This window comes from Pelophylax lessonae (genome assembly GCF_965119305.1).
Source record: "Pelophylax lessonae genome assembly, chromosome: 5".
In the NCBI taxonomy this organism is placed as follows: domain Eukaryota; kingdom Metazoa; phylum Chordata; class Amphibia; order Anura; family Ranidae; genus Pelophylax; species Pelophylax lessonae.
The window spans coordinates 516,039,642-516,111,730 of record NC_138772.1 but is presented as its reverse complement, the minus strand read 5'-3'; the positions used below and the strand labels follow the sequence as shown (position 1 = coordinate 516,111,730).

The 72,089-nt window shown below is 44.5% G+C and overlaps 1 protein-coding gene across 1 annotated transcript; it reads left to right on the top strand.

Moving 5' to 3' along the window:
* The first annotated feature begins 16,258 nt into the window (after positions 1-16,258).
* On the top strand, positions 16,259-59,733 carry FBXO32 (F-box protein 32). The gene is made up of 9 exons (XM_082257938.1): positions 16,259-16,430; positions 32,532-32,641; positions 32,952-33,001; positions 35,566-35,658; positions 49,379-49,472; positions 53,273-53,457; positions 55,139-55,321; positions 58,732-58,875; positions 59,146-59,733. Exons 1-9 carry the CDS (start codon positions 16,318-16,320, stop codon positions 59,233-59,235), a joined length of 1,062 nt encoding a protein of 353 aa, XP_082114064.1. The 5' UTR covers positions 16,259-16,317; the 3' UTR covers positions 59,236-59,733.
* The last annotated feature ends 12,356 nt before the right edge of the window (positions 59,734-72,089 follow it).

The following is a 72,089-nucleotide window of genomic DNA, read 5'->3' as shown; positions in this document are numbered from 1 at the left end:
AGTACTGCGGCAAAGTGGTCTGTTATCGTCTGACGACGTAGATCTACGTCATCAGACACTCCCCTTTCTCGGCGGCGCGCGCGCCGCCGCCAGAGGCTCGCTCCCGGTGTATTCAGTCACAGCGGGAGTCGGGCCAGGGGAGGAGCAGCGGCGATCGCCGCTGCTCTTCCCCGATCGTCGGGGATCTAGTGTGGAGATCTGCCTGCTTGTGTAAACACAAGCGGGCGGATCTCCTAAGTGACAGGCATAGCTGAACCCTGGATCTGTCCTTGTGTCACACAGTCACCTCTCCCCACACACGTCAGTAAGCACCAGGCATACATTAACCCCTCCCTCTCCAATAAAATTAACCCCTTCCCTGCCAGTGTCATTTTTACAGTAACAGTGCATATATATAGCACTGATTACTGCAGTAATGTCACTGGTACCCCCAAAAGTGTCAAAAATGTCAGTCAAGGGTCCGATCTGTCCGCCGCAATGTCGCAGTCCCGCAAACAAAATCGCAGATCGCCGCCATTACTCGTTAAAAAAAAAACACCAAAAATGACAGAAATCTTTCCCTTAGTAAACGCAATAACTTTTGCGCAAACCAATTAAAATACGCTTATTGTGAATTTTTTTACCAAACATAGGTAGCAGAAAACAAATTGGCCAAAAATTTTAAAAAAATTTGATTTTTAAATTTTTTTGGGGGGAATTTCATATAAAAAAATTTGAAAAATTTTGTTGTTTTTTCAAAATTTACGCTCTTTTTTTGTTTATAGCGCAAAAAGTAAAAATCGCACAGGTGATCAACTACCACCAAAAGAAAGCTCTGTTTGTGGGAAAAAAAGACGTAAATTTTGTTTGGGTACAGTGTTGCACGACCGCGCAATTGTCAGTTAAAGTCGCACAGCGCCGAATCGCAAAAAGTGGCCCAGACGTAAGACAGCAAAATCCTCTAGTGGTAAAGTTGTTAATTGGGTGCCAACTAACTTGCCAGGTGCCAAGTAATGCTGGAAAATGAAATGGAAACTTCACACTGGACCTCATGCAACTTGGATTGTGTGCCTAATCACCCTTCCTTCAGACTCCGGGACCTTGATTTCCAAATGAAAGGCAAAATTTCCACAGTCAGTGATGATTTGGGGAGCCATGGTGGTGTTGGTCCACTATGTTTTATCAAGTCCAAAGTCAGCGCAGCCCTCTACCAGGAAATTCTAGAGCACTTCATGCTTCCCCCAGTATGACCAGCTTCATGGAAATGCTGATTTCATTTTCCAGCAGAACTTGGCACCTACCCACACTGCCAAATGTACCAATACCTGGTTTAATGATCATGGTATCACTGTGCTTGATTGGCCAGCAAACTTGCCTGACCTAAACTCCATAGAGAATCTGAGGGGTATTGTTAAGAGGAAGACGAGAGACACCAGACCTAACAATGCAGATGAGCTGAAAGCTGCTTCTAAAGCAACCTGGGCTTCCATAACACCTCAGCAGTGCCACAGGCTGATCTCCTCCATGCCACGCAGCATTGATGCAGTAATTCATGCAAAAGGAGCCCCGATCAAGTATTGAGTGCATACTATACTCTATATGGGCATACTTTTCAGTAAGCTAACATTTCTGTATTAAAAATCTTTATTTTTTTTTATTTTTATTTTTTTTTTATTGATTTTATGTAATATTCAAATTTTCTGAGATACTGAATTTTGGGGTGTCACTAGCTGTAAGCCATATTCATCAAAATAAAAAGAAAGAATATCTTGAAATATTTCACTCTGTGTATTATGAATCTATATAAAATATGAGTTTCACGCGATCATGCGATCAAGGGGCGAATACAGCTGCACAAAATGTAAGCACGTTGCTTCCCTGGAATCTAGGGAAGCAACTGGAAACACTGAGGAGAGTCCATACTGAAGGAGAGCTGGGAGCGTACCTGTCAGGTGCGGGCAGGGGCCTGCACAGAGGAGGGCGGAGATACAAGGGTGCAGGCATCAGAGCAGAGTAGATGGGTGACAGTTAGGAGGGGTAGAAGGGAACAAGGCAAGGAAGCCGGTCCTGGGCTGGAGCCCCCCAATAAATTCGCCCTATTGCGTGATGTTGGGAAAACCAGTTAGGGACCAGTATCGCTGGAGCAGAGCGACGCCCCTAGCTGCCAGGGGAAAAACTCCTCCAGTGAGGGCGGGAGAAAGGGAAAGGAAAGACAGGTTCTGGTGGTAGGGGACTCAATTATTAGAAGGACAGAATGGGCAATTTGTCACAAAGAACGTGAGCGACGAACTGTTTGTTGTTTACCGGGCGCTCGGGTTCGGCACATCAGGGATCCGGTGGACAGATTACTGGGTGGGGCTGGGGAAGACCCAGCTTGTCATGGTACACGTGGGATATGATATCAATGTACAAATACTGTACTGGCGACCCGAGCATAAGCAACAAACTATTCAGAGAAAGGAAATACAATAAGACACGTGGCCACTCACTAAAACTAGAGGAAAAACGGTTTAACCTTAAAATACGTAAGGGGTTCTTTACTGTCAGAGCAGTAAGGATGTGGAATTCTCTTCCACAAGCAGTGGTATCAGCAGGGAGCATTGATAGTTTCAAAAAACTGTTAGATGGGCACCTTAAAGACCACAACATACAGGGGTATACAATGTACAATATGTTGGTTGCAGTAGTTCCTCTGCTCCCATAAGAGGGCAACAATAGTTTTAAAGCGACACCAAACTAAAATGGGATTTGTAGTGTACAGAAAGCAATGTACATGATTGACCACAACTAACGTGCACGGCTTGTTCCAAACAGAGGGAAGTAAGAGGGAAAAGGAGAGGTTTGGGAGATTATGGAGAACATTACAAGGAGGCAGAAAAACACTATAAGAAATTATTTTATGAAATATAGATTACAGGGTCAATATGCAATGGATGTGTTATTTTTAGAGAATAAGGATATCACTTGGTGTCACTTTAACCACTTGTCACTGGGACTGTACTGCGGCAAAGTGGCTCGATTCCGTCCAGCGACGTAGGTCTACGTCGCTGGACTCCTCCCCTTGTGGGCGGCGCTAGCGCCCCTGGAGGCGCGCTCCCGCTGTTTTCAGTCACAGCGGGAGTCGGGCCAGGGGAGGAGCAGCGGCTGTCGCCGCTTCTCTTCCCCGATCGTCGGGGAATCGAGTGTGGAGATCCGCCCACTTGTGTAAACAGAGCGGGCGGATCTCCTAAGTGACAAACAGTGACAGATTGCAGGGTTCAGCATAGCTGAACCTGCGATCTGTCCCTGTGTCACTCAGTCACCTCCCCCCACACACGTCAGTAAGCACCAGGCATACATTAACCCCTCCCTCTCCAATAAAATTAACCCCTTCCCTGCCAGTGTCATTTTTACAGTAACAGTGCATATTTATAGCACTGATTACTGTAGTAATGTCACTGGTACCCCCAAAAGTGTCAAAAATGTCAGTCAGGGGTCCGATCTGTCCGCCGCAATGTCGCAGTCCCGCAAAAAAAAACTCAGATCGCCGCCATTACTCGTTAAAAAAAAAAACACCAAAAATTACAGAAATCTTTCCCTTAGTTAGTAAACGCAATAACTTTTGCGCAAACCAATCAAAATACGCTTATTGTGATTTTTTTTTTACCAAACATAGGTAGCAGAAAACAAATTGGCCAAAAATGTAAAAACATTTTGATTTTTACATTTTTTTGGGGGGAATTTCATATAAAAAAAATGTGAAAAATATTGCTATTTTTTAAAGATTTACGCTCTTTTTTTGTTTATAGCGCAAAAAGTAAAAATTGCACAGGTGATCAAATACCACCAAAAGAAAGCTCTGTTTGTGAGAAAAAAAGGACGTAAATTTCATTTGGATACGGCGTCGCACGACCGCGCAATTGTCAGTTAAATTTGCACAGTGCTGAATCACAAAAAGTGGCCTGGACGTAAGACAGCAAAATTCTCCGGTGGTAAAGTGGTTAAAAAAATGAAATTGGTATTTTTTTTTTATGTCTGCCCAGAGTTCAGATATAAACAATATCCTTATTTACTATCAGACTATGACCTCTCATAAGAAAATGACCTAAAAATAACATGACACTTCTTGTGACACCATATGATGCTGGGATTGTATGACTGTTTACAAGGCCATTCACAAGGGTTAACTTTTCATTTACACTGACCCGTCTTCCTGAGGACACCTAGCAGGAAAGTCATTCCATGTTTTGGCTAATTGGTAATAGGAATTTTAATCTACTCCTATCTTCTTCTTTTTTCTTATTTATTATGTTTAGGTAAAAAAAATATATATATATATCTTTTTTTTTTTAATTTAGTTAACCCACCTGCTTACTGGGCTTATACACCCCCTTACTGCCCAGGCCAATTTTCTGCTTTAAGCACTGTCACATTTTGAATGACAATTGCGCGGTCATGCAACACTGTACCCATATTAAATTGTTATCATTTTTTTCACACAAATAGAGCTTTCTTTTGGCGGTATTTAATTGCCACTGTGTTTTATTTATTTTTTTTTTTGCTAAACAAGCAAACAAAGACTAAAAATTTAGAAAAAAAAAAAAAACAGTTTTCATAGTTTGTTATAAAATTTTCCAAACAGGTCATTTTTCTCCTTCTGATGGGCACTGATAGGCTGCCCTGATGGGCACTGGCAGGCTGCACTGATGGGCACTGACAAGGCAGCCCTAATGGGCACTGATAGGTGGCATTGATGGGCACTAATAGGTGGCCTTAATGGGCACTGGTCAGGGGGCACTGATGAGGCTGTACTGATAGGTGGCACTGATATGTGGCACTAATAGGCGGCACTGATGGGCACTGATAGGTGGCACTGATAGGTAGCACTGATAGGTGGCACTGGTGATGAGGCACTGGTGGGCAATGGTAGGTGGCACTGGTGGGCACTGGATAGTAGCACTTTTGGGGACAGTGTGAGACCAATGTCCCTCTTACAGAATACGGTGATCGGCGTGAGGAAAAGAAAATGCAGATGGCCACCTTCTGTTTACATTAGGTAATCAGCTGTCATTGGCTGACAGCTGATCACTTGGTAAGGGACCGGGGTCGGCCCTTTACTCCGATCTGTGATCAGCCAAGTGAAGTGGGTAAATATGAAATATTTCATTTGAATATTGCAAATATGATCACTCAGTTCTCAGTCTTCAGTGAGCAGAGAGCCGGTCACTGTCAGTCAGTGGCTCTCTGCTCTGCCCCTCCAGTGCTCACGGGAGCGCCAGGCTGTGGAGGGGGCGGGAGCTGCTGGCTCATACTCAGTGGCACACTGAGAGGCTGAGCCAACAGTCCAGGCCTCTGGGTGGATCCCGACATTAAAGTCGGGCCCTTTCATATGCCTGGACCGGCTGAGTGATGTCTGCCGACAAAATGCAGGTCCCAGTAGTGCAGAACAAAGTGCACTCCTCTGACCACAGGAGAAGTATAGCCAAAATAAATTTGCCCATACTTCTCCTTTTTAAAGAGGAATTCCAGGTATAAATATTTTATACATAGTAACATTGGTCCAGCTTAGAGAGAACATTACTTTAGGGAGCTGGTCTGGAGAACGATCCCATTTCACTGGGAAAAGTGTCGCATAAAAGCTGGTTGGGGAGCTGTCTCTGAGTTGGACATTTTTGCGAAGAGTTTCAGGTGCGCCTGTGCTTGGAGGGTTAGAGGTTGCTACAAGGACTGTAAGCCTTCCTTCACACTGGTGCGATTTGTCATGCAATTTGACAGTTCCAAATCGCATGACAAGTTTACATCTCATTGCCGGAAATGAAATCATTCAAATCACTGCAACTCATGTTGCAGCGATTATGAAAAAGGTTTCTACCATACAGTCCTTTTTTTCCAATTTCATTGCGACTTGCATAGACTTCTTAATGGGGGGGAGAGGTATCGCGCTTCAGGGAAAACTAAAATGGTGTTCACTCAATAGTGATAGTGATATTAAACAATCAAAATCAATATAAATGTAAATTGTCTTCTGTGATAATGTCCAAAATCAATACATAATCCTCAAATTGCACACTTAACTATGTGAATAAAGTAAATAAATACCAATATTGGTGAAATCAGTTCCAAAAATAAATATATAAAGTGCTCTAGTGCTATATCAAAATATGAACTATGCTTTAAAGTAATAGATTGAAAGTGAATAAAGTGACAAGTGCTCATTCAATGCAAATAAATAAAGGCAGGTACATATAAAGTGCTTATGAGTGAAGGAAAGTGCTTATAGTGTCCCAATAATGCCCAAATCATGTGACCCGCACAAGTGGTATTTCTTCTTATTTTCTTCGTTGTTACACCTCCACCTTACACCAAATATTAATGGGGGTGCTTCTTAATCCTTAGGACCCCTAGGGGTGTGCTAGCCTCTCACCTCAAACTGTAAGGGAATGCGTCTTATAATTATATGGCTCTCCTTTTCCAATCCTTCTTCTTACCCACTTCACAGATGGAGGATGGTGATCGCCTATTCTCTGGATCGGGGTTAATTATCTCTGGATGTTCCACGAATCCACTTCACAAATGGGGGATGGTGATAGCCTATTCTCTGGATCGGGGTAAATATTCTCTGGATGTGCCACGAATCTCAAAGAAAAGTGCTTATATAGTGCAGTATTTCCATAAGAACATTTATTGAAAGAAAATATATATTGCACTCACATAAAACGAGGGTTTGCAAGCATATAAACGAGTACAGCTTTACTGCGGACTGTCTCTCCGCTTCCAACGTCACTTCCGGTATATCGCCCTACGCGTTACGCCACTTCTGGTCACGTGGCTTCTTCAGGGGATCGGCTAGAGAATAGGCTATCACCATCCCCCATCTGTGAAGTCGATTCGTGGCACATCCAGAGAATATTTGCCCCGATCCAGAGAATAGGCTATCCCCATCCTTCATCTGTGAAGTGGGTAAGAAGAAGGATTGGAAAAGGAGAGCCATATAATTATAAGGCGCATTCCCTTACAGTTTGAGGTGAGAGGCTAGTACACCCCTAGGGGTCCTAAGGATTAAGAAGCACCCCCATTAATATTTGGTGTAAGGTGGAGGTGTAACAATGAAGAAAATAAGAAGAAATACCGCTTGTGAGGGTCACATGATTTGGACATTATTGGGACACTATAAGCAATTTTTATGTACCTGCTTGTATTTATTTGCATTGAATGAGCACTTGTCACTTTATTCACTTTCAATCTATTACTTTAAAGCATAGTTCATATTTTGATATAGCACTAGAGCACTTTTTATATATTTATTTTTGGAACTGATTTCACCAATATTGGTATTTATTTACTTTATTCACATAGTTAAGTGTGCAATTTGAGGATTATGTATTGATTTTGGACATTATCACAGAAGACAATTTACATTTATATTGATTTTGATTGTTTAATATCACTATCACTATTGAGTGAACACCATTTTAGTTTTCCCTGAAGCGCGATACCTCTCCCCCCCATTAACTTGTCTATACACTGTCTGGTTCACAGAACGGGTATACGCAGCTTTAAGGGGTACAAGGAGTCCTCGAGATAGCGCGAGACTCACACTATTACCTATTCTTGCATAGACTTCTGTTAATATGACACAAGCCGCAATGAAACTGGCTGTGCAAATCGCAGTGTTCTGCGGCTTTGAGCTACTTCAGTGCGGTTTTAAAGCAGCACCAGTGTGAACCAGAGCTGACTGCTCTTACAGAGTCTCAGACCACCTGGCTGTCCCCGCTTCCTTCAACAATACTTAACCACTTGCTGACCACCAACCCGCAATGTATTGCAGACGGGAAGCCCCTACAGGTGAAACGACATACTTGGTTGTTGCTGCCTATTTACGGGCTTAGAGCGTGCGCATGACACCCGCTGTGATTATATACAGCGGGAGCCTGTCAGCGAGTCCAGGCCACTGATTTATGACTGAGCCCTGCTGACCGACTGTGTCCAATCACAGCTCAGAGCTCTGTGTTGACAAACAGCACAAAGCTCTGTACAGAGGGAGCGACCTCTCTGTTTCTTATCATAAGAAACAACAAGATCTTTAGTAAAAAGCAGAACACTGTACACACGTTACACATTGTTAGGCACACATTTAACCCCTTGATTGCCCCTAGATGGTAACCCCTTCCCAGCCAGTGTCATTAATACAGTGACAGTGTATAGTATTAGCACTGATTACTGTATTGTATGTAGTGTCACTGGTGATGTCAGTGCACTCAGTGTCAGTTAATGCCAGATTGTCCATCACACTATTGCAGTCCCATTATAGGTCGCTGATCACTACCATTAGGAGTAAAAAAAAGAAAAACAATAAAAATTACAGTATACGCACATGGTTTGTAGACACTATAACTTTCACGCTAATCAGTCAATATACAGTATATATATGCAGTAGCAGCAGGAACAGTGTACTTGAATGCCCAGCCGTCGCACATCTGCATCCACGGCGGCTTGAGGTTGTATGCTGAGAATGCATCCACTGTGCACTCCCAACACACTGACCGAGCTGTCACCGACAGCTCTTGGTCACTCCTTTAGACTGGGACAGGGGAGCCAATCACAGTGGTCACATGACAGAGAAGCTGCACTGTCCGGGCATTAAAGTGGTTGTAAAGGCTCAAGGTTTATTACCTTCATGCATTCTATGTGTACCACCCTCCTAGGTAGGTGCTAGAGAGTGAGTATAGTTTTTGGCTCTGTCTGCCTATCAGAGGAGCAGCAGGTAAATTCTATATTGCTCTCTGCTTAACAGGGAGCAGGATCTGTGAGTTAGGTCTGCTCATGGTGCTCAGTGTGTGATTCATCTGGTCTGAGGGAGTGTCCCTACTGTGCCCAATGGGGAGGCACATTGGACAGTGGAGGAAACCTGACCAATGACACACAGGCTTTGATACAGCCCCAGGGATTGGCACAGACAGTCGTCTCAGTGCATTGTGGGGTGCAGTATATAAAGCCAGGGGCACATGAGGTAGAGGTCTTTGGCGGGAAGCAAAGTCCCGGACGGAGGGTGGCGGGTGTCTCCTCTTCTGAAGTGGATAGTGATGGTCTCAGGTAGACGGCCTGGGGAACCAGCAGTGTGGAGCTGAACCCAGAGGTCCAGGAGAGCTGACTGGAGGAGTTGGGGTACTGCGAGAATCTGGAAAGCAGTATCGTGAGTACAGAGAATGTTGCCCAAGGAAGAGGACCACTCCGGAGAGTGCAGTCAGTGGATGGGTGTCAGCCGGTACAGAAAAACAGGGGAACTTGGTGAGTGCCGCATTCTCAAGTTAGAGTTCTCAGAATTGTGAATAGTTCATAGTTGGAGTATCCCACTCTTCCCTTAACCCATCCCAACATAAAATAAAACAACAACCCCTAGACTGATCATTGACTGAGCCAAGTAAGTAAAATATAAGATTTCTGCATGCGGTTGCTACGGGTAACCCAGGGGAATCCAGAAAGTGTGAAATACCAGCAGCTCTTAAGGGGGCAGTGCTACATATGCATGAAGGTAAAAGCCCCCTGTGTTCAGCAGCCCCTCCAGCCCCCCCCCCCCCTAAATAATACCTGATCCCCATCTCAATCCAGTGATGTGCATGAGAGCCATGGCTCTCCCAGGTCTCTCCCTCCTCATTGGTAGCCATTAGCTCTCGCTTCTGTCAATCGCAGCCAGTGAACCGATGAGGAGAGAGTGGAGGCAGGGCCGAGCCACACTCCGTTGAATAGACACACAGGGCAGTTACTCTGGAGCAAGCCTGCTTGAGTGCCCCCCAGAGCAAGCTGCTTTGCTTGCTGTGGGGGCACTAGGCAGGAGGGAGGGGCTAGGAGAGCTGTTGGGGGACCCGAGAAGAGGAGGATCCGGGCTGCTCTGTGCAATAACATTACACAGAGCAGGTAAGTATAACAGGTTTGTTATTTTTTTAAAAAATTCACTTTAACCACTTAAGCCCCATAAGATTTTACCCCCTTCCTGACCAGGGGGTATTTTGCGATTCGGCACTGCGTGACTTTAACGGACAATTGCGCGGTCGTCAGTGGTGTATTTAGGTTTTGTGCTGCCCTAGGCCTGACTAAACTTCTGCACCCCCTAATTTAAATATGACCCACCCCTTACTGTAAAGGCCACACCCTTTCCTGTTTATGTCCCACTCTGTCATCTGTAAAACACAGACCATAACCACAGTCTGTCAGTGCCCATCAGCAAAGTTTCATCAGTTCCCATAAGTTCAGCCTCATCGGTGCAGCCTTATCAGTGCCGCCTCTTTACTGCCCATCAGTGCAGCATATCAGTGTGGCCTAATCAGTGGCCACCAGTGCAGCCCCATCAGTGGCCATCAGTGCAGCCTTATCAGTGCCCATTAGTACAGCCTTATGTCATGGGATTATTAAGATTACTCTTTTAGGAAATTTTGGACTTGTGTTTGCTGCCACTGATTGTAGTTATAGGATTATTTAACTTATTTGTATAATAAATAGGAAGTCCATAGTCATTATACAAATAATGAAATATTTTTTTTTGATGCCCCCCTGCAAAGTGCCGCCCTAGGCCTGGGCCTTGTTGGCCTAGGCCAGGATACAGCACTGCACGGAGGCACCAGGGAAATGGAAAATTGTTTCATACTTACCGTTACTTTCCATTCCTGGTGCCTATCCATGGCAGCTTACGCTCCCACCCTTGGTATTCTATATTACGGTTAATGATGGGACAGGGATTAGGCCTTTCTTTTATGCTATTCACTGGTCCTGAGTGAGGAGTCGAGACAAAGCTCTATCACCTGTATGCTGCCACGGAGGCACCAGGAAAACTGAAAATTGTTTCATACTTACCATAACTTTCCTTTCCTTGTGCCTATCCATGGCAGCATACGCTCCCACCCCTGGTATTCTATATTACGGTTAATGATGGGACAGGGGCTAGGCCTTTCTTTTATGCTTAAGAAATAGAAAAAATGTAGCACTCAACAAATAAATCACAATAATATTCCAATAATATAAACCACTAAAGTGCTATAGACTTGTGCATCAAAAAAGTGCAAATAATAACATATATATATCAAAGTCTCTAGTGCTCCAAACATCAAAGTGTTGAAAAATTATAAACAGCAGCTGATGAGAAAACACAGACTTGATAGGAGTGTATTCCTTAGAGCCTTTACCTCCACACGTTCACCCAGTGCTAATGTATGTACTGCTTACCAGAAGTACAGGACCCCTTGATTACAGGGGGTCACAAGCGCATGTTTATCCTCACTCAATCCGTCCAGACACTCCACCAATGTAGCGTGGTGATTTGTATGAGCCAGGCACTCTCTCACCACCGAGAGTGTGTAGCCAGACCAATGGTTAATTGCAGGACCAAGCTGCCTTCTGTACCCCAACACATCCTCAGCTTTCCACTCAACCTCCTGCCTTTCTTTTATGCTATTCACTGGTCCTGAGTGAGGAGTCGAGGCATATTTACCATAACTTTCCATTCCTGGTGCCTATCCATGGCAGCATACGCTCCCACCCTTGGTATTCTATATTACGGTTAATGATGGGACAGGGGCTAGGCCTTTCTTTTATGTTATTCACTGGTCCTGAGTGAGGAGTTGTGGCAGAGCTCTATCACCTGTATGCTGCCACGGAGGCACCAGGAAAACTGAAAATTGTTTCATACTTACCGTAACTTTCCATTCCTGGTGCCTATCCATGGCAGCATACGCTCCCACCCTTGGTATTCTATATTACGGTTAATGATGGGACAGGGGCTAGGCCTTTCTTTTATGTTATTCACTGGTCCTGAGTGAGGAGTCGAGGCAGAGCTCTATCACCTGTATGCTGCCATGGAGGCACCAGGAAAACTGAAAATTGTTTCATACTTACCGTAACTTGCCTATCCATGGCAGCATATGCTCCCACCCTTGGTATTCTATATTACGGTAAATGATAGGACAGGGGCTAGGTCTTTCTTTTATGCTATTCACTGGTCCTGAGTGAGGAGTCGAGGCAAAGCTCTATCACCTGTATGCTGCCACGGAGGCACCAGGGAAATGGAAAATTGTTTCATACTTACCGTTACTTTCCATTCCTGGTGCCTATCCATGGCAGCATACGCTCCCACCCCTGGTATTCTATATTACGGTCAATGATGGGACAGGGGCTAGGCCTTTCTTTTATGCTATTCATTGGTCCTGAGTGAGGAGTCGAGGCAGAGCTCTATAACCTGTATGCTGCCACGGAGGCACCAGGAAAACGGAAAATTGTTTCATACTTACCGTAACTTTCCTTTCCTTGTGCCTATCCATGGCAGCATACGCTCCCACCCTTGGTATTCTATATTACGGTTAATTATGGGACAGGGGCTAGGCCTTTCTTTTATGTTATTCACTGGTCCTGAGTGAGGAGTCGAGGCAGAGCTCTATCACCTGTATGCTGCCATGGAGGCACCAGGAAAACGGAAAATTGTTTCATACTTACCGTCCGTAACTTGCCTATCCATGGCAGCATACGCTCCCACCCTTGGTATTCTATATTACGGTAAATGATAGGACAGGGGCTAGGCCTTTCTTTTATGTTATTCACTGGTCCTGAGTGAGGAGTCGAGGCAGAGCTCTATCACCTGTATGCTGCCATGGAGGCACCAGGAAAACGGAAAATTGTTTCATACTTACCGTAACTTGTCTATCCATGGCAGCATATGCTCCCACCCTTGGTATTCTATATTACGGTAAACGATAGGACAGGGGCTAGGTCTTTCTTTTATGCTATTCACTGGTCCTGAGTGAGGAGTCGAGGCAGAGCTCTATCACCTGTATGCTGCCACGGAGGCACCAGGGAAATGGAAAATTGTTTCATACTTACCGTTACTTTCCTTTCCTTGTGCCTATCCATGGCAGCATACGCTCCCACCCCTGGTATTCTATATTACGGTTAATGATGGGACAGGGGCTAGGCCTTTCTTTTATGCTTAAGAAATAGAAAAAATGTAGCGCTCAACAAATAAATCACAATAATATTCCAATAATATAAACCACTAAAGTGCTATAGACTTGTGCATCAAAAAAGTGCAAATAATAACATATATATATCAAAGTCTCTAGTGCTCCAAACATCAAAGTGTTGAAAAATTATAAACAGCAGCTGATGAGAAAACACAGACTTGATAGGAGTGTATTCCTTAGAGCCTTTACCTCCACACGTTCACCCAGTGCTAATGTATGTACTGCTTACCAGAAGTACAGGACCCCTTGATTACAGGGGGTCACAAGCGCATGTTTATCCTCACTCAATCCGTCCAGACACTCCACCAATGTAGCGTGGTGATTTGTATGAGCCAGGCACTCTCTCACCACCGAGAGTGTGTAGCCAGACCAATGGTTAATTGCAGGACCAAGCTGCCTTCTGTACCCCAACACATCCTCAGCTTTCCACTCAACCTCCTGCCTTTCTTTTATGCTATTCACTGGTCCTGAGTGAGGAGTCGAGGCATATTTACCATAACTTTCCATTCCTGGTGCCTATCCATGGCAGCATACGCTCCCACCCTTGGTATTCTATATTACGGTTAATGATGGGACAGGGGCTAGGCCTTTCTTTTATGTTATTCACTGGTCCTGAGTGAGGAGTCGAGGCAGAGCTCTATCACCTGTATGCTGCCATGGAGGCACCAGGAAAACGGAAAATTGTTTCATACTTACCGTAACTTGCCTATCCATGGCAGCATATGCTCCCACCCTTGGTATTCTATATTACGGTAAATGATAGGACAGGGGCTAGGTCTTTCTTTTATGCTATTCACTGGTCCTGAGTGAGGAGTCGAGGCAGAGCTCTATCACCTGTATGCTGCCACGGAGGCACCAGGGAAATGGAAAATTGTTTCATACTTACCGTTACTTTCCATTCCTGGTGCCTATCCATGGCAGCATACGCTCCCACCCCTGGTATTCTATATTACGGTCAATGATGGGACAGGGGCTAGGCCTTTCTTTTATGCTATTCATTGGTCCTGAGTGAGGAGTCGAGGCAGAGCTCTATAACCTGTATGCTGCCACGGAGGCACCAGGAAAACTGAAAATTGTTTCATACTTACCGTAACTTTCCTTTCCTTGTGCCTATCCATGGCAGCATACGCTCCCACCCTTGGTATTCTATATTACGGTTAATGATGGGACAGGGGCTAGGCCTTTCTTTTATGTTATTCACTGGTCCTGAGTGAGGAGTCGAGGCAGAGCTCTATCACCTGTATGCTGCCATTGAGGCACCAGGAAAACGGAAAATTGTTTCATACTTACCGTCCGTAACTTGCCTATCCATGGCAGCATACGCTCCCACCCTTGGTATTCTATATTACGGTAAATGATAGGACAGGGGCTAGGCCTTTCTTTTATGTTATTCACTGGTCATGAGTGAGGAGTCGAGGCAGAGCTCTATCACCTGTATGCTGCCATGGAGGCACCAGGAAAACGGAAAATTGTTTCATACTTACCGTAACTTGTCTATCCATGGCAGCATATGCTCCCACCCTTGGTATTCTATATTACGGTAAACGATAGGACAGGGGCTAGGTCTTTCTTTTATGCTATTCACTGGTCCTGAGTGAGGAGTCGAGGCAGAGCTCTATCACCTGTATGCTGCCACGGAGGCACCAGGGAAATGGAAAATTGTTTCATACTTACCGTTACTTTCCATTCCTGGTGCCTATCCATGGCAGCTTACGCTCCCACCCTTGGTATTCTATATTACGGTTAATGATGGGACAGGGACTAGGCCTTTCTTTTATGCTATTCACTGGTCCTGAGTGAGGAGTCGAGGCAGAGCTCTATCACCTGTATGCTGCCACGGAGGCACCAGGGAAATGGAAAATTGTTTCATACTTACCGTTACTTTCCTTTCCTTGTGCCTATCCATGGCAGCATACGCTCCCACCCCTGATATTCTATATTACGGTTAATGATGGGACAGGGGCTAGGCCTTTCTTTTATGCTTAAGAAATAGAAAAAATGTAGCGCTCAACAAATAAATCACAATAATATTCCAATAATATAAACCACTAAAGTGCTATAGACTTGTGCATCAAAAAAGTGCAAATAATAACATATATATATCAAAGTCTCTAGTGCTCCAAACATCAAAGTGTTGAAAAATTTTAAACAGCAGCTGATGAGAAAACACAGACTTGATAGGAGTGTATTCCTTAGAGCCTTTACCTCCACACGTTCACCCAGTGCTAATGTATGTACTGCTTACCAGAAGTACAGGACCCCTTGATTATAGGGGGTCACAAGCGCATGTTTATCCTCACTCAATCCGTCTAGACACTCCACCAATGTAGCGTGGTGATTTGTATGAGCCAGGCACTCTCTCACCACCGAGAGTGTGTAGCCAGACCAATGGTTAATTGCAGGACCAAGCTGCCTTCTGTCCCCCAACACATCCTCAGCTTTCCACTCAACCTCCTGCCTTTCTTTTATGCTATTCACTGGTCCTGAGTGAGGAGTCGAGGCAGAGCTCTATCACCTGTATGCTGCCACGGAGGCACCAGGAAAACGGAAAATTGTTTCATACTTACCGTAACTTTCCATTCCTGGTGCCTATCTATGGCAGCATATGCTCTCACCCCTGGTATTCTATATTACGGTTAATGATGGGACAGGGGCTAGGCCTCTCTTTTATGCTATTCACTGGTCCTGAGTGAGGAGTCGAGGCAGAGCTCTATCACCTGTATGCTGCCACGGAGGCACCAGGAAAAAGTTTTGCCTATAGTTCTACTTTAAGCTTGCAGGGGGGGGCGGAATTTTTTTATTTTATTTTAGAACCTACCACTTTAAGGGGTTAAATACAAATGTACAATCAGATTGCATAGTGTATGGCCAGCTTCAATGTCATCTAGTTTATTTTTAAATATACCTTTTATTTTTAGATATATGTTAACAAGTAGTTAAACAAAATAAACTTGCCGGGATCTAGGGATTTAAGATACAACTGGTCGCTTTATAAAATGAAGGTTAATTCAAAGGACAAGCAATTTAGGGACAGTTCTTTTAAAGACAGGACTTTCCCGGGAACAGGAGGCGGTGGGTAGGGGAAGGGGCTCTGTTTAGCCCATAGAGATGGCAGATACAATGTGTCAGAGCTGCAGCTGTTGGTCTCAGGACACAGCCAAGGATCCAGTTTCCAATTTTGCAATAACAAAGCCTCAGCATAAACAAAGCCACGTGTCAGCGGAGGGGAGGGGCCAGCACTTCCGGCAACAAAGGCTGCGCTATAAATAGCCCAGCTCAGGCTGAGAACACTAGACTGAGAACACTGCAAGAGGACTGAAAACAGAGAGGCCATCAGCTGGTCCCGCAGACAATAATGCCTTTCCTAGGACAGGACTGGAGGTCCCCCGGGCAGAGCTGGGTGAAGACAGACGATGGATGGAAGAGATTTCTGGATGAACACAGCAATTACGTCAGCGACATCAACAGGTGAGTTCAAGGACGAGCGAAACTGGCTGACGGTGGACTACAAGTCTCAGCCGGGCCTTTTGAAGTTACAATTTTTATTTTTTTAAATGAGGCGGAAAAAATCTTGGCAATGAGAGGTTTGATTGGACGTTGACAGCCAAGGACATTTCCAGGGACAAATGGTTTTTATTGCTGTCACTTGAAATCAGGAACCGTGATTGATTCTTCGGGTCGTAAAACCCTAAACCGTTGTTTGAATAATGCTGGCCATACACGCATAGATTTCTTATATTCAGGCCATACAGATTGCTCCATCCGCCTTATACAGCGCAGATGGACAGATCTCCTCTGCTGGCTATTACATTCTGCACTAGGGTTGTCACCTCGTCCCTTTAAACCAGGACACATAATAATTACACTGGTTCTGTGGCTGATTAAGGTGGTAATTAAACTCACTTAGTGCTTTATCTGCATTAAATCAGCCTCAGAAACGGTGTAATTAATAGGTGTCCTGGATTAAGTCCCGATGTAAGACATCGCATGTGATTCGCACTGCTGTGCAAATCACATGCGATGTCTGTGCAATGCGAATTTAGCCATACAGATTGCATGGCTGAATTTGCATCGCATTCGGACCCTTTTTTTTGGTCCGCACAAGAATCAGAGCGCATGGGTGTTCACCCCTCTGCGATCCGATTCCTGTCCAAACTGACAGTTTGCACTGCGATATGCAAACTAATCTGGGGGTGTCATTAACTTTGTATTGACACCCCCAGCAGTTCACATATAGCAGTGTGAACTGCCTGCGAGTCAGGTGCGATGCGGGAACCCGCAGTGGATTCGCAGGGTTCCCGCTTCGCACCAATGTGAACCGGCACTAAAGGGATGAGGGGGCAACCCTATCCCTGGCAGGGGGCAACCCTATCCCTGGCAGGGGGCAACCCTATCCCTGGCAGAATACCTGAAAAACGGCTGCTTCTGATTGGATACAGCAGCTGTTTGCCCGACAATTTACCAACCATCTCCGAACCGATTGAACCATCAACTTTTCTTGGGTCTAATTTTCGGCGAAATTGGATGAAATATGAACATACGTATGGCAGACGTAACCCGGGCTATTGTTTGTACACAGCGCCAAGGAATTCTGGAATGCTGCAGAACATTAACTTGCCCGATCATAGTTTACAGCGTGACGTTCCCGTCACCATTAACCCCCCCCTGGGGGGACTTATTAATTAAATTAAAGCTGTCTGCACTGTGGTAGCCAATCAGATTCAGACGTACTTGCTAATATCCAGAACACGTTTAGTTGCATTGAGTAAACAGACTGTCCTTGATTCCGGTGATTTGGTGTATATGGGCCAATCAATGTTGGAGGAAAGTCAAGTGTCTGTTTATACATGGGGCACAACAACAACGGGGCACTGCAGACCCAGAACACCGCTGCTGCAAGATAGTACTGCGACTGAATTAATTAATGTATAGGAATGAGTTTATGAAGTCTGAAATTGCATCCTGTGTAAACTGTAGAAATGAAATTCTTTCTTTTCATCTGTTAAATATATCACGGAAAAGGGAATTTGGAGATTTGAAGGAGGCTGAGAGCAATAGAAGGGACATTACTATTCATACTAAAGCTGGATACACACTATACAACTTTTGTTGGTAGATTTCCTTTAGATTTACCTTCAACTATGTAGTACAAGGGCCTGCCTGATTGCATACAAATTGAAAGTGTCTGACCTCATATTATATGGTTTTGGTAAGTCTAACGGAAAAAACCTAAAGAAAATTGTATAGTAGTTATAAATTTTTTTTTTTAACCATAGTTGATCCAAGTTGATCCAACCAGTGACCTACTGAGCTGATAATTTCCTGTTCCATGTTATCATTTTTCCCAGTTCTCCCTGTAGACTTCAAAACAAGGAATGAGAGGGAGGTGTTCTGTAGTCCTGTCCAAGGGGGGCAATGCTTCTTCACGTTGCAGTAAGTGAGCATTGTCACTCCAGAGCAGGAAGTGTTACTGGCAGGATCACCAGGTACAAATGAAAGAATAAAGAAAACTAATGCAGCCACCCACAAGAACTGGCAAGCTGCAAAACTGTATAATTAAAGCTTTTGTTTGATGGTTGTAAATATGATTTAAATGTTTGTAAATATGATTTAAATGTATATTAAACCAATTTATCTGTACAGCTACATGAAAGAAGAGACTATGGGGTTGATTTACTAAAGGCAAATAGACTGTGCACTTTGCAAAGTTGCAGTTGCTCCAGAGCTTAGTAAATGAGCAGAAGCTCTGCTGGCTTCCATCATCCAATCATGTGCAAGCAAAATTGCTGTTTTTTTCCTAGCACATGATTCGGTGTTCTTTGCAAAGTGAAGCTTTCCTCATTTACTAAGCTCTGGAGCAACTGCACTTTACAAAGTGCACTATTTGCCTTTAGTAAATCAACCCCTATAAATGCATTTAACAAACCTCATAGAAGTATTAGCAATAAAGGGAGTTGATTTACTAAAGACAAATAACTTGTGTACTTTGCAAGTGCAGTTTCTCTAGAGCTTAGTAAATTAGGGGACATTCTGCTGACTTCCATCATCCAATCATGTGTATGCAAAAATGCTGTTTTTTTATGTTGCTGGCATGTGATTGGGTATTTTTGTAGTGAAGCTTCACCTCCACTACAAAAATACCCAATCACATGCAAGCTAAATAAAAAAGAATAAAAAAAACAGCATTTTTGCTTACACATGATTGGGTTATGGAAGTCAGCAGAACGTCCCCTAATTTACTAAGCTCTGGAGCAACCGCCGTAAGTTTACCTTTAGTAAATCAGCCCCAGCCATAGCTGCACGATAGGTGTGAGGGCCACATGAAATGGCCTTGCAGGTCAGATTCGACCCCCCAGGCCTTACGTTTGACACATATGCAGTAGAGAGTCTCCTCCCCTCCTGAAGACTCCTGGGATGTATGACATTTGCCTAGGCCAGAAACCAAGAAGTAATGAAAGAAATGTAAGAAATGTTTAAAACAAGTAAATATAATCTACTTTTCTATCTATTTACTATTGCTAGCCGCACGAGAATTAAAAATAATCATGATTGATTGTGAGAGTGAAGTTACACTTTGAATATACTTGTGTTTACATGCATTTAGAGGCATTCGGAGCTTGGATGCACAAAATTCTGAACACCCCGGGAGTTATAATACAATAGAAAAATATTCTACGCATGTAGAAATGTCCTATAGCGGCAGGTTTGTCTATGGCAGTGTGAATGAGGCCCATACACGGGCAGAGCGGGGGGCCGCGATGCAGCAATTTCCTGGTCATGAGATGTAAACACAGGCCCTGCCGCCCGGCTCATGGAGCTTTCTAGACATCCAGTTCCCTGCTGCCTGTGTGTGTGATCTGAGATGGCTTTGAACGGCATGTTGTTTTTGTTTCTCTTGTGGTAGGCATGTGACTCAAAGTGCCGTGTTTCCTCCGGCAGATGGCGCCATGCTCGGCCCTGGCAGGGGGCCCGGATTATGGCGGGGATCAGGACAGATCTGGATGACATTGCCCAGAATCTCTTGGCAGCTGTTACTGTACTGTGTGCTCAGGATTGTAGAAGAGCTCTGTGTGTGTGATGATGGTACACCGGGCTTTAAAGGGGATCCGTCCCTGATCTAAGCCGGTGCTGACGCGCAACAGTTTGCTGATTTGATAGAAATGACGCATTACTGCTGAACTTTGATTTTATAGTGCAGGTGATGTGCCATGATAGCTAGGAATAAATACACTTGAAGGTGGAAACTAGTTTTAGTTGACCACTAAGGATACATTCATACCTCTGCAGGTGCAATGATGCATGTGCGATTTGGGGTGTAATGTTTAGAGCAGCACATTGAATTCAGTGGGCTGCCCTATGCGTGAAAATTAAACAAAAGTACAAGCACCTTTTTTGATTTGCAGCACACTGAATCATGTGGTACTTTGTTACCATGTGTTTTGGTGCACGTATTCTCAGGAGGCAGGAGCAGCCTGTGTCCTAGCAACAGATGGATGCTAAATGGCAGGAGCAGCCTGTGTCCTATTAACAGATGGATGCTAGATGGCAGGAGCAGCCTGTGGTCCTAGGAGCGAAGGACACTAGGAGGCAGGAGTAGCATGTGGTCCTAGGAGTGAAGGATGCTAGGAGGCAGGAGCAGCCTGTGGTCCTAAGAGCGAGGGACGCTAGGAGACAGGAGTAGCCTGTGGTCCTAGCAACAAAGGGCGCTAGGAGGCAGGAGCAGCCTGTGTTTCTAGCAACGAAGGGCGATAGGAGGCAGCAGCAGCAGCCTGTGTTTCTAGCAACGAAGGGCGCTAGGAGGCAGGAGCAGCCTGTGGTCCTAGCAATGAAGGGCGCTAGGAGGCAGGAGTAGCCTGTGGTCCTAGCAACAAAGGGCGCTAGGAGGCAGGAGCAGCCTGTGTTTCTAGCAACGAAGGGCGCTAGGAGGCAGGAGCAGCCTGTGGTCCTAGCAATGAAGGGCGCTAGGAGGCAGGAATAGCCTGTGGTCCTAGCAACAAAGGGCGCTAGGAGGCAGGAGCAGCCTGTGTTTCTAGCAACGAAGGGCGCTAGGAGGCAGCAGCAGCAGCCTGTGTTTCTAGCAACGAAGGGCGCTAGCAGGCAGGAGCAGCCTGTGGTCCTAGCAATGAAAAGCGCTAGGAGGCAGGAGTAGCCTGTGGTCCTAGCAACAAAGGGCGCTAGGAGGCAGGAGCAGCCTGTGTTTCTAGCAACGAAGGGCGCTAGGAGGCAGGAGCAGCCTGTGGTCCTAGCAATGAAGGGCGCTAGGAGGCAGGAGTAGCCTGTGGTCCTAGCAACAAAGGGCGCTAGGAGGCAGGAGCAGCCTGTGTTTCTAGCAACGAAGGGCGCTAGGAGGCAGCAGCAGCAGCCTGTGTTTCTAGCAACGAAGGGCTCTAGGAGGCAGGAGCAGCCTGTGGTCCTAGCAACAAAGGGCGCTAGGAGGCAGGAGCAGCCTGTGTTCCTAGCAACGAAGGGCACTAGGAGGCAGGAGCAGCCTGTGTTCCCAGCAAGGAAGGGCGCTAGGAGGCAGGAGCAGCCTGTGGTCCTAGCAAGGAAGGGCGCAAGGAGGCAGGAGCAGCCTGTGGTCCTAGCAAGGAAGGACGCTAGGAGGCAGGAGCAGCCTGTGGTCCTAGCAAGGAAGAACGCTAGGAGGCAGGAGCAGCCTGTGGTCCTAGCAAGGAAGGACGCTAGGAGGCAGGAGCAGCCTGTGGTCCTAGCAAGGAAGGACGCTAGGAGGCAGGAGCAGCCTGTGGTCCTAGCAAGGAAGGACGCTAGGAGGCAGGAGTAGCCTGTGGTCCTAGCAAGGAAGGATGCTAGGAGGCAGGAGTAGCCTGTGGGCCTAGCAAGGAAGGACGCTAGGAGGCAGGAGCAGCCTGTGGTCCTAGCAAGGAAGGACGCTAGGAGGCAGGAGCAGCCTGTGGGCCTAGCAAGGAAGGACGCTAGGAGGCAGGAGCAGCCTGTGGTCCTAACAAGGAAGGACGCTAGGAGGCAGGAGCAGCCTGTGGTCCTAGCAAGGAAGGATGCTAGGAGGCAGGAGCAGCCTGTGGTCCTAGCAAGGAAGGATGCTAGGAGGCAGGAGCAGCCTGTGGGCCTAGCAAGGAAGGACAATAGGAGGCAGGAGCAGCCTGTGGTCCTAGCAAGGAAGGACGATAGGAGGCAGGAGCAGCCTGTGGTCCTAGCAAGGAAGGACGCTAGGAGGCAGGAGCAGCCTGTGGTCCTAGCAAGGAAGGACACTAGGAGGCAGGAGCAGCCTGTGGTCCTAGCAAGGAAGGACACTAGGAGGCAGAAGCAGCCTGTGGTCCTAGCAAGGAAGGACGCTAGGAGGCAGGAGCAGCCTGTGGTCCTAGCAAGGAAGGACGCTAGGCAGCTTACTTCTATCAATTGTGTTTAATCAGCAGCAGACGCTGATGACTTCATGTTGTCACCCTGGAGGCCAACAGACATCATGTACGCTGAAAAATTGTACGCATGATATAAGCATTGCTTTATTTCGAGATATCTTGCTGCCAGCAAATTCTGTAGGGTTCATGCACATAGTTATTTGTAAGCATTTTCTCAAGCATAATTTTGCAGGCCCTTTTCTGCACCCTGGGAGCTTTATGTGCCATGTACAGCCTGCCATACAAGTGAACCATTTGTGTTCGGGAAAAACTTTGGATACAAATGCACTGGTAAATGCAGATGCAAAGAAGCATCAGCGTTTGCGTACGGCTGCGTACAGCCATTCACATGTATGGCAGGCTGTATGCGGCACATGTGGCTCGCTGGGCACAGGAGAGCCACATGGAAATTTACACTAGGTGCATAGAACACCTACATATAGCTGTGAGCATGAAATCTTAAAGAAAGAGGAATATTGTTTTGTTCTGCAGAGAATGTAATAGAATAATACAGCTGGAGAATAAACCCAGCCATACAGTAAGGCCAGGACCATCTTTAATATTGATTGGACCCTGGGCAAATATTTTCTTGGGCCCTCCAAAATCCACTTATTACCTATTTGCAGGCAGTGGAGGCTCAAGGGCCAGCTGCTTTGGGCCCCACAACAACGACTGGGCCCTGGGCAGTTGCCCCTTTTGCCCTGTGTTAAAGACGGCCCTGAGTAAGGCCCCGATCATATATCGCAGAAACAAGTGTTCATGCTTGCAATTTTTGTGAATTTTCATGTGTTTCCACTTCCCATGCATAGGGCAGCTCATTCCCTTCAATGGGCTTGCCTATGCACACGTATCGCCCAGTAGAAGCTCCTGCTCCTCTATGGGTGACAAGCTTGGCTTGATTTTTTTATTTATTTTTTTTTAAAAGCACATTTTGCTGCTCGATTTTGTAGCGCAAAATCGCGCGGCATTTGGGGTGCCATAAGAATATTAGGGCCCTGGGACGGTTGTACCTCACACGACCCATCATAGTCCAGGCGCAGGCAGAGCGGTGGAATAGAATTCTTGTGGTTTGTGTCATTCTAGAAAACAAGACGTTATTTATAGAGCCGTGTCTGGAAGTAGAACTCAGATCTAAAGCTCTCCATTGTGACGGCCTGCGCCTCCGGTGTGTTACCAGGGGCCTACTGACGGCCTGTTGTGATAAGCAATGCATTCACCAGACAGAAGTTTCCATCTGCCTAAAATAGTCCGGAACATTCATAGAACGAACGCCGGTTTACTGTCAGCGTGTTTTTGTGTTTACGGAGAATGTAAAGCACAATCAGCTTTTCAGTGTCAAGTCAAGGCCTCCAAATTAAGATACTAAAAGGATACAAATGTACCAAATGGATAAAAGGAGATCTGACATTGGATTTTTTTTTTTTATGTGAAGGCAAACATTTTAGCCCCTTTCAATAAGGCCTCATTCACACCAGATGTACTGAAGCCTATGGCTATGGAGGGCTTTGTTGAGCTGCATTGGTATGCATAGGTGTTCCAGGGGCGTAACTACAGGGGTTGCAGGGGTTGCAATCGCTACCGGGCCCCATGCTCCAGGGGGCCCGGTAGCAAACCAGTGGGTGAACTTCTAGGATCTCAAAGGTCACACTTGAGACCGGGCCCTGGCATTTCACCACTGTGGGGAGGCCCCAAGATTGCAGGAAGGGGGCCCACTGCAGAACTTGTGAAAGGATCCTGATGCGGGACCATAATAAAAGGCCATGCAATGAGATTAAAGAGCCCCAGGATTAGTGGGAAGAGCCCCGGGCTTGAAGGGAAGGGCCCCGGCCAGGGGTCTGGGGGGCCCTTCATGATTTCTTGCATCGGGGCCCTGAAGGTTCTAGTTACGCCTCTGAGGTGTTCAGTGCATCCCTGTGCAGGAAGTCTCCTTAATATCAACTGAATGAACAGACGCTGTTCCCAATCTGACATCCATGCGGGTTCAGGTGTGTGCACGGCCCCGAACACAGACAATGTGCATTCAGATCTGTGCACCTGCTCTTGCATGCATGTCAGATTTGGCATGCGGCTGTGTCCGTGCAGCCACTGCGTCTGCATCCACTTCTATAGGCTGCCTGCATGTAGATGTGGAAAAAATCTGATCATGCATGCAGAGTGGGTGCAGTGAGAGATTTCCCCTTTACTCCTGTGCCCATGACCCATTGGGGAATGACCCCTTTACTCCTGTACTGATAGCCTTATTGGAAGATTCCCCCCTTTACTCCTGTACTGACGACCCCATTGGGAGATCCCCCCCCCTTTACTCCTGTACTGACGACCCCATTGGGCGATCCCCCCTTTACTCCTGTACTGATGACCCCATTGGGAGATTTCCCCCCCCCTCCCCCTTTACTCCTGTATTGACAACCCCATTGGGAGATTTCCCCCCCTCCCCCTTTACTCCTGTACTGATGACCCTATTGGGAGATTCCCCCCCCCCTTTAATCCTGTACTGATTATCCAGTGAGGTGATTTCCCCTTTACTTCTGTACTGACAACCGCATTGGGAGATTCCCCCCACCCTTTTCTTCTGTACTGATGACCCCATAGGGAGATTCCCCCCCCCCTTTACTCCTGTACTGATGACCCCATAGGGAGATTCCCCCCTCCCCTTTACGCCGGTATTGATAAACCCATTGGGAGATTCCCCACTCTCCATTTACTCCTGTACTGACGACCCCATTGGGAGATTCCCCCCTCCCCTTTAATCCTGTACTTATTACCCAATGAGGTGATTTCCCCTTTACTTCTGTACTGACGACCGCATTGGGAGATTCCCCCCCCCCTTTCCTCCTGTACTGATGACCCCATTGGGAGATTCCCCTCCCCCTTTACTCCTGTACTGATGACCTCATTGGTAGACCCCCCCCCTTTACTCCTGTACTTATTACCCAATGAGATTTCCCCTTTACTACTTTACTGACGAGCCCACTGGGAGATTCCTCCCCCTTTACACCTGTACTGACGACCCCATTGGGAGATTTCCCCCCGTTTACTCCAGTACTGATTACCCTATGGGGAAATTTCCTCCTTCACTCCTGTAGTGACGACCCCAATGGCAGATTCCTCCCCCTTTACTCCTGTAGTGACGACCCCATTGGGAGATTCCCCCCCCCCCCTTTACTCCTGTACTGACGACCCCATTGGGAGATTTCCTTCCTTTACTCCTGTACTGATTACCCAATGAGGAGATTTCCCCTTTACTCCTGTACTGACGACCCCATTGGGCGATTTCCCCCCCCCCCCTTTACTCCTGTACTGACGACCCCCATTGGGACATTTCCCCTTTACTCCTGTGCCAATGACCCCATTGGTTGATTTCCCCTTTACTGCTCCACTAATAAAACCACAGCTCAACTGCCTGTTCCCCCCCCCCCCCCATATAAACAAGGTTGTACACTTTAATTTCTCCTGACAAGGTTCAGTCCTGTGCTGGGAAATGGCAGCTGGAATGGTATTGATGACTGTGGAGCCAATAAAGAGTTCTTTGTAATGAGACCTTGACGTCCCTACTGAATTCTTCCCTGTGTTCTCTTCTTCTCCCCGCACACTGACCCCGCCAAGTCGATGAACCTGTGCCGTACCTGTAATTGTCAGGCGGTGTCTGTTTGCTGTGTGACTCACCTGTGCTATTCATCCATTATGTCACCGCTATGTGACCCCCTGGGGGGGGGGACCATCTCACTGCCTGGGATTGGAGCCAGGCACTGGTGCCATGCTAAAAGGAAGACCTATCACAGAAGGCGCATTATGTGAATGCCTTTCAATCAGCTGGTAGTGACACTGCTGTCAATTTGCTGCATTATGTAAGCCATTGTTGAGTAATATTTGTCATAACAGAGAAACCATTCATAAGCCTGACCCTGGATGCAGAACATGATCCTTGTAGGACTGCCATTAACTTCTTTCTCTGACCTGATATATAGAATATATTTGTAGGGATGGAGTTTGCAGCAATACAGGGTGTGCCACAGCTTTGGCTGAGTTGGCAAACCAAAAGACCTGTTCAACCGACCACCTAACCAAACCTCCAAAACGGGCGGCTGAGCCAGTTTTGCCACCCACCCTAACTGTAAAATAACAGCCAGATGGGGCTGTACACAGGCGGAGGCTGCAATACTTTGCTTCACGGGTGCAGCATTTTTAACTCATTGACAGGCAACACCACCTGTCAAACTTGCCCACTAAGTTCAACCATGTACAAAAAATGTGATTGCAGCACAGCATTAGGCCTCTTTTACACTATAAAACCCGATCAGACCATCCATTGCTCTCTATGGAGCAGCAGATGTGTCAGTGGACATGTGTCACTCGCCGGCATCCGATCCAATCCTGTCCGCTAAAAACAGACAGATGGGAATCCTTTCCCCCTTCGCCTGGCGAATCAGATGACAGTCAGATGGAAATGGACAGGTGGTCTGTATCCAACCAACAGCCCCATAGAGAACATAGGGCTGTGTCTGTGTCCGCTCTGCACCAGTGGAGCAAACACAGACCTGTCATCCACCTGCTAAGTGGGGAGATTCCCTACTGAGCGGGCAGATCCGCTGGTGGACTCCACCAGTGTGAAAGAGGCATTATAGGGTATATGAGGCAGTAAAAAGGTGATACAAGGCCTTCTTGCTGCCTGTCAAATGCCCTCTGAAAAGCTATCAAAATGTGGATCTCTTTAGAAGGCACTGCACTCCACCATGAATGTAAAAGAGCCCTTATGTGGCTTTATAGCTTCATATCCATCCCAGCTGGCTTATGTAGTGCAACATTAGAAATGTATACATACAGCTGCAGTGAATACAGTCAGTCAAACTTCTCTGTCTAAGCCCCCGTTCACATGGGCGCGATTTGACCGGTCAAATTGCATGTCAAATCGCACCCTTCTGCTGGCAACGGGAGCGCCCCAATCGGTGCGACGCCAACTTTGCGACGACACGTCAGCTTCCAAAAGTAGTTCCTGCAGGACTTTTGGCGACTTCGGGAGTCATTTCAATAGACATCTGTGCATAAATTCGCATAGATATCTTTCAAGTCGCCCCCCGAAGTCGGACTGAAATGCGACTTTGAAATGATGCAATTTCAGATACAGAACTTGCACGATTTAAAAGCTGCGTTGATGTGAATGAGGGCTAATCCTGCTTTACATTGCTTTGCTCATCAACAGAGTTCATCATTCGGTGCCCAGGTGTTGTTTCGCTGTTTAAAAATAGATTAATTGTTGCTTTTGATTATTGCTGAAGGATACTTTAATTATTAAATGTGTAAAAGACAAGACTGCCACCTAGTGGGCACTGGATAGCTAGATCAGGATGGATGGATCAGGATGGATGGATCAGGATGGATGGATCAGGATGGATGGATCAGGATGGATAGATCAGGATGGATAGATAGATCAGGATGGATAGATGGATCAGGATGGATCGATCAGGATGGATAGATAGATCAGGATGGATAGATCAGGATGGATATAGATAGATAGATAGATAGATAGATAGATAGATAGATAGATAGATAGATAGATAGATAGATAGATAGATAGATAGATAGATAGATAGATAGATAGATAGATAGATAGATAGATAGATATGGATGGATAGATCAGGATGGATGGATAGATATAGATGGATAGATAGATACAGAGATGGATCAGGATGGATGGATGGATAGATATAGATGGATGGATAGATAAGGATAGCTAGATAGATCAGGATGGATAGATGGATGGATGGATAGATACTGGTGCTGCGGAGGTTAATTTAGCGGAAGGGCCATGTCAAGAATGTCAACTATGCCCACCCTTTCTGCCCCCTCCTCCATTCACAGATGCTGTACTATAGCTTCCATTCATGAAAAGTGATCTATGAATGGATGAGGCAGACCTTCCATTTATCCATCCATCCTCCTATCATAGAGCATATCTTTTTCATGGAGGCTACAGTACAGCTCCTATGAAAGTAGACGGACCTTTCATTCACCCGTCCATCCTTCATAGAGTGCTTCATTGATGGAATCAGCTGCCATTGCTCACCTCATTTCAGAAACGCCAGTTTTCTGGCTGTGTGTGGTTAGAACTTTTGATCTACATGTCCGTTTTAAGTCAGGGGGCTCAGCATGCCAGCCAAGCAATGAGCATTTTTTTTAGTAGGTCAGTATCTAAAATCTGTGTTTCTACCAGCTTTCCTTTAGTCCCGGTTCACACATATATGCGATGTCAGACATTGCATGTGAGCGCGCTGCTCTGAAAATCAAATGCGATGTCTGTGCGATGCGAATTCAGCCATACAGATTGCATAGCTGAATTTGCATCGCATTCAGACCAAAGTCACAGGACCCTTTTTTTTGGTCCACACCAGAATCGGATCGCATGGGTGTTCACATCGGATTCATGTCCGAACTGACAGTTCATACTGCAATATGCGGGGTGTTGTTAACTTTGTATTGAAAGAGATTCACATATGGCCGTGTGAACTGCCTGCGAGTCGGGTGTGATGTGGGAACCCGCAGTGGATTTGCAGGGATCCCGCATCCCATATACGTATGTAAACCGGCACATACAGTGGGGATCGAAAGTTTGGGCACCCCAGGTAAAAATTTGTATTAATGTGCATAAAGAAGCCAAGGAAAGATGGAAAAATCTCCAAAAGGCATCAAATTACAGATTAGACATTCTTATAATATGTCAACAAAAGTTAGAACTGATCATCCGCTGACATCCGCAATCCCCATAGACATACATTATGTCCGTATATCATCCGCAAACGGATGGGATGATATGCGGACATACGGAGCGGATGACACAAGTGTCATCCGTGTCCGTGAAAAAAAAAGTGCCGCAGCGGAAGAAGAAATCGGAGCGGCCGTGTGAAAGAGCCCTAAGTCCAAACAGTTCACACAATACTGTAATCATGGCAGTCACTTGATTTGCATACTGCTATCCTTATCGTCATCCATGGTGCCAGCCCATTACATTAGGGCAGTGATGGCGAGCCTTGGCACCCCAGATGTTTTGGAACTACATTTCCCATAATGCTTAACTACGCTGAAGAGTGCATGAGCATTATGGGAAATGTAGTTCCAAAACATCTGGGGTGCCAAGGCTCGCCATCACTGCATTAGGGTGTGCATCCCAAATCTTATACACACAAGCCTTTCTCTGCAGCCTCAGCTGCACGGGGCAGTGAATGAATGGGAAGTGCTCTGTGCTGAGAGGCTTTCTGGTTCATTCACAACCTGAAGCATAGTAAACAGTTTTACTATGATTCAGTCAGGAATGGACACAGTGAGTAGGTGTGTTCATTTAGAAAAGGAACTATTCCCACCTAGCCCCCCCCCCCCCCCTCCATCTTGAAACATCCCCAGCAGAAGGGGAAAGGAGAGGAGGGAAGTCAGCAGCATTGGATGGCAGCCTGGGAAGTAGGGGGAATCGGCATCACCTAAAATGATTAGGGTGTGGCATAGAGTTCAATTCTGGATAAAATGAGAATAATGATTTTTGTTTTCTAGCAAAAAATACAGATTTTATCAACAAGTGTCTTAAAGGCTTAGTCTTTAAGAGGTTAACCTGACTTCCTTTACAGATGGAAGCTCATTGCTTTCTTCTAAAAGAAGGAAATGATACATTGTAAAACATTGTGTTTATTGTTATCTGGCAGCCTTAACAATATTGATAAACATTTGCAGGAGGTTTTTTTTTTTTTTTCCATCAGTGAGTGAGCAGAGAACAGCTCTGTAAGAATCGAGGACATGCCGTTTGTGTCTGGTCACACTTATGCGATGCGGGAAGGCTGCGAATTCGCAGCCTGTTCCCGCATCGCAAACGCACCCTGCCATATGCGATACGCTGGGGGTGTCAATGAAATGTTAACGACACCCCCAGTTTGATCGCATATCGCAGTGCGATCTTTACAGTTCGCACAGGATCGGATCGCACAAGTGTGAACCACTGTGCGATCCGATCCTGATGCGGCTGAAAAAAAGGGTCCTGTGCGACTTTGCTGCGGGTGCGGTGCGAATTTAGCCATACAAAGTGTATGGCTGAACTTGTACCGCACAGCCGATCGCATGTAATGAAGAAGTAGTGCGCTCCGATATTACATGCGATCGCCACAGCCGCAAGAATGTGAACCGGCACTTAAGATCGTGAGGGGGGGTGAATCGAGATTTTTTTTTTTTTTAACCATTATTCGCGCAGCTCTAGTGTGGCACAACCGATGCATGGCACAGGCAGAAGCAAAGAGGCTGCAGTTCCACAAAGAGATGTCATAAATTGCTTCTGGTAGCAGATTATATGCCTCCTGTTCATTCTCAGTTTAGTGCACTTCAACAACAGGCAATAGAATGAGGTAAAAAGACGAACCACAACACCTTTAAAAAATTAAACGTTTGGGTCTTCTGTTTTAGTTTTTTTTTTTTTGTTTGCTTTGAGACTGCGCCTGTTTTCTGTCATTTCCATTAAGGAGGAATACAACCAGAAGATGACTACTGAGAATAAATGAGGTTGTTATAAAGCAATACAGATTTGTTTTGAGGCGCGTTTAGAATGTAGGCATTCAATTCCCACCCCTGGCCATAAAACTGCCCCCCCTTTCTCCTCAATTCCCACCTCTGGCCATAAAACTGCCCCCTTCTCCTCAATTCCCACCTCTGGCCATAAAACTGCCCCCTTCTCCTCAATTCCCACATCTGGCCATAAAACTGCCCCCTTCTCCTCAATTCCCACCTCTGGCCATAAAACTGCCCCCTTCTCCTCAATTCCCACATCTGGCCATAAAACTGCCCCCTTCTCCTCAATTCCCACCTCTGGCCATAAAACTGCCCCCTTCTCCTCAATTCCCACCTCTGGCCATAAAACTGCCCCCCCTTTCTCCTCAATTCCCACCTCTGGCCATAAAACTGCCCCCTTCTCCTCAATTCCCACATCTGGCCATAAAACTGCCCCCTTCTCCTCAATTCCCACCTCTGGCCATAAAACTGCCCCCTTCTCCTCAATTCCCACATCTGGCCATAAAACTGCCCCCTTCTCCTCAATTCCCACCTCTGGCCATAAAACTGCCCCCTTCTCCTCAATTCCCACCTCTGGCCATAAAACTGCCCCCCCTTTCTCCTCAATTCCCACCTCTGGCCATAAAACTGCCCCCTTCTCCTCAATTCCCACCTCTGGCCATAAAACTGCCCCCTTCTCCTCAATTCCCACATCTGGCCATAAAACTGCCCCCTTCTCCTCAATTCCCACCTCTGGCCATAAAACTGCCCCCTTCTCCTCAATTCCCACCTCTGGCCATAAAACTGCCCCCCCCCCCTTTCTCCTCAATTCCCACCTCTGGCCATAAAACTGCCCCCCCCCCTTCTCCTCAATTCCCACCTCTGGCCATAAAACTGCCTCCTTCTCCTCAATTCCCACATCTGGCCATAAAACTGCCCCCCTTCTCCTCAATTCCCACATCTGGCCATAAAACTGCCCCCCTTCTCCTCAATTCCCACCTCTGGCCATAAAACTGCCCCCCCCCTTCTCCTCAATTCCCACCTCTGGCCATAAAACTGCCCCCCCCCTTACTCCTCAATTTCCACCTCTGGCCATAAAACTGCCCCCCCCCTTCTCCCTCTCCTCAATTTCCACCTCTGGCTATAAAACTGCCCCCCTTCTCCTCAATTTCCACCTCTGGCTATAAAACTGCCCCCCCTTCTCCTCAATTCCCACCTCTGGCCATACAACTGACCCCCCTTCTCCTCAATTCCCACCTCTGGCCATAAATTTGCCCCCCCCCCCTTAATTCCCTCCTCTGGCCATAAAACTGCCCCCCCCCTCTCCTCAATTCCCACCCTGGTCAAAACACTGCCCCCCTTCTCCTCAATTCTCACCTCTGGCCATAAATTTGCCCCCCCTCCTCAATTCCCACCTCTGGCCATAAAACTGCCCCCCCTTCTCCTAAATTCTCACCTCTGGCCATAAAACTGCCCCCCCCCCCCCCGCTTCTCCTCAATTCCCTCCTCTGGCCATAAAACTGCCCCCCTCCCAGATCTGCCCATACCAGAATGAATCCACAACCACATATCATGGGCCTTAAATTGATCAGAAATACTGTAGTTGGTATAGTTAGTGTTTTGTGTCTCCATATACATCCTGAATATTTTATAACCGCTTCTTGTTTTGTATCCTTTCCAGCTACTTCAATGTAGAAAACAATAAAGAGAATCTCTTCCACAATCTGAATTATGACATTGCTGCTAAGAAGAGAAAGAAGGATCTTCTGAATAACAACACAAAGACACAATGTAAGACAGTGTGTGGGTTTGTGTGTGCGCATGCGCGTGTATGTTTTATGAATTTAGTTAAAAATAGTTTTACTCTCCAGGCAAGCAGCCAAATACAAAGCGAAGGTCCAGTTCACTGTCCTTTGGACTTTAGTAGGGTCCCATTGGGGTCAGTGTTTGTCTGGCCTGAGAACTTCCATTAAGATTTTACAATGTTTAGAATATTCGCACTCGATGGTCTGTGCAGATTATTTATAGATCTAAAATTACATTTGCTGATTATTCTTCTCATGTTCTCTAATTAATTATTTTTTCATCATTGTCTGAACAGATTTCTACAAGGAAAAGTGGATCTATGTGCACAAAGGAAGCACCAAGGAGGTAAGGAGAATCTTCATTTCTTGTACAATTTACAATCAGTATAAATTGATACTTTTCTCACTTTATGGCCTCCTGCACACGGAGCGTTTTTACAGCGGCTGTTTTTGGCGTCAGATGTTTTTTTCTACAGCCAGTAAACTCCCCAGCAAGGTATCCTATGTGTCCATGCACACCTAGGCTGTTATCAGCCTTGCTAGATAGCAACCTAGATAACTAGTGGGTTTTGAATAGCGTTTTCAGCTGTTAAAACGCTCTAACATCAATAAACGCTGATAAACGCCAAAAAAGTGGCGTTTTTTTTACGTTTTTTATTCCTTTGCTTTTTTTTAAGCTTGGGTTCTGTTTTGAGGTGTCATTCATGGAACATAGCCTAGGTTCACACTGGTGCATGCTGAACATCGCATGTGATTTGCACCAAAAACGCACCGCATTCCTTTGCACATCACATGTGATATATGTGCAATGCAATTTGAGCCATATATTTTGTATGGCTCAAATTGCATCACATTTGCACCAAATGTTGTAGGACCCTTTAATTCCTCCACACCTAATTGCATTGCATGGGTGTGAACACCCATACGATGCAATTCTGGCAAGCGCACTGCATTTTGCAATCTGTTTCGGGGTATCGTTCAAGGAATATGAAGCCCTGTTGAGGTTGTGCCGATTTGGTATGAGATCAGAAACAAAGAAGGGTGTGTTGGGTGCTTGTGCCAATCAGGGTAGGGTCCGCACTTAAACGAAAATGGAAAAGAGGGGACTTCCAGGTAGTGCAAACTTCCGATGCTGTCACAGAGGGCAGCGCCGTAGACAGGCAGAAGCCGAAATCCCGCTGGCACATAGAGGAATCACACATCACACATCATTGTCTGAGGAAGGAGCTTTTGTGCGCATGCTCCGAAACGCGTTACGTCATCACCAGTGGACGAGCGGCTCACCGCCGTCCTTGGCCCGATCCGGCTCCCCCATTGGACTTCCCTGAGGTTTTGTCATCTCCCGGCTGCTGGCTCGGCCGGAGGGTGGAAGCACCAAGCCACTAAAGGGACTCAGGAGCCATAAAGATAAGCCATTGCCTTAATGTAAGTCCGTTATGTATGCTATGCAATAAACCTTTTCTGCTTCACTGAGTGGCGCCTGTCTTTTCTTCCTCGATTTGGTATGAGATTGTCATGTCGAATCACATGTCAAATCGGAGCCTAATGCCGGCAACAGCACTGTTTCACGCTAAAATCATTCAGTTGAACGCGCACGATTTTAAACTTGCATGTCAGTGCGACTTCGGGTCGATTTGATAGACCTCTGTACGGGTTCATGAACAGATGTCTATTGAAATCGCCCTGGAGTCACCAAAAGTAGTGCAGAAACTGCTTTTGGGAATCGGTGCACCGCCACAAAGTCAGGGTTGCACCAATTGGGATAATGATGTTGCTGGCACTCGGCTCTGATTTGACATGCGATTTCACATATCAAATCGCATTTCGAATCTGCCCGATGTGAACGGGGGCTTAATGTTCCATGAACGACACCCTGAAACAGATTGCAAAATGCAGTGAGCTTGACAGAATCGCATTGCATGGGTGTTCACACTCATGCGATGTGATTTTGATGTGGGGGGAAAAAAGGGTCCACATTTGCACCAAAATGTTGTAGGACCCTATTTTCCCATGCACCTAAATCTTATCACATGGGTGTGAACACCCATGCAATTAAATTCTGGCAAGCATTGCATTGTGGGAGTTGCTAAAATAGCAGGGAGGTGATTTTTAGCTAAAAAAAAAAAAAACGCTGACAGATGTTAAAAAACGCTAAAAAAAAACGCTGAAAAACTCACCACAAAGCTACTGGCGTTTTTTTAACATCCAGTGTGCATGAGGCCTTTTGTGTTATTTGTTTTAACATTTAGGTACCTAGATAGGGGTATTTTTTTTCACTACTGGGGGCTTAGCAGAGGTTGCCCTAGTTTCTCTCCATTCACTTAGGAATGAATATATAATAATAATTTGCAGAGCTATTCATCCTGCAAAACTGCATTCGTTGTGTGTGAGTGCTGGCACAATCGAAAGTCACCAGGCTATTTTCTCTCCAGGTTGTATGTTCTTCATTCATAAGAATACCATGAATCAGGGACATAGGGCCATTAGATGGTGCTGAAGAAATAAAAACTTGTTTCCTATGATCGGCATCTCTATCTAGTGGCCCTAATGCAGAATTTTCCTAAATCAAACTATTCTTATTAATGAAGAACATCTGACCTGGAGAGAAAACAGACCAGTAACTTTTGATTTTGCCAGCATTAACACAGAATGAATGGCGCTGCAATTTTTTAATAAATATACCCCTTACTGTCTGCCCTCATGGTGTAAAGTGCTGTGCTAAATAACTGTTGGCACTATATAAATCCTGTATAATAATAATAATAATAATAATAATAATAATAATAACGTCTGGTGGAAAAGTAGCTTTCTACCCATCAGGCACATGTGATCCTAGGCCTGCTGTGTCTCCTTAGAAGGATTTTCCAGTGGGGTCATTGCTTTTCTTTTTTTTTTTTTTTCCACCCCCAGCGCCATGGCTATTGCACTCTCGGAGAGGCTTTCAACCGATTAGATTTCTCCACTGCTATCATGGACATGCGGAAATTCAACTATGTTGTGAGAGTAAGTAGACAGCACTTTTTTTTCCTTGAAGTTGGTTTCTTTTCCATTAGAAATATATTGATTTTAATTTCTCCAACATCTGTCTAATTATTTGCTTTATTTTGGCTGCCTATGTATTCCAACCTAAAATACAGAATATTTGCTTTGTAAACTCTTGAGGTTGATGTCTGGAAAAATAGAGCAAAGAAAAAAAGAATTTGTGAATTTGTTTGCAAGGTTTTAACAGAACATGAAAGACAGAATCCTTTCTAATGCTGTCCTTCCTTATTTACTTTTTCTTTCCCTTCTTTTTTTTTCTACTTTGTTTTCCTGTATTCATACTTCTTCCCAGTTTTCCTTTCTATTTATTTCCTCACCTTCTCCCTATTTCTCTCCTTGTTCTTCCTCTCCTCCCTTTACTCTCCTTCCTTCGATTTCTCGCCTCCCCTTTCCTTTCCCTTTCTTTTCCTTATTCCTTTATACCTCTCCTTCTCCCTTTCCTTTCCTATTTTCTCCTTTCCATTCCTCACCGCCTCTTCCTTTTCTCATCATTATCTTCTCCTTTCCTTCTTTCCTTTCATTCACTTTTTCTTTCCATTTCTTTCCTTTTTACTTTTATTTTTCCTTTTACTTTCCTTCTCCATTCCTTCTTTTATTTTCCTTTCCACTCCAATCCTCTCGTCCTTTTCCTATCTTCCTTTTCTTCTCTTCCTTTTCCTTTCTTTTTCATTTCTTTCTTCCTATTTGCTTTCTTTCTTCCTTTTTTCCTTTCTTCCCTTTTCCTTTCTTCCTTTTCCCCTCTTTCCCCTTCCTGACTTCCTTTTTTTTCCCCTCTTTTCTTTCTACTCTTTCTTTCCCCTTCCTTTTCTTCCTTTTTCCTTTCCCTCCCCTTCCTTTTTTTCCCCTCTTCCTTTTCTTCCTTTTTCCCCCTTTTTTTCCCTCTTCCTTTTCCTTTTCTTCCTTTTTCCCCTTTTTTTCCTTTTTTTCCCCCTTCCTTTCTTCCTTTTTCTCTCCCCCCCCCATTTTCTTCAATTTCCTCTCCCCTCTTCCTTTTCCTGTTCTTCCTTTTTCCCTTTTTTTTTTCCCCTCTTCCTTTTCTTCCTTTTTCCCTTTTTTCCCTTTTTTTTCCCCCCTTCCTTTCTTCCTTACCCCCCCCCCACCCATTTTCTTCAATTTCCTCTCCCCTCTTCCTTTTCCTTTTCTTCCCTTTTCCCTTTTTTTCCCCTTCCTTTTCCTCCCCCCCACCCATTTTCTTCAATTTCCTCTCCCCTCTTCCTTTTCCTTTTCTTCCCTTTTCCCTTTTTTTCCCCTTCCTTTTCCTCCCCCACCCCCCTTTCTTCAATTTCCTCTCCCCTCTTCCTTTTCCTCTTCTTTTTTTTTTTTTTCCCTTTTTTTTTTTTTCTTTTCCCTTGCCTTCAATATTGTATAGGAAAAATGGATTTGTAACGGTTTAGCGCTCCTCCAACATAGAACACGAAATCCCCCTTTTAATTAATTTGAGCTCTAAATATTTTCCTCTGTGCGCTGTATTTGGGGAGAAATGCGTTTCCAGTTCCATGTTGTGTGTCCATACTGGTAGTTTGGGTGGTGTGTGTGATATGGTGGCTGCCAGAACCTGTTCATTTAGGACAGACAAAAGAAGTTTCTTGGCTGGAGAATGCTTCTCAGTAATAATATTTACTTTGGATTTGGCAGGCCTGATTAAAATGTAATTTACACAGCTGCCTCCATGCCAGGCTGGCAGTGTCTGTGTATTGTCAAGTCTGTATTTCCTTCAGTGCCAGAATACCATCAGCAGATTGGCGCATACACCATCCAGATAACCGGGTTCCTATTCAGTCTGGGCTGCCTTGGTAGTCACTTCATATCTTCTATGAAAGAGTGCGTCATACGGCGGAACAATACTTTCCATAGAGCCCCTTTTACTGTAATATATTTTGTCCTTAAAAATGAGTTCCAGCCAAAGAACCATCCACACAGCAGAAAGGCATATGGAAGAGCTGCCAATATATTAATATTTCTGTTCAGCCAGTCTTGTTATCCAACCAACACTGCCACAAAGCAAAGCCGGCATAGTAACACCAACATTGGGCATATACAACCATTTCCTGCATTTTCCCTGCCTCCAGCTTGCCTATTGGAGTAGGTGTACTGGTTAGGTCATCCCTGTGCTTTCAACCTTCTATAAACCTGCCAAAGCATCACCCCAGCCAGCCCCATGTACCTGAAACATGTTAGTATGTTAGCACTGCACAAGATACTAGAGCAGGGGTCTCCAAACTTTCTAAACAAAGGGCCAGTTTACTGTCCTTCAGACATTAGGAGGTCCGGACTGCGGCCATTGGAAGTAGAAAAGGTCTTGGAGTCTGTGGGAAAAAACAATGGCCCATCTTTGGTGTCAGTGGGAGGAATTGCATCCCTTCCTTAAAGCCATTGGAAGGAATTTTGTGCAATCATCAGTGTCATTGGAAGAAATTGTGCCCCATTAATGAAGTCATTGGGTGCCATTGTTGGTGTCGTTGAGAGAAATTGTTCCCCATCATTGGGAGGAATTATGCCCCATCACTAGTGTCAATGGGAGGAATTGTGTCCCATTGTTGGTATGATTGGGAGAAATTTTGCCCCATCTTTGGTGTCATTGGGAGGAATTGTGCCCCATCACTGGTGTCATTGGGAGGAATAGTGCCCCATCATTGGTGTCATTGGGAGGAATAGTGCCCCATCATTGGTGTCAGTGGGAGGAATAGTGCCCCATCATTGGTGTCATTGGGAGGAATAGTGCCCCATCATTGGTGTCAATGGGAGGAATAGTGTCCCATCACTGGTGTCAATGGGAGGAATAGTGCCCCATCACTGGTGTCATTGGGAGGAATAGTGCCCCATCATTGGTGTCAATGGGAGGAATAGTGCCCCATCACTGGTGTCCATGGGAGGAATAGTACCCCATCACTGGTGTCAATGGGAGGAATAGTGCCCCATCACTGGTGTCAATGGGAGCAATAGTGCCCCATCACTGGTGTCAATGGGAGGAATAGTGTCCCATCACTGGTGTCAATGGGAGGAATAGTGCCCCATCACTGGTGTCAATGGGAGGAATAGTGTCCCATCACTGGTGTCAATGGGAGGAATAGTGCCCCATCATTGGTGTAAGTGGGAGAAACAGTGCCCCATCATTGGTGTCATTGGGAGGAATAGTGCCCCATCATTGGTGTCATTGGGAGGAATAGTGCCCCATCATTGGTGTCATTGGGAGGAATAGTGCCCCTTCATTGGTGTCAGTGGAGGGATTTGTTCACCTTCATTGGTGTCAATGGGAGGAATAGTGCCCCATCACTGGTGTCAATGGGAGGAATTGTGCCCCATCACTGGTGTCAATGGGAGGAATTGTGCCCCATCACTGGTGTCAATGGGAGGAATTGTGCCCCATCACTGGTGTCAATGGGAGGAATTGTGCCCCATCACTGGTGTCATTGGGAGGATTTGTGCCCCTTCATTGGTGTCAGTTGGGGGATTTGTGCCCCTTCATTGGTGTCAGTGGGAGGAATTGTGCCCCATCATTTGTGTTAGTGGGAGGAATAGTGCTGCATCATTGGTGTCATTGGAAGGAATTGTGCCCCATCATTGGTGTTAGTGGAAGGAATTGTGCCCCATTATTTGTATCAATGGATGAAATAGTACATCATGGGCCAAATAAAAGCAAGCAAAGGGCACATCTGGCCCCCGGGCCGCAGTTTGGAGACCACTGTACTAGAGGAAGCCACTTTCTGCCTAATGTCTGGTTTATAGGGATTATAGGAAATGATTAGAAGGATGCTTTTCTAGAATTTATACTAGCAGTTGTACAAGTATCGATTTTTATAATTTTTTTTTTAAAAAAAAGTTTGAATGATTACATAGCCGGGCTAAAATCAGGAAAGCAGTACAAGATTTAGGGGAGTCCCTCTGACATGGACCAAAAAGCCCAGACATAACAAAATGTTATCAGAAGTTGTAACCTGCCCCGTTCTGCCAAAATGTGACACTTTCCTGCTTGAAAATGTTCCCATCATGTCCTGATGGGAAGTAAAGGGAAACATCCCCAAGTATGTTAATCCATAGAACCCAGTGCACCCCTCTTCAGTCCCAGGTGCTATGGTGAGTCACCCATGGATGGTGCGCTCAAAGAAAATCCAAAAAAAGTAAACTGTCCCCTGCAAAAAAAGAGAATCGAAAAATACTTTGTCATTGTCACCTCCAAAACCATAAAGATGCCCTCTATATCATTCCTCTACAATTGTAGAAACCTTTGAAAGGGTTCAGGAGGATAACATCCAATAGGAAATTGTCATTTTTATAATATTTTATTTTCTGTCTGCTTATATTACTTTGTAATTTCTTGGAAAATAATAAAAGATTACTTTACAGAACCAGTTTAAAGTGGTATTAAACCCAGAAGCAAACCTTTATTACATTGCAGCTTACCAATTCTTAGTTTTTTTTCTTCTTTCCTTTATTTCCATCTGGTGATCCAGCCAGTAAGTCTGTTTTTCAAAAGATAAGCTGTCTAGCAGATTTATCAAGATATAGGGATGATGCAAACCATTTACCACTGACATGGGTGCTTAAAATTATCAGCTTTTATTTATGTGAAATCTCTATCTCAAAATAAAAACAAAAGTTTGCTCTAACTGGATATAAGGTATTAGCTTGAGTTCAGGTTAAATTTGTTAGTGTATTTAACCACTTAAGCCCCGGAAGATTTTACCCCCTTCCTGACCAGGGCCTATTTTGCGATTCGGCACTGCGTGACTTTAACGGACAATTCCGCGGTCGTGCGACGCTGTACCTAAACGAATTTGACGTCCTTTTTTTCCCACAAACAGAGCTTTCTTTTGGTGGTATTTGATCACCTGTGCGATTTTTTGATCATGCGCTATAAACAAAAAAATAGCGTCAATTTTGCAAAAATAATATTTTTCACATTTTTTTATATCAAATTCCCCCAAAAAAATGTAAAAATCAAAATTTTTTAACATTTTCGGCCAATTTGTTTTATGCTACATATGTTTGGTAAAAAAAAATCACAAAAAGCGTATTTTGATTGGTTTGCGCAAAAGTTATCGCGTTTACTAACAAAGGGAAAGATTTTTGTAATTTTTTTTTTTAACGCGTAATGGCGGCGATCTGCGATTTTTTTTTTTGCGGTACTGCGACATTGCAGCGGACAGATCGAACCCTTGACTGACATTTTTGACACTTTTGGGGGTACCAGTGACATTACTACAGTAATCAGTGCTATAAATATGCACTGTTACTGTAAAATGACACTGGCAGTGAAGGGGTTAACTTTTTTTGAGGGAGGAGTTATGTGTGTCCCTAGGGGCGTGATTTTAACTGTGATTGGCTGTGGCTTGAGGTGTAGGAACAGTGATCAACGGTCCTACATAGTAGAACCATATGATCACTATTCTTACACAGGGGAGAATGACAGGTGGCTTGGTTACATTAGCCGCCTGCCTTTCTCCCTCTCCACCGACGATCGCGAGTGACTGGCGGACGATCGGGTCCGACGGTCACATGCGCGGGGGGGGGGGTCCGTGACCGCGCGGGAGCGCGCCTCCGGCGGCGCACGCTCGCTCCTGAGACCCTCACAGGCTAGCGACGTAGTACTACGTCGCTTTGCCTGTGGGGGCTGACCGCCGCAGTAAATAGTCGTGCGGCGGTCGGCAAGCGGTTAAATCTGCTAGTACTTTTAACACTCCCCAAAGGGGGGAGTGGAGTGTTAAAAGCACTAGCAGATTTAAATGCACTAACAAATTTAGGTTCTGATCTGGCCAGTAATGCCCCCTGTGAAGGAGCACAGGGGGCATATTTGGACAACAGCATTGTCAGTCTGCGAGTGGAGGGTATTTAAATCTGCTAGTACTTTAAACACTCCCCAAAGCAGACTGACAATGCTGTTGTCCAAATATGCCCCCTGTGCTCCTAGTACTTTTAATACTCCCCAAAGGGGGGAGTGGAGTGTTAAAAGTACTAGCAGATTTAAATACACTCCGCCCCCCCCCCCCCGACTGACAATGCTGTTGCCCAAATATTCCCCCTGTGCTCCTTCATCCAGAGCGGGGGCACTGTAAGACAGGAGGTGTTGCTGGCCAGATCAGCAGGTGAAAACAGAAAAAAGAACCTAAAGAAAACTAATGCCACCACCACATCTAAGGATTGGTAAGCTGCAATATATTACATGTTTGGGTTTAATACTGTTTTAAAACCCTCCAACAGAAATCTGCATGGGGGCCTTGAACTGGGTCCTAGACCCAAAAAGATTCAACAGCCACAAGTCCACTTGATTTTTTTAAAACTTTTTTATTTGCTTGTCGTTCATGCCTAAGGGAGGGGTCCTAAGTGGCCCCAAAAATTAACATTCTAGAAATGTGCTGGTGACACTTTGCTATTTTTTATTTTTTTTAACTTACCCACTATGGCAGTAAAAACCTACCAGACTCCAACTATCCCCCACTATATCCAAAACAAATAAATGTTTGGCAGGAGTTGCACTTTAAAGCGGAGCTCCACCCAACAGGGGAAACTCCACTTGTCTGCCCCCCCCCCCCTCCTTCCTCCGGTGCCACATTTGGCACCTTGTGGGGTGGAGTGTGGCGCGGGTACCTGATTTTGACAGGTGCCCCCTCCCACTTTTGGCTTCACACTCAGCCGGAAGTTCGGCCCTCTCCGCAGACAGCCTTTTGAGAGATAGGAAACCATCTGTGAAGCCGCAAGGCTTTGCTGACAGTTTCCCTTACCTAAGATGGCGGCACCAGTACCTGAGAGCTGATTCAGGAATCAGCTTAGGTGAGGATACCGCGGAATACCTGGACAGGTAAATGCCTTAATAGTAAAAGTCAGCAGCTACAGTATTTGTAACTGCCGACTTTTTTAATTTTTTTGGTGGTGGGGCTGGAGCTCCGCTTTAAGTCAGCTGGATCTCACACTTGTGGATAAATATTTAGGGCCATAAGGTCCCAGCTCCATTGCAGACTCTTCTGAGCTCAGCTGAGGACTGACTGCCATCCATACCGACTTGGGAGAACATCTGGTATATTTGGATCCTCACAACCCGCCATAATGCGTTCTGTTGGCAGAACAATATTAGATGATGATTCAAAGTTCAGCTCATCAATACCCTACAATGTCCGGGAATGTGAGAAATATTCCCATCATTAACCTAAAGGCCAAAAGGAATCCATCAACCTGTCAACATTTTTCTACAAGACATTTGGAAAATGTTTTGCCTGATCCAAAATCGAATCCAAACCTGGACATGTTGTTTGTGTTGAAGCAAGGTGTCAGTTTTCTGGTGTAGTAATTGCCTTTTTGAGATCTTTTTATTTATGTAATGAGCGTTCAATTTTATGAGCAAGTTCTACTCTCTAGTGCAAGAGTCTCCAAGCTTTTTAATACAAGGACCATAAATAGGCCAAAAGCAAAATCAGTTTTGTAAATTAATAAATCAAATTTAAATGGATAGGTTTTACTTTTCGTTGCTTTGCTTTATAACAACGTAAAAAAAACATCTATAAAATAAAGCAAATTTACTTTAGTCTGTGAAATGCTATGATGAATTTGGTACTGTTTTTAAATGTTTGTTTTATTTTATTGTTTTGTTTTTTTTTTTTTTTGTCAGAAAAATGTTTTTTTTTTTTGTAATACGCTTTTGTTATAAAAATTACTTGATAAAAAGCAAAGAAATTCCAAATAAACTTGAGTCCATCAGAGCCCCTCTTACATCAGGGTCCTATCAGAGCTCCTTTACATCAAAGACAACATCAAGGTCTACCTTAAGTTGGAGTCTCCCATTCATAAGGGTCCCCATCAAAGTCCACCTTAAGTTGGAGTCTCCCTTACTTTAGGGTCCCCATTACAGTCCACCTTTCATTGGAGTCTCCCTTACTTAAGGGCCTCCCTCAAAGTCCAACTTACATTGGAGTTTCCCTTACCTCAGGGTCCCCATCAAAGTCCACCTTACATTGGAGTCTCCCTTACTTCAGGGTCCCCATCAAAGTCCACTTTAAGTTGGAGTCTCTCTTACTTCAGAGTTCCCATCAAAGTCCACCTTAAGTTGGAGTCTCCATTTCATAAGGGTCCCCATCAAAGTCCACCTTAAGTTGGAGTCTCCCTTACTTAAGGGTCTCCCTCAAAGTCCACCTTACATTGGAGTTTCCCTTACTTCAGGGTCTCCCTCAAAGTCCACCTTACATTGGAGTCTCCCTTACTTCAGGGTCCCCATCAAAGTCCACTTTAAGTTGGAGTCTCTCTTACTTCAGGGTCCCCATCAAAGTCCACCTTAAATTGGAGTCTCCGTTTCATAGGGGTCCCCATCAAAGTCCACCTTAAGTTGTAGTCTCCCTTTCATAAGGGTCCCCATCAAAGTCCACCTTAAGTTGGAGTCTCCCTTACTTCAGAGTTCCCATCAAAGTCCACCTTACATTGGAGTCTCCCTTACTCCAGGGTCTCCATCAAAGTCCACCTTACAATGGAGTCTCCCTCACATAAATGTCCCTATAAAAGTCCCCTCTTACATCATTTTATGTTGACTCTTTTACTTTTATAATAAAAGATATTACAATTTTATTGTAATACTCAGCTAGGTACATATGCTATATCAGTGATCGATCACTTGTGATCTGCCCAACGTTTTCTGCTCATCAGCTAGCCTTGTTAGTGTTTTTTTTTTTTTTTGTGGCCCATTCCTCCTCTTCCAATGTGACCCAGGAAGGTGAAAAGGTTGGACACCCCTGGTGTAAATCTTATCAATGTGTGTCAGGCTCCTGAGCCCATCCAACATAAACTCCGGTGTACATCCCCCCACCCAAAAAGCCTAGGTGCTGTGCATAGTCTCCTATTTATGTGTTTGGCAAGCTTAAGTACTTGAATTGGGCATGGTATCAGCCTTTTGCAGTTTCTGTACAGCAGAGCTCAGAAAGGGGGAAGGAGAAGCAGCACAAGGAGCCAGTCAGGTGTGCTGCATTAAAAAGAACAAGCTAATTGGAGGAGAACAAAGAGGAGCTCATAATGAGCTTCTTCCACAACTGTCCACCCACACCATAGGGGTGGAGAGGAGACTTGTAAATAAATATATGTAAAGCTACAGCAGAAAAAGATCTGGTCCCTTCCCCTGCCAGCCAAAGATGGCGGCGGGGCAGAGCCTGGATGGACAGAAATAAAAGTGCTATGGCATGTACTGTAAAACAGCCCCCTTTCCCCCTTTTTTATGCATTTCATCTTTGTATTTAAGTGATTGTCTGGACATCAGCTTTAATATTTGCATATATAGTTTGTAATTATATGCATAGGGGGCAACTTTATTTACTCGTCGCATACTCTGCTTCTTCTTCTTCTTTGTAGTGGTACAAGAGAGGAAGTCTGGACAAGTTGTAATAAGATTAGTAGGGCTGATGGCAATGAGTGGAGATACTTCACTATACCAACTTCTTTTGGAGCAGGACCCACAGTAAGTAATGCACACTGGCATTATACTGGTACCTGCTCCCCATTCAGGACTTGGATCGCAGCGCCAGGCACAGGGAAGTCTTCCAGCTCTAAGTTCTTCGGTATGGTCTGAGCACTGACAGGCTGACCTCCCACCAGAGGCGTAACTAGAACCTTCAGGGCCCCAGTGCAGGAAACCATGAAGGGCCCCCTGGACCCCTGGCCGGGGCCCTTCCCTTCAAGCCTGGGACTCTTCCCACTGATCCTGGGGCCCTTTACTCTCGTTGCGGGACTCTCGTTGCGGGACCCTTTCACAAGTTCTGCAGTGGGCCCCCTTCCTGCCATGTTGGGGCCTCCCCACAGTGGCGCAATGCCAGGGCCCGGTTGCAAGTGTGACCTTTGCGATCCTGGAAGTTCACCCACTGGTGTCAGTTGATTTTATTTTTTTGGTATTTTAATTGTATTATTTTTTATCATTTTATTTTATTTTTTTTACAATGTCACTGACTATGACTCTGTCCATTCAGAAAAGGAAGGAGCTGGCTGGTAAATTACCTATTTACCGACCCCTTCCTGGTTCTCTATTGTGACACATCCCCTGCAGCAGCCGGCAGGAGAGGGTAAGGAGCACAGTAGGGGGGGGCAGCACAGTGGGGGGGGGCAGCAGAGTGGGGGGGCACAGTAGGGGGGGACCAGGGGAGCATACAGGGGCCCAGAGACAGCAGAACACAAGTGAACTGGATAGGAGGAGTGGCGGGGGCAGCATACAGAGGAACCAATTTCCTCCATTTTCCTCCTGCAGCTACAGGAGGAAAAAGGAGGGCAGCGATTTCTCTACATGCGGCCCCTGCCGCCCCTCCTATCCAGGTGTACAGGGGAGCCGCACAGGGCCCCCTGGAGCATGGGGCCCGGTTGCGACTGCAACCCCTGTAGTTACGCCCCTGCCTCCCACCCCTACAACCTCTGCAGCAATGCTGGCAGCACTCATACGTCTATTTCCTGAAGACAACCTCTGGATATGAGGCTGAGCTGGTACACTCAACTTCTTTGGCGAGGCCTGTTCTGAGTGGAACCTTTCCTGGTAAACCACTGTATGGTCTTGGCCACCGTGCTGCAGCTCAGTTTCAGGGCAATCTCCTTATAGCCTAGGCCATCTTTATGTAGAGCAATAATTCTTTTTTTCAGATCCTCAGAGTTCTTTGCCATGAGGTGCCATGTTGAACTTCCAGTGACCAGTATGAGAGAGTGAGAGCGATAACACCAAATTTAACACACCTGCTCCCCATTCACACCTGAGACCTTGTAACACTAACAAGTCACATGACACCGGGGAGGGAAAATGGCTAATTAGGCCCAATTTGGACATTTTCACTTAGGGTTGTACTCACTTTAGTTGCCAGCTGTTTGACATTAATGACTGTGTGTTGAGTTATTTTAAGGGGACGGCAAATTTACACTGTTATACAAGCTGTGTCATTTCTTCAGTGTTGTCCCATGAAAAGGTACAATAAAATATTTACAAAAATGTGAGGGGTGTACTCACTTTTGTGAGATACTGTATATTTAGATCAGTCATTTCTATCTGGCATTACACAGATACATTGAACTGTGCTGTGTCAAAGGATTATCCAGCAGTTGTTTGCTTTCTGCAGCTCAGTCGCATTGACCAGCTGCTGATAACATATAAGCAAATGCCTGGCTGATGGCATGTCATCGGTTGTGTAAGCGATACTGCAGGGAATAGGTGACTAACCGCATTCCCAATAAATATCGGGGGCAACGGCTTATCTTTTTTTTCTGGAATGCAGAAATGTATTACATATTGAAAGTCGAACCTTTTATTTTTTATTTTTTTGGGAGAAAGAAGAGAATGGTTTAAGAGGAAAGTTATCAAGTTTTTTTTTTTTTCTTTTTTTTTAAATTGTTGCTGCTGAGTTAAAAAAAATCAGGTACTTATCAGTCCATAGATTCCAACACTGTCTTCCTGCATCCGATACTTCTCACCACTGTGGGTCCCTGGTGCGCCATCTTGGATTTGGAAACCAGCTGTGACTTCCTGATAAATCAAAGTGGGCTCGCTCCCCTTTGCACATGTTTGAGATCACGTAGTGAGGAGAGGCTGGCCCTGCAGCCTCCTGGGAGGTATGAGGTGTCCTAGAAGGTTGCGGGGGGTGCAGGATAAAGGGCGTCATCCCTGGCTAAGCGAAGATTAAGGAAGTGGGAATCAGTAGTCACCACCCCCTCACCCCCCCCCCCCAAAAAAAAATCCAACTCAGTTACAGGTGGGGCAGTACCTTACTTTTTGAGTGTAGGTCTGCTTTCATACTTTTGTTTTTTTTTTTGTTTTTTGTTTTTTTACTTTCATGGCCCATTGACCCAGTTTACACAAAGTGAGTCTAAATCAATCAGAAGAGAAGTTGTGGCAATTCGATATTTTGGTGATTTTGATCATTTCGGTTAAATCTTGTATAAGAAAAAAAAAATGAAGTATGTGTTGCCACCATTAGTCACCTCCCTGTCCTCAGCGTGTAACTGGTTATCGAGAGAGCAGCAGTAGTCTGATGGAGTCACCCCTCTGGTTTCTCCTCCTGTCAGCGTGTTACTTCTCAGCATATGACTGGCCCCTAATATTGCCCCTTCCTCTCCCAGTCAGAGTTGCAATGTAAAGAGGATTACATGAGTCTGATACCAAACCAAAGTTAGGGACACTATTTGCACTTGAAAATATATATTTTTTTTAATGACTATGTAGATCAGGGTTTCTCAACCAGGGTTCCTCCAGAGGTTGCTCGGGGTTCCTTCAGAAATGGGCAATTTCTGCCTCTCAGATAAGTTTCCAATGACCCCAGTGTTCCTTTTAGCTCTCTGTAAGGGGGTAATTCTTCCCAATGATGACAAGAGTAAGGAGCATTCTTCCCACTGACTGTCACACTAATGTATCATGAGTTGTAGAGTTTTAATTTTTAGCAGAAATTTATTTCAAGGGTTCCTCTGTGTTGAAAAGATTGAGAAAGGCTGATATAGATGCATGAATGTGTTCCAGGAGTTTCCCTTTAGACACAGCAGGTAGTTGGAAGCTCGGTCAACCCAAATGAACCCAGCAGTTCCACCTGTTCAGTGCGGCGGTCCCCTGCTGTGTAGACCTGCTGGCACATGCAGTGGAAAGGAAGTTGATCGGGGACTGAGTCATGATTCTCGGGTACAAGTGACAAGTCACATGTCGTTGAGCTGGAAGACGGACGACCACAAGTGTCTGACACCTGATGACGGGGCTGCTGGCAGGAAAATGAAGTTTACATCCTCGTATACAAGCTATTTTCCATGTGACACCACCATTGTGCCAGCAGCCCACTTCACTCAGGGCTATTCAATGTCAAGGCTGTTGATGTTTTGGAAAATTCAAATATATTCCAATCCTTTGTATTAAATTAGATGATATGGCATCAGGAACCCTACACTATTGCAGTGTAATATAGTAACATTATACAAGTGTGTCTTCCTTTTCTTTTTGACAATTTATTTTCTGATTTGCTATATACAGGCCTTTTTTTCTCCGAGAAAAGGTACAGGAACTATCACCTTCTGAGTCACCCTTTGTCTTTGCCCCCTACCCACCTCTGAGCAGGGTCCCTAGGTTTCACCCCCTACCCACCTTCCAGTACCGCCCCTTTTAGAGAATACAGAACCAAGTATAATTTTGTGCTACTAAGTAACTTGTATGAAATTTGATAGACCCCACCCCAGCAACAATAGACCCTCCTGCAGCAATAGACCCCCCCCCTCCCCCACAACAATAGTCCTTCCTCAGCAACAATTGACCCCCTACAACAAAATATCATCCTAGCAACAATAGACCCCCAGCAGCAACCACAGATCTTCCAGTAGCTAGCATCAATAGACCCTCCAACAGCCAGCAACAATAAACCTCTCCCAGCAACAATTTACCCCCTAGCAACATAAGACCCTCCCACAAGCAACAATAGACACCCACAAAAAATAGATCTCTACGAACGACAATAGATCCCCCAGCAGCCAGCATCGATAGACCTTCAGGCACACCCCAGTACTCCTTGCCATAAAATACATTCAGCGCTAGAGGTGCCTGAACTGCGTTCCCCCACGTTCCCGCTGAAAAAAAGCCCTGGCTATATATATATATATATATATATATATATATATATATATATATATTGAAGATATTTTTGAAGATATTTTTGAAAAGAATGGCTATAGATTTCCTTTACCAAACTTACATTCCTATTTTTTTACTCTGCAGCTGCTAGAACTGATAGCCAAGTCCCAGCTGACCTCGCTGAGTGGCATTGCCCAGAAGAACTACATGAATATTCTGGAGAAGGTGGTTCAGAAAGGTAAGAGAGCACAGCTTTGTGTTCAGGAGTGGATATCCTGCATGTACAGCTTGTGATATTCTACAGGGGCCCAAAACCAAAAGAGGAACCCAAAAGGACAGGAGCATGCTACATGGAGGCCAAGGGGATCAGGGTAAAGATGGAGCTCCTCTCCACTGTTGGCCAATGGTGCTCCTCCTTAACTTAACCATGACCCAATAAGGCTACATACACATGGGCAACTTGGCACGTTTAGCTTTATATCCTGGTATTTTTGAGCACTCGGAAGGCACAGACTGAAATATGTGGCTGGTGGATGCGTTCCTGAGTAGTATTCATATATAGGGCCACATGCCTTCAGAGACGTAAGTCTCTGTGGGAATTCTGAACCTGAACACATACAGCCCAAAACTCTGGTACCGCTCTGTACAGAATCCAGCTGCCGCATAGTTTAGCCTTTCATAGATGTTGACCGGCTGCTGGGGCTGGACCTGCACCTCCCTGGTGATCCAAAATGCCTGGATATGGTGCTAATGGGCCAATCTGCCAGTGTATGAGGACTAAGGATCGGAGTTGCCAACCGTCCATAAATTTACGGACAGTTTGTAAAAATCAGCTGATTTACAAAATGTCTGTAAATGTCTGGTACGAACAGCAGTTGCATGTAAAAAAATGGCCATGAGCCAGCTTTTGAACTGCATATGTAGTGGCCTTGAACTTGGGTGGGCACAGACTGGGGGGGGGTTGGTAAACGCGCAATGAAGTCGTGGTGCCATTTGGTACCTTTTATGAAATACAGCAGGAGGAGCCAGGACTCGGGAGCGGGAGGAGTGTCATCGGCCACCGAGGACTGGTGGGGGTAAGGATGCTAAAAGTGAACCTATGCTTTGTCCATGCTGTACACACAAGAGATGTAGAATTAAGCAGGTGGGACCACAGTGCACAGAGCCAGACACCCAATACAACTGCAATGGTCAAATGCTGGAGGTCAGCGTTGGGACAAGATCATCCAGCGCCCAGGGCAAAGATGCAAAACTGCCCCCCCCCCCTTAAGGTTAGGGTCAGGGCGCCCCCATGCCATCAATAAACAACTGCACCCAGAGCAGCCGCCCCTCCTGCCCACCCCTTGTCCTTGCTGGAGGTTATTATTTATTTTTTATTTCAGGTAATATAGCGCTGTCAATTTACGCAGCGCTTTACATATACATTGCACATTCACATCAGTCCCTGCCCTCAAGGAGCTTACAATCTAAGTTCAGGTTCTGTGCATATACATTGTTATATAGTCAGGTTGAAAAAAGAAACAAGTCCATCTAGTTCAACCAATAGCTCTGTAAGAGAACGAATATCAGAGTTGCTAGTGGGCCAATTAAAGCTGAACTCAGGGACAAGCAAATATTATCTACATACAAGAGCCTTTGGTATTCTTACCTAAATCTTGGGGTGCTTTGTGTATTTCTTCCAGATCTGTGCAGTAATCCAGTGTGAGACTTTTCCTTCCGGTAATAAAGACCGCTCACTGCTGTGCTCTCTCCTTGTGCAGGGTGACTGGTCTTGTCTCCGCCCCCTCCTGTAGTTCTTTGCAGGCAGCATGTAGTAGGCCCCTCCCACAGCTCTGCTCACTGCAGAGGCTATGTATAGTACAGTAATGATGTCACTGCTACTTTTATAATGCAATATCTGCATTTGCAAATTCATTTGGTGCATGCAACATGAATTTATATCCTTTGTTGTTATTGAGAAATATATTCAGCTGTGCCCAGAATTTAGCGTTGATTATAATTACTCCAAAAAATGATTTTAAAGGACGTGATGGGGATATCAGTCCAGTAAGGACAAATGACAAAGGGGCTTTAATAAACCCCCTCCACTATCCAAAGTGATATGAAGAGTTTTGGCTGCGGTAACAAAGTAATTCATAAAAAAAAATGTACTCTTTAGGGTGAATATGGAGTAAAATCTCCTTTTTTTACTGTATTGGATGATGAAAATATGTAGCATAGGGCCGGCTTTACCCTCCGCACTCGATGATCTGCAGCGATGTTGCGTTCAGGATGTTTTCAGTCGTTGGAATCCAGGGGCCCCGAATCAGGAGAAATAAATATTTGCCTTGGAAAGCCTCAGTATAAACAGTCACCTTAAGAGATGCTGCTTTGCTTCCAGGAATAACATTAAGATTATTTTTATTTTTTTTACTTTCGAGTTGGACAAAAAAAAGGAAACCGATTTTCCAGTAAAACAAAACACGCACTAGAATGCAGCGAGATATTTATCACAAAATATATTTTTCATGCATCTAGTATAGGTAACTGATTTTTGATTTTGCTTCCTTTTACTCCCTTTACAGTAGAGCTCAGACTGGGAGAGGACTGGGCAGAAGTAGGAGCCAATCTGGTGTGCTGAATACACACACACACATGCTGACAGGAGGAGAAAGCAGAGTGACAGAAGTTGACTGCTGCTTTTTTATTGTCAAATCTCAGGCTCTGGGCAGGAAGGTGACCTAGAATTGTTGCTCAAATTATTACTACTGTAAAGGCAAAACTTTTTTTTTTTTTTAAAGCTTTCCTTTCCCTAGCATTCAGCTTTAAAGGGTTAACTACTTGTGCATGTCTTGGGGGAATGGGAAATGCATTTATTTATTTATTTTCGGACCATCTGCTCCTGCTTGTTCCTCTGCACTGTTAGACCGGTCCTTGCAGCCTAAACTCTAGCAGTTAGATGCCCCTGACTTCATCAGGACTGATGCAGGGACCAGAACCCCACATAAGACGTGGGGATGCCAAGGAACAGTCTACTGCCAGAGCACATGGGAGCGCCATCTGCTGTGGGAGGGGTGCAGTCTCAACACAAGGGAGGATTTTACTTGAGCAGTAAATGGGATCCCTGTGACTTCTACAGCATGGGTAAGTATTTCATAGCGTTTCGTGCTCTTCTTCTTCTTCTTCTTCTTCTTTTTTTTTTTTAAAAAGGCAAAGATTGATAAGTAAATTAGACAATAAGTTGACCAAGTTATGTAGCTATGAAGCTGGAATATGTTCCCAACATACTAAGGCACTGATGAAGCCTCTTAGATGAGTGGTGAATCGTCTTAGACATATTAAGGAACTGATGAAGCCTCTTAGATGAGTGGTGAATCGTCTTCGACATATTAAGGAACTGATGAAGCCTCTTAGATGAGTGGTGAATCGTCTTCGACATATTAAGGAACTGATGAAGCCTCTTAGATGAGTGGTGAATCGTCTTTGACATATTAAGGAACTGATGAAGCCTCTTAGATGAGTGCTGAATCATCTTCCACATTACAAGTCCCAAGTACATGTGACTAACTACTACTAGTTATGGTTCTGCCCTGCATGGACAAAGCACAGGTTCACTTTAAGGGAGGAAGTTGAGCAGGGGAGTGCTATTTTGACTACAGTTCAGCCTTAAAGCGGAACTAAACCCTCCTCCTATCTTTTTCAGCCAAGGAAGCTGAAATCTTGGCCTCTGTTTGATCTTCAACTGCTATGATGCTGCACATGAGATCAGTTATGACACCAGACATTGGATGATTTGACAGTTTGGCTGAGAGCCCAGCCAATGTGACAGTTACATTCCCGGCACATGCCAGGAATGTAACTGTTTTTTTAAACTGATAAATCGCTATTTATGGGTTATTTCAGCTTTAATTTTAAAGACCTGTCACGTGTTTCCTTTTATACTCTGATCATTGTTCTAATTAAAGACCTGTCACTTGTTTCCTTTTATACTCTGATCCTTGTTCTAACAAAGTGCCATTCATTTAATAACCATTTTATTTTACATTTTTCTTCTGGCAGTTCTGAATGATCAGCAGAACATTCGTCTGATAAAGGAATTGCTGCAGACCCTGTATGCATCACTGTGCACACTGGTGCAGGGACATGGCAAGTCTGTCTTGGTAGGAAACATTAACTTCTGGGTCCCTAGGATGGAGACCATTCTGGACTGGCTACAACAACTGCACAACATACAGATCACCAGGGTAAGTTGGCACCCACCTACCTGTGAGAGGGTACTGCAAGATCTCCTACAATTGCTTAGTTGTTAAAGGTTCATTAATTGTTAAAAATACCCCCTGGCCCCTTGTGGGTTTTGGCCTTCTCCGATGAGTGGGGCCTCCCATGCTATCTGCAGCCCAAAAAAACGTTTTGCCAGGCAAGCCACACCTGCACACTGATGTCCCATAGACTTGAACCCCATATGGGATGCACTGCTGCAGGAGCAACCCATTGAAGTCTATGGGATGATCGTGCACAGGCGTTGGTATGACACTTGGGGGAGCTGTAATAGTTTACATAATTGAATGGAGTTGGCAGAAGCTTCATTAAGCTTTTTAACAATTAGTGATATTGTACTTTAAAGTGGAGCTATACCTATAACAACCTAATAAAAAAAGTTCTTTAAGCCCTGTACACACGAGTGGAAATTGGGCCGTGAATTTTCGTCCGCCGACCGATCTGCCGATTTTCGGCTTGTTAGTATGATGCTTCCGACAACCGACTCCGACTTTTCGGCCGAAAAAATCCTGGTGTGCAGGCTATAAAATTTTTGTCGACCATCAAAACACGTCTGATTTTCGTCTCATTAGTACAGATTTTGATGGGGAAAAATCTTATGAGCAAGACTAGGCATGCTCAGTGAAGAAAGAACACATACAGAGCAATCCAACACATGACATCACTTCTGAAGTAGAATTCTGTCGTGCGGGAATATTCGTGTGCAGTCTAGAGCACATTCCAACCAACAGACACCACTCTCGACAAAAGACGGACGACAGGTCGGCGGAAATTGTTGCGTGTGTACGAGGCTTTAGCAAGGAACATACATTCCGCATTAATATTCACGTTATCAAAATGAATGTGTGCTGTAAATTGCCTCCAGTATTGCTCCTGTTTCTTCTTGCTGGAGGCTGCCATTATGCTGAAGCCAAGAGCCCCTGAGCAGTAGTAAATCTTTAGGCTGTCAACAGATCGCCCTATAATTTTTCGGCACAGTGCTCAAAAATAGAGAGCAACTGAGCATGAGCAGAGTGAGACTGTGTATTACTGGATTTTAAACAGTATAGGCTTTTTTTTTTAATGTAGTACATAGGTATACAGTACCTTCAAAAGGGGCCAGCCTAAAGTGATCTAGCAGGACTTAAAAGTTCCATTTTATGAGAAGGCTGCCATAGCTGACTTCCATCTAAAAATGCTTGTTATCTGGCTATCTGAGGCTTTAATATTGGGAGTCAATGACCTGAAAAAAGCAAAACAAAATGTTAGAAAGTTAGTGTAAAGTTGGAACTCCCGATCTATATACATGTTCCAGGTCAGTGCCTTGGAAAATACCAAAGCCATTAGATTAATAATAACCAGTATTCTTTGGAAAGAAAAGTCAACAGCGGCAGCTTCCATAGAATAGAATATGAGGTTTTCTATACTATCCAAACTATGTGCCCTTCAGGAACTGCAGTCCAGCAGGCTTTGGCCTGGCACCATTGACGTTCGATGTTGCGTAACTTGCCTGCTGGGCCACTGTAGGCTTCCTGACCCTTTGTACTGATAATCTGCTCTTCTTCTTCCTATGACACCAAGTCGCATGTTTACATCAGAAGTGCACTGTTGTGGTGTTCAGCCCTTTGCATTCCTCACAGCCTAACAAACTGTCTTTTCTATCTTTAGCCCGCTGTTAAGGGAATGACCTTAACCGATCTCCCCTTGTGTCTGCAAATGAACATCATCCAGAGGTTAACCGATGGGAGGGACATTGTCTGCTTGGGTCAAGTGTCCTCGGATTTGCAAGTTCTCAGCGAGGACCGTCTGTTGTGGAAAAAGCTGTGCCACTATCACTTTACAGAACGCCAGGTAACTGGACACCCCCAGGTGCACACAAAAAACAAAAGCCATTGTGTTGGCTTTTCATTGCATTGCTTTAGCTACGACAAAGAGAGCTTGTCCTAATATGTCCCACTGGCCTCTATCATATTGTGCGGCTTCTTCTGGACAGATTGTTCCCATTAGTGTTCATCACACATCATTGAATATATCTGTGGAAGTATTATGGAAGAATTTCAGGCTGTGCCCAGCTGAAATATAAACTGAGAAACTGATGGCCTTGGGTGATATAAGCCCGGGTCACACTAACCTGACTCCAAAGTCACACGACTTTCAGTGCAACTTTGGAATCTGACTTGGATATGACATTTTACACTTCGTGGCATTGAAGTCGTAACGAAGTCGGACCAAAGTAGTGCAGGAACCCCTTCAAAGGTTGGAGCGACTTGTGTCGGATGAGTTAGGACATCAAAATAATGGTTTCCCTATGAGAGCCATGTCATGCGACTTGTGCTCTCACAAGTCGGATCAACGTCGCACCAGTGTTAAACAAGCCTTAACGAGAGGTGACGTCAATGTTCTAGTCTGGTCTTTCTGTATTAGGGCTCTTTCACACGGGCGATCCGATCACATCCGCCTGTCAGTTTTTTAGGCGGATCTGATCGGATCCTCCATGCAGCTCTATGGGGCAGCGGGTGTCAGCGGAGACACCTCCGCTGACACCCGCTGCCATCCGTATCCGATCCTGTCCGTGAAATCTGGACAGATGGAAACCCTATTTTTCCATCCGTTCAGTAATCGGATCGGATCTGACGAGAGCGGACAGGCGGTCCGCTCTCATCCGATCCCCCATAGAGGGCAGCGGGGGCTGAGACACCTCCCTCTCCGCTCTGCAAGCGGAGACGGAGCTGTCATCCGCCGGCTCAGCGGGGATCGCGGATCGATCCCCGCTGAGCAACACGGATCCGCCTACGGAGGCGGACCGTGTGAAAGAGCCCTTAAAGAAACCAATTTAGATAAAGATGGATGGATGAATAGACAGATGATGGATAGATGACTGGAAGATGGATGGATGGATGCATGAATCAATGGATGAATAGATGATAAATGGATTAATGGAGCATGGATAGATGAGGAATGGATAGCTGATCACTGGATGAATAGATATAGGATGGACTGATGCATAGATCAATGGATAGATAAATAGACGGTGTGTGCATAATTCTGTGGTTGGATAAATGGATGATAAATGGATAGATGAGGGATGAATAGATAGAGGATAGATGGATAAATGAGGAATGGATAAGCAGGGGATGTTAGATAGAGGATAGATGGATGGAGAATGGATAGATGAGAAATGAGTAGCTGATGACTGGATGAATAGGTGATGGATGGATAGATAGCTAGATGATGGATGAATAAATATAGGATGGATGGATGGATGAATGCATAGATCAATGGATGGGTAGATAGTGGGTGGATGCCTCAATGGATGGATAAGTAGAGAATGGCTGGATTGATGAGGGATGAATAGAGGATGGATTAACAGATAGAGGATAGATTGATGCATAGATTATTGTTATTATTATACAGGATTTATATAGCGACAACAGTTTGTGCAGCGCTTTACAATGTGAGGGAAGACAATACAGTTACAATACAATTCAATACAGGAGGAATCAGAGGGCCCTGCTCGTTAGAGCTTACAATCTAGAAGGGAGGGTCAAGTGAAACAAAAGGCAGTAACCGAGGGGGATGGGCAGATGGATAAAATGGAGGTACAGTTGTTAGGTGTGGGTAGGATAGGCTTCTCTGAAGAGGAGGGTTTCCAGAGATCGCCTAAAAGCTAATAGAGTAGGAGATAATTGGACAGATTGGGGTAAGGAGTTCCACAGGATTGGAGAGGCTCTGGTAAAGTCCTGGAGACGAGCATGGGAGGAGGTGACAAGGGAGCTAGAGAGCAGGAGGTTTTGAGAGGAACGAAGAGAGATCAATGGATTGACAGATAATGGATGGATGCATAGATGATGGAAGGATAAATGAATGAGGGATGAATAGATGATGAATAGGTAGATGATGGATGGATTTATAGGTTTTAGACATTTAGTAGACAGATTATGGATAATAATAGACAGATAATAGATTGCTGTCTATTAATAGACAGATAATGGATTGCTGTCTAATAATAGACAGATAATGGATTGCTGAATAGATAATACATGGATGGACAGACAGATTTCCCTTCTACTGGATACCTGTATACTGGACTGTGTAATCGGCATGCTTGCAGAGCAAAAAAATCAATAGTCTAAAAGCCGACTAGTGAGCGTATTGCTTTGAAATAGTATTGCCTTAATGACAGCCTTGCAGTAAGATGACAGTAGTAATATGGCACTATCACTGTGCTATTCTGGGAGAGGTGACAGTAGAGGAACTGAATATTTCTTCGTAGATCTTTCCTTTCTAGCGATAATTTGCACATTTCAGAAATCCAAGCCATCATGATTCATGAATTGTAAGAATCGGAGGCTGAATACTACTGCTTATCAAGATAGTCTTATTTTCAATTTACCTAGTATGATTATTAGTATTCTCCTGAGCCATCCCAACCCAGTGCTGTAATATAGAGGGATTGGGGGGGGGGGGGGGGGAGAAGTGTCACATGTTCCTACATTTACAGAAGGTCTGTGTATTTCTTGGGGGCTCTGATAGCAGACTGGGCAATAGGGAAAATTGAAACATTTTGTGCTTTGTTGTACCTCTCTCCTGTCCTTGTGCCTCTCTGCTGTCCTTGTACCTCCCTCTTGTCCTTGTGCCTCTCTCTTGTCCTTGCACCTTGCACCTCTCTCCTGTCCTTGCACCTTGCACCTCTCTCCTGTCCTTGCACCTCTCTCCTGTCCTTGCACCCTCTCTCCTGTCCTTGCACCCTCTATCCTGTCCTTGCACCCTCTATCCTGTCCTTGCACCTCTCTCTTGTCCTTGCACCCTCTCTCTTGTCCTTGCACCCTCTCTCCTGTCCTTGCACCCTCTCTCCTGTCCTTGCACCTCTCTCTTGTCCTTGCACCTCTCTCTTGTCCTTGCACCTCTTTCCTGTCCTTGCACCTCTCTCTTGTCCTTGCACCTCTCTCTTGTCCTTGCACCTCTCTCCTGTCCTTGCACCTCTCTCTTGTCCTTGCACCCTCTCTCTTGTCCTTGCACCCTCTCTCTTGTCCTTGCACCCTCTCTCTTGTCCTTGCACCCTCTCTCTTGTCCTTGCACCCTCTCTTGTCCTTGCACCCTCTCTCTTGTCCTTGTACAACACAAGTGGCCTCTGTGGCCCCCATCAGCACTATCATTGACTTGTGAGATGTTGGTGGATTTTAAAAACTTAATAGAATGTCAAAGTTTGAAAGATCATATTTATGAGTATGATACATTTGTTTCTTTTTATTCTATTTTAGATCCGTAAGAGGCTTATCATATCTGATAAAGGAACACTGGATTGGAAGAAAATGTATTTCAAACTGGTCCGGTGCTACCCCAGGAGAGAACAATACGGAGATACATTACAGTTCTGCCAACACTGTCACATCCTATCCTGGAGGGTGAGAAATAATTGTATTTAATACAGGTGCCTGTATACACAGTTACTAAAACCTGAACTCCAGGCAGATAAAATGGACACAAATGAAAGTGATTGTAAATGCGTTTTTTTTTTATACAAAATAGCCTGGAGGTTGGCTTTCAGTACAAAAAATGGCAATTCTATACAGAGCCACAATGTTTATTACTGATAGCAAATTGTCATGAAACGCACATGACTGGTCCTCTCTAATAGAGTAGTGTTGTCATTGATCTTTTTTTTCCCCTCTTAGGGTACAGAGCACCCCTGCACAGCAAACAATCCAGAAAGCTGCTTGGTCTCTCTCTCTCCACAAGATTTCATCAACTTGTTCCGGTTCTGAACTTCCTGGATCAATTTAACAGGTTGAACAATTTTAAGGTCCGAACCTTCTCTGTGAATAGTGTAAATTTTACAAATGGCACGAGCCACAGATATTTCTTGTGGAAGAGGGCAGAGTTCACATGACTCTTCTGTCTGAAGAAAGTGTTTTACTACAAGACTCGGCTTGGACTTCTCGAAGCGTTGGCCAAGGATCATCGTCATTTGTGGAAAGAAGTCATCACAGTGTGCACTAGGTGGATTTGCTTCCAAGGAGCAGGAGCTGGGATGGTCTGTAAATAGGATTCTCAGCATGTATGGACAAAGACTTTATTGAAGTCACTTTATTTTACTGGGGAAATTTCTTCACATGATCTGGTTTTGCCATAAACTGTGCTATTTCTCAAGCACTCTGCCCACAGAATGTTGGATACACCCCACATCTCTCTACCTCTTTTATACAACACCTTCCATCCAGTAGAATTTGTTCATTGCTCAACACCAACCAGCCTGATGTAGAAATAGATGAATATTTTATAGGGACTCTAATGTCATTTATTTAAATTTTTTCGATTGGGTGAGTCTGGTGAACTATATGGTAAGATAAATGGATGACCATACTTTAGTTTTTTTGAGGAGAAATTAGCTCCTCGATAAAGTAGCCCGGAGGAACGCCAAAGCTGGAGACTGAATACTATCCACAGATTTGTTTTTTATTAATTAAAATACAGGCACTCTAGTCCAGCAACAAGAGTCTAACGGGTTTCGGCTTACAAAGCCTTAATCATAGCCAACATGTTTTTTGTTGTTCCCCTAAATGCTGCTCAGTCCCAAAGGAAATGGCATTAATAATTAATGTAGATCTACACCCAATCATGAAAATTCCATATAAGTGTTGATGTAATTTCAAAAGTTCTGTCCACTCTTTTAAAATGGCTTTTAAAAAAAAAATACATGGCAATCCTGCCATAAAGGTACTTCTTGTTCAGGTACTTCCTGTTATGAGGGTGAGAATTGGATCCCAGTTGTGTTGTCACCCTGTTACATGCACCCCTGGTGGAGACTGCAAGAAGCCATACCTTCACACTTTGTGCAGGCATAGTCTACAGTTGTCATTATCAGGAAGCCATTGCAGAGCAATGCTCATGCGAGTGCATGCTGACAGATCTTATATGAAAGAGACTGGCAGAGGTCAGCGGCTCTGAGCTGCAAAAAAGGGAAAACAGCATTTTTTAAAAAATCTGAAAATTTGCCAATTGTTTGGACACATAGGGGATGATTTGCTAAAACTTAAGCACACAGAATCTGGTGCAGCTGTACATAGTGGCCAATCAGCTTATAACTTCAGTTTGTTCAATTAAGCTTTGACAATTAGTGCCGGTTCACACTTATCCGACTTGTCAGATGACTTGGTCGCCTGACAAGTAGCGCTCCATGCTGTGTAATGGAACCGTTCTAATAGGAGCGACTCATGTCGCTCCGACTTAGAAAAAGGTTCCTGCACCTTTTTTTGCAAAGTCGGAGCGACTTGCATTGACTTCCATTATGTGAAGTCGTTGCAAGTCGCACCAAAGTCGCGCTGCACGGTCAACTTCATTAGTCGCCTGAAGTCGGGGCGACTTTGAGTCGGATCAGTGTGAATTGACACTAAAACCTGGAAGCTAATTGGTTTCTGTGCAGCGCTGCACCAGATTTTGCACTCTCCAGTTTTAGTAAATAACCCCCACAGTGTTGTATCAAACTAAATGTCATCAAGTTAGGGTTTAGATTTACTTATAGCTCGCCTTTTTTCCATGCAATACAATAAAATATGGGAGTGTGGGCTAACGGCATTGGCTAGATAGCACTAGGGATAGAACACAATGCCATTGTGGGGATGGGCTGGAAATGTGAGGGTCTAGAAAGGTGGTATTTGGAAAAGTAGATAGGCTGGCCATAATTTTGTCCAATCGGTGGCCCTGTTGGATCCTTTTTGTTCAATCAAATTTTGTTGAAGGAGCCTGCTGGAGATTTGTGCAGCTAAACAGCGGCTGCCTCAAGTTACATGGAGCCACTGTATGAGTATTTTGGTGGCTGGCGGGCCCAGCTATCAAAATTCAATAGCTTTTTATCTGCATTGGGATGGAGGAATCTTTTTTTTTTTTCCCATTCAGTCGCAGGAATATCCATATATGGCCAGCTTTACTAGATCACTACGATTCTTTTAATTTTGCACAAGTGCATAGTGAATACAGTTTAATGCCAAAGGCATAAACAGAAAAAAACACTTTGACGTTCTTGTCCCTTTAAACCACCTGTAAACTCAAAACACAAGTTGGCCTCTGTGATGCTAATGATTTTTTTTAAATATTAACAACAAAATTGTGAATTTTTTAAGCTGGCATTTAAGTATTCATGGTAATTGGGGATATTTTCCTTCAAAAGCTGGATTTTTGTTCTGTAATCTTACTGGAGGATATTGTCAGCCTCTCCTCAGCCTAAGGTGGCTGACACTATAAACATTATCCATCTAACATAAATGCAAAAATAAAGGCAAATTGCACTTTTTTAAGAAAATTAATAAATGTACCCATATAAAAAAAAGAAAAATATACATTTATTATTTGCATTTGAGCCTGCGAATCAGCCTTTCTCAACTTTTTTTACCCCCAGAAGAACCCCTAAATGTTTAGGTCTCAGGGAACCCTTAATAAAATAAATTAATTGGGAAACATTCTCTTTACATTGGTGTTCTGTAGGAAGAATGCAACCATTATAGCGGTGGTCAGAATGCCACTCTTAGAGGCACCTAAAAAAGATTATTTTATATATAACATATATAACATTAGTATATCTTTTATAATCTTTTATTTAATATATAACATTAGTTTTATGCTGCTGGCTTTGCAAAGTGCTTTTGGCCCTGGAACTATCCAGGCACCTTTAAACGGGAGGCCAATCAGCCACAGCTCAATGAACCTCTAGCAAAATTCGGAAAAACCCTGGTTGCAACTGCAATCAGTGGATCATGGGTGTAATGGTCTGGTTCCTTCTGACAATTCCTGCAGCCACCAAGGTCTAGACCGGCAGTTATAGGGCTGGAGGGTCTATCGTTCTTGTGCTCTATTGAGTCCCTCTGCTGTGGTGGAAAATGGGACTTGTAGTCTCTCCATTCAGAGATATCTGTGAATGGCTATGCAGGCCAAGAAGTCTCAGAGGAGAGGAAGCCCACAACTTAGATAAGGTGACAAGGAGCCATTTGAGAGTGGTGGGTGGCAGAATGGCACCATGTTTTAAGTAACACCATAACAATGGCTGTAACATGAAACATACTGTAAAATGTGAATTTAGCCTTTAAACCATGGGTGTCCAACCTTTTGGCTTCTCTAGGCCACATTGAGTGTAGAGACATTTTCTCGGGCCGCATATAAAATATATACTATAGTTAAGGTATATAAGTAATAAAATGCCGCCGCGCCCTCCTTCCCACGCGGCCGCACCATCCACCCCCCCCCCCAGCACTAATTTAACACAACTAGTGGATGATCCCCTCCGAGGCAGCCTCTGCCTACAGTTAGTTGGAAACCTCTGTGGCCCTGCCCCCAACTCAACTTCCTTCCTCCCCAGCAAAAAAAAAAAAAAAAAAATTGTCAGGGGGCAGTGGGCTGCATTGCCTGGGGTTCCGGGCTGCAGGTTGGACATGCCTGCTTTAAACCTTTTCTATCAAAGTGTACAAACGTCTACTCCAGCTTTTATCAACTTTTTTTCCCCAGAGGTACCCTTAAAATAATTTTTAGGTCTTGGGGTACTCCAGCTAAACCATTGGAGGTCAGTAGATAAAATGCCACTTGCATTGGTGGTCAGTGGGAAGAATGCACACCTTTTTTCAGTGGTGGTCAGAATACCACCCTTGCAGACAGCTAATAAGATCATTGGTGTCATGCCACCCTTGCAGACAGCTAATAAGATCATTGGTGTCATGCTGCTAGCTCTGCCAAATAGAGTTGGCCCTGGAACTATCCAGGCACCATCAGTTGGAAGGTCAACCAGCCACTGCTCAAGGAGCCCCTAGCAACCTCTGGAGGAACCCTAGTTGAGAATGGCTGGTGTACATCTATTGGCAATGAGTCATTTTTGTATGAGAGGCATCTTGTGTTTTTAGTTTAAATTCCTTTAACAGAAATACGATCCATGAAAACATTTCACAAAAACTCAACTCGTATCGTATATTCTCATGATAGAAGAAAAAGGGAATTGATTTTAGAAAGTGATTTTATATTTTCGGATGTTAGATATTTGATCTCTTATATCCTTGTGGAGAATATTTGTTCTGACTCGTGTATAGATCTGTGGTTTCAGATTGACATTTTATAGTTTTTAGTATTTAAAGGGAACCTGTTGTGAGATATAGCCATGCTATATATGCAGACGTACATGCCATGTTGGCCATCGACAAAAGTAAAGGTAGATACCATATATTGGTTAACCAATAAAAGGTATCAACCTTAAAGTGTTACTAAACCCAGGCGCCTGCATTCACTATATCTGGTCTCTCACAGTACACAGAACATGGAAATGCAATTAGTTTAGTAAATATAAACCACTAAATACATTTTCTCATCAGCAGTATATAGCAGTCTTGTGACTTCTATCAGTGTCCAGCAAAGCACTGGTTAAAGCTTGAGGGAGGAGTTTTCTTACTGTCCTATGAGACTGCAGGACCCCTGACCCTCTGTCTGGACAGTGCTGATTGGCCCTGTGCTGATCACATGCACCCTCCCAAGAAAAAAAAAAAACTCTAGCTATAAACACCATACTGAGCACAATGCAGAAGATTAACCCCTTAGGTTTCACAGCATATAACAAGCATGCTATACTTGCATCTACACACTGATTTTACTGTTGTGGATTTAGTAACACTTTAAGCCAAATGTCATCTCCTATATGAAAATTCCAGTTGACTGGCTGTCATGCAGGTCCTCCGATTTGAAGCTGACCTCCAGGCTAAATACATAAATAAAATGTATATAAGGGAGTTATTTTTACCTGCCCAAGGAGTTATATTTCTTTCCATCCTGCCCTGAGATTTAGGGCCCTTTCACACTTGTGCGACTTGTCCCGCGATTTTGGACCGCACAATCGCATGACAAGTCGTTTTCCATTATTTTCAATGAGCCCCATTCATATCAGTGCGACCTGAAGTCGCACCGACTTCAAAGTAGTCCCTGCACTACTTTGGCACGGTTTTGAGGCCAAAGACATTCAAGCCTAGTCAAAATCGCAACAAAAGTCGTGGCAAAATCGCGGTAAATCACGCGACTTTGAAGTCGCACAAGTGTGAAAGGGGCCTTACACAACTCTATCACACAGCACAGGCAGGTGGATGACACCACTAATGGTTCATGATTACAATGGTGTCCTCTACACCTCTAGCTTGTTTACTGGACAGTAAATGAGAAGCAGCATCCCCTTGCTCTCTCCTCCAATCAGCTTGATCCATACATGCTCCATGCGCTGTTGCTCCTGGTCTAAGCTCTGCTGTATATAGCAGATTGGAAGAAGCTGATGTCAAGTGAAATTCAGGTACTTACACTAGTTACATATTAAAGCGGAGTCCCGCCCCCCTCCAAAAATTAAAAGTCAGCAGCTACATATACTGTAGCTGCTGACTTTTAATATTAGGACACTTACCTGTCCTGGAATCCAGGGATGTCGGCACTACAGCTGATGTTTCCATCGGCTGCCTGGTGCCGCCGCCGCCATTGCCGGTAAGGGAACCCGGCAGTGAAACCTTGCGGCTTCACAGGGGGGTCCCTACTGCGCGAAGGATTGGCTCGGTGGCAGGGGAAGGAGAAGGGGGCCAAACTTCGGAGGGACGGCGCCTGTCAAAAAGAGGTGACCGTTCTACTTTAGGTAACAAAACTGACACGACAGCCAGAGAACAAGCGTTTTCAGAAGGTAGAGAAAAGCAGCAGAGGTATTTCCTCCATGACAGGTTCCCTTCAGTAATTTTCTCAGCGTCTTAATATATAAAGAGGTAGCTTTAGTTCCATAAAGTGAGACGGCACATTTTATCACAAATAATATGAATATGTTCACTCAAATGCACTTTTTTTAAGATTTTATATTTATTGTGTGTTAGTATGCTTGTGACATGACAATTTAAGTACTGTATATACTGACGAGAGATAGGAGGTTTACCTTCTTTAATAATGAATATTAAAAGTATTTAATGAGGCATGTAATAATGTGCACTGTGCTAGAAACGCTTAAAGGATGAGGGCGCTTTGGAGGACCTTTCAAGCACTAAAAGTGACATTTGACCTGCGTCAGATATATTTGTTCACGTTAAGCGCATGCATGCTAATCCTTAACAAATAGGTTGCTGTGTGCTTGAAATGTCACCTGCTTGTACCCTTCACCGTTCCATCATTTTCAGACATGTACCACTAATGTTCTAGTTGCTGTGTGTCCTCTGGAGCCTATGCGGACTGTTACTTTGTACACTAATACAAGCTGATGAATACTTCATGTTGACGCAGATCCGCGACTGAACAATTTTCACTTTTTTTTTTTTTTTTAAGGTTTTAAAATTGTAACTATTGTTACTGTTTGTTTTTTTTTTTCTTTTTTTTCACTCATTTATTGAGAAAATCAAAAAAAGTACACTGATTTGGTTCTTGAAGTTTAGCCTCTCTTGTTTTAATGAAACTACAAGTCTCAACCAAACTCTAGGCTCTTCCTTTCTCCCTCATCAATATTCTAATGAATGTTTGTTTTTTTAAATAAAAGCTTTCCGTTTTAAAAAACCTACCTTATTTTACATAATCACTGGGTCTCTGTGCTATCCAATGCAGGTAGATTATAGCTGGTGGGAGGGGCCAGCAGGGTGCGCTATATCAGGGGTCTAAAATTTTCAAAACAAAGGGTCAGCTTACTTTCCTTCAAAGTTTGGGGGGAGGGGGTGGCAGACTGTAACCTGTAGAGGAAGAAAATGGCCTGGTGTTAGTGGGAGTAAACAATGCTCCATAATTGGTATTAGAGGGAGTAATAGTGCCCTATATTTGGTGTCAGTGGGAGGAATAGTGCCCCATCGTTGGTATCAGTGGGAGGAACAGTGCCCCATCGTTGGTGTCAGTGGGAGAAATAGTGCCCCGTCATTGGTGTCAGTGGGAGGAATAGTGTCCCATCATTGGTATCGGTGGGAGGAATAGTGCCTCATCATTGGTATCAGTGGGAGGAATAGTGCCTCATCATTGGTATCAGTGGGAGGAATAGTGCCTCATCATTGGTGTCAGTAGGAGGAATAGTGCCTCATCATTGGTGTCAGTGGGAGGAATAGTGCCTCATCATTGGTGTCAGTGGAAGGAATAGTGCCCCATCATTGGTGTCAGTGGGAGGAATAGTCCCCCCTCGTTGGTATCAATTGAAAGAATAGTGCCCCATCATTGGAATTGATAGGAGGAATCGTGCCCCATCGCAAGAATTAATGGGAGGAATAGTGTTCCTTCGTTAGTGTCAGTGAGAGGACTAGTGTTCCATCATTGGTATCCATGGAGGAATAGTGTTCCATCGTTGATATCAATGGAGGAATAGTGTTCCATTGTTAGTGTTAGTGAGAGTAATAGTGTTCCATCTTTGGTATCAATGGGAGGAATAGTGTTCCATCATTGATGTCAGTGAGAGGACTAGTGCCGCATTGTCGCTGTCATTGGCAGCAACTGTGCCCCACTGTTGCTGACAGTGGGGGGAGGGGGATGAATGCCCCAAGGGCTGGATAAAAGCATGTAAAGAGGCACATCCGGCCCCTGGGCCGTAGTTTGGAGACTACTGCTCTACATTAATACTCAGCAATCCCAGCCCTGCTGCAAACATGGGAGAGCCAAGGGACCATTGCAAAGGTGGGCAATGAGTTGGGCATTCAGGAGACTGTCACTTTGCCCATTCAGGACAAAGCAGTAAGATATTTAAATATCTATTACTATTACATTTTATCAGGTATAGAAACATTTGCCAACATACAGTGACATCCCATCAGATCCAACCTCCAGCCGTGCATGCTAAGACTTGTAGTTTCTCCATAGCTGTTGCACTTTCACTATACCATGTGACACACGTGTCTTTTGTATAAGGGACACCATAAAGGGAAATTACTTTTTTCCATATAGGTGTCCCCATTTCACTCTGCATCTCCTAAACTTTGACACTTCCTTGGTGAAGAAATGAAGATATGTTATGAAGTCTGATCAGTTTTATTGTATTGAGTGTTAATGATGTGACTTTTATATTGTTATCATTTTGCTGCACTTTGTAATTAGGGTACACCAGCAAACGATGCAAAATAATTTCTTGCGACAGGCCGACTGTACTATTACCACGTGCTTAGGATTATTTCCTAGAAATAATGTATATATTATGTATATGTGTGAGCTGTTTGATTCTATACGAAGCATTACAGCACTTTGAGCAGATGGCATGAATGCAGGTTTGTGAATTCTATGTACAGTGTTTTCTATTCAGGTTCTATGTTATTTCCATAAATACAGTATTTCATCTAAACTCTTTTGTATCTTTATTTTTTTTTTTTTTGTTTTAAAAATCAAAAATGCTGTATTGTGACTAGTGGTGCACCGAAATGAAAATTCTGGAGCGAAATCGAAAATTCAGGATGCACTTGGCCGAAAAAATGAAAACGAAATGGATAGTTAAAAAAAAAATATATATATATATTTACAGTAATTGTATTATATTCGACTCCTTATTAAAAGTTTTTGAAACACTTTTACATTAAAGTGCAAGAAAAGCTCAAGAAAAATGCATCTCTTTAAATTCTATGTATGTCTTCCCACTGGTCCGTTGCGATGTAATGCACCTCCCCATTAACAATACATCAAAAACGCACCCATATCACGTTTTTGAGTCACATGACCTATGAAGATTGTAGCAAAGCGTTGATAACCCTATTGTTGGTGGCGGCTGATATATCGGTGCATTCCTAATTCTGATCAAAAGCATTCTTCATTGATGGGCTTTAATATGGTGATCTACAGAGCCGTATGAAGGATAACGCAGTGCAGAACACAATGATGTGGAAAAAGTCCCAACAGGCTGTCATATTACACATAAACCAAGACCGACGTCAGTGAGGATTGCACTTCTGAGTATGACCTTCTTTGTACTGAGGTGCTTTTCTTTTGGAAGCAGCAGGTCTTATTGAGATGGGTTGGCTCTGAGGCCATTGGCTGCTTTTTTTGCGTTTGAACGCATATGTTTAACTGCTTCCGGACCGCCCGCCGCACATTTACTGACCCTCCTGCATGAACCCTACGTTGGTGCTGGGGGGGCGAGTGGGGATGCCGATGCACGGGGCTGGCGGCGGCGATTGCAGCTGGGCCCCCACAATCACTCATATCTGAAAGAGAAGGACGGTCGGCTGTTGTAAACACAGCTGACTGGTCTTCTCTCTGAAATGTTCACAGAGCTCATGTGATCCTTCTATATAGGATCACAGGTCTCTATGCTCATTTCACAAGCCCCTCCCCCCACAGTTAGTAAACACTCCCTTAGGCTCACATTTAACCTTTTGATCACCCCTAGGTTAACCCCTTCCCTGCCAATGTCATTATTACAGTAACAGTGCATATTTTTAGCACTGATTACTGTAGTAATGTCACTGGTCCCCCCATAAGTGTCAAATATGTCAGTTAAGGGTCCGATCTGTCCGCCACAATGCAGCAGTCCCGCTAAAAATCCCAGATCGCCGCCATTACTAGTAAAAAAAATTAAATAAAAAAATAAAAATGACATAAATCTTTCCCCTAGTTTGTAGATGTGATAACTTTTGCGCAAACCAATCAAAATCCACTTATTGTTACTTTTTTTTTTTTTTCCAAAAATATGTAGCAGAATACAAATTGGCCTAAAAGGATGAAAAATTTAGATTTTTTAAATTTTTTGGGGAATGTTATATAGCAGAATGTGAAAAAAAATAATAAAAATATATATATATATATTTTTATTTTTTTTTTGAGAATTGTCGCTTTTATTGTTTATAGGGCAAAAAAAAAAAAAAAAAAAATGCACAGGTGATCAAATACCACCAAAAGAAAGCTCTATTTGTGGGAAAAAAAGACATCAAATTTATTTGGGTACAGCATCGCACGACCGTGAAATTCTCCGTTAAAATAACACAATGCCGAATCGCAAAAAAAAATGGCCTGGTCATTAAGGGGGCAAATCCTTCCGGTCCAGAAGTGGTTAAGCAGAGCTGCGTTTGAATGAAAAGAGCAGTACTTTACAACAGCACCTATGCACACAATGGAGGAATGGATGAGGAATTGGCTGCACTCCCATAAGATACAATTTCAAAAACGTTTATTCAGGAGAAAACAAAATAAAATAAGCACAGATGGCTTATAGCAGGGGACAAAAGGTGACGCGTTTCACACGACTTGCGTGCGTTGTCAAAACCATAGACGTGCAATCACATAGACAAAATATATAGACTTTATCACATGTCATGAAATTATGACAAATCACATGGTCATGAAATTATCAGCAATTAATTACAGATGTGCGGCCCCAGTGATTGAATGCATGTGTCCCATTATTCCTTGTCTTAGAGACAATCGCTCATTTATATTCTCTGTAACAGAAATAAAAAGCAAAAAACGAAACAAAAACAAAGAAAACGGCAAAGAGATACAGCTAAACTCCATAGAAGTATACACATCACAAACCCATATCATAGATATCTAGATGTATGATGTCAAGATACGAGTCTTATCAGCAAAGTGTCAAAGATAAATAATGTATCATGTCATAAGTGCAGCAAACACTAATTCCATGAACTACTCATAAAAGTGGAACTACTCAAAGTTCAAACCGGCGGTATTCTTGTATTCTTTTACCCAAAGAAAATATCCAAACACTTCACATTTACATAATAATCTGAAGTTAGCCCCTCCTCTCCTTGGAGTATTAACCTTTTCTATACCTTGTATTTGTAACAGAGAGGCATCCCCATCATGAATACATGAATTAGCCACTTGCCGCCCGCCCGCCGCAGTTTTACTGCGGCAGGCTGGCTCGGCTGCGCGAACCGTCATAGTATTACCCGCAGCCACCTGCGATCGCTTCCTGCTGAGAGAGAAGAATGGTCAGCTGTTGTAAACACAGCTGATCGTTCTTCTCTCTGAAATGATTTTGGAAGCCCTACGTCGGTTGCGCGCTTGGTGCTGGTGGGGCGAGCGTGCGCCGCCGGGGGATGCCGATGAACAGGGATGCCAATGCACGGGACCAGCAGCCGCGATTGCTGCCGGGCACCCGCGATCGCTCCCAACTGAGAGAGAAGGACGGTTAGCTGTTGTAAACACAGCTGATCATTCTTCTCTCTGAAATGATTTTGGAAGCCCTATGTTGGTTGCGCACTTGGTGCTGGGAGGGGGGGGGCGAGCGTGCCCTGCCGGGGGATGCCAATGCACGGGGATGCCAATGCACGGGACCGACGGCCGCGATTGCTGCCGGGCACCCGCGATCGCTCCCAACTGAGAGAGAAGAATGGTCAGCTGTTGTAAACACAGCTGACCGTTCTTCTCTCTGAAATGATTTTGGAAGCCCTACTTCGGTCGCGGGCTTGGTGCTGGGGGGGCGGGGCGAGCGTGCCCAGCCTGGGGATGCAGATGCACGAGGATGCCAATGCACGGGACCGGCAGCCGCGATTGCTGCCGGGGACCCGTGATCGCTCCTAACTGAGATAGAAGGACGGTCAGCTGTTGTGAACACAGCTGATCATTCTTCTCTCTGAAATTATTTTGGGAGCCCTACATTCGTAGCGTGCTTGCTGCTGGAGCGGGGGGCGCTGTCGGGGGTTGTAAACACAGCTGACCGTTCTTCTCTCTGAAATGATCACAGAGCGCCTGTGATCCTTCTATATAGGATCACAGGTCTCTATGATCATTTCACAAGCCCCTCCCCTGACAGTTAGTAAACACCCCCTAGGCTCACATTTAACCCTTTGATCGGCCCTGGGTTAACCCCTTCCCTGCCAGTGTCCTTATTACAGTAGCAGTGCATATTTTTAGCACTAATTACTGTAGTAATGTCACTGGTACCCCCAAAAGTGTCAAAAATGTCAGTTAGGGGTCCGATCTGTCTGCTGCAATGTCGCTGTCCCGCTAAAAATTGCAGATCGCCACCATTACTAGTAAAAATTAATTAATTTAAAAAAATGACATAAATCTTTCCTTTAGATTGTAGACACGATAACTTTTGCACAAACCAATCAAAATACGCTATGGCCTAAAAGGATGAAAATTTTTGATTTTTAAACTTTATTTTTTGAGGGAATGTTATATAGCAGAATGTGAAAAATATTGTTTTTTTTTTTTTTGTTTTTATTCAGAAATGTCGCTCTTTTTTTGTTTAGAACGCAAAAAAAAAAAAATTGCAGAAGTGATCAAATACCACCAAAAGAAAGCTCTATTTTTGGGAAAAAAAGGATATCAATGTTATTTGGGTACAGCGTCGCACGACCACACAATTTTCCGTTAAATTAACGCAATGCTGAATCGCAAAATATGGCCTGGTCATTAAGGGGGCAAATCCTTCCAGTCCAGAAGTGGTTAAAATGTTTCGCCACATTGGTGTTGTGTCCTTTTTAAATGTCATATGCACGATTGTGAAAACGATTGCGAAGTCTCCTAGTTGTTCGTCCGACATATTGTATTGCACACACCTTACAAGTAATTAAGTTACGTTCTTCATGTTGCAATTAATGAAAGATTAGATTTGGAAATTCCTGTGGTTCGCAGTGGAAGTTATCTGGTTACCTCTAATCAACATGGGGCAACATGGACAATTTTTTGCTCCACATCTAAATATGCCCTTAAAATCCAA

Excerpts from the sequence above, each read along its gene's own strand:
- FBXO32 (XM_082257938.1), top strand. The coding sequence starts at position 16,318 with ATGCCTTTCCTAGGACAGGACTGGAGGTCCCCCGGGCAGAGCTGGGTG. Across the intron at positions 32,642-32,951 it reads TAACAACACAAAGACACAAT|ATTTCTACAAGGAAAAGTGG; the intron begins GTAAGACAGTGT and ends TTGTCTGAACAG. Across the intron at positions 55,322-58,731 it reads ATCACTTTACAGAACGCCAG|ATCCGTAAGAGGCTTATCAT; the intron begins GTAACTGGACAC and ends ATTCTATTTTAG.